Source organism: Pristiophorus japonicus, chromosome 23, assembly GCF_044704955.1.
Source record: "Pristiophorus japonicus isolate sPriJap1 chromosome 23, sPriJap1.hap1, whole genome shotgun sequence".
NCBI classification, from domain to species: Eukaryota; Metazoa; Chordata; class Chondrichthyes; family Pristiophoridae; genus Pristiophorus; species Pristiophorus japonicus.
This window is the reverse complement of record NC_091999.1, coordinates 20,766,677-20,837,307: the sequence shown is the minus strand read 5'-3', so window position 1 is coordinate 20,837,307 and position 70,631 is coordinate 20,766,677.

The following is a 70,631-nucleotide window of genomic DNA, read 5'->3' as shown; positions in this document are numbered from 1 at the left end:
GTCTGGCGCCATCCAGCCCGCTCCTCCGCCATCGAGCAGGTCCCTGACCCTGGTCACCTCACCAGCCACAGCCCTCTCTTCCGACCGCCACATAAAGCCTCGGCCGTGGAGGTACGGATTCCCGAGCAGCGGTTCCTGCAGGACGGCCGCCACTCCAGCCGGCGGAGAGCTGCGCTTGGTGGAGACTTTGTTCCAGACCCTGATGAGTTCCCTGTAAAAGACAGGCAGCTCCCGGAGGGCGGTCCTGGCACCCCCCAAGTTCACAAACAGGAGCTGCGTGTCATAATTGAGGTCGAGCTGCTGGTGGAAGAAATACCTCGCCAGAGCACACCACCTAGGAGGGGGCTCGACGTAAAGGTATCTCTGCAGGGTCTGAAGACGGAAAGTCGCGAGCTGGGCGCTGACGCACACCAACGACTGACCGCCCTCCTCAAGCGGGAGACTCAAGACCGCGGCAGAGACCCAGTGCTTCCTGTTGTTCCAGAAGAAGTCCACCAGCTTCTTCTGTATCTTGGCGACAAACGCAGGGGGAGGGGTCAAAGTGACCAGCCGGTACCACAACATTGCGGCCACCAGCTGGTTTATGACTAGCGCTCGACCCCTGTAGGACAGCACTCGGAGCAGTCCTGTCCAGCGCCCTAGGCGAGCGGCGACCTTGGCCTCCAGCTCCTGCCAGTTCGCCGGCCAGGCTCCCTCGTCGGGGCTAAGGTAGACTCCCAGATAGAGGAGATGGGTCGTGCTCCAGGCAAAAGGCCTGAGCTCCTCCGGCAGGGAGTCCACCCGCCACTGACCCACCAGGAGTCCGGAACATTTCTCCCAGTTGATCCTGGCGGAGGACGCGGCCGAGTAAATCTCCTGGCACTCACGCATCCTCCGCAGGTCAGCGGGATCCTCTATCGCGAGGAGCACGTCATCGGCGTAAGCCGAGAGGACGACCTCCACGCCCGGCCCTTGCAGAGCCAGTCCCGTCAACCTCGTCCGCAAGAGGCGCAGGAAAGGCTCCACGCAAACGGCGTATAACTGGCCGGACATGGGGCATCCCTGGCGCACCCCTCTCCTAAAGCGAAGGGGCGCCGTCAAGGACCCGTTAACCTTAATCAGACACTCCGCGGCGGCGTACAAAAGTCGGATCCGGGCGACGAAATGCGTCCCGAACCCGAAAGCGCGCAGAGTTCCGAGCAGATAGTCAGGATCCACCCTGTCGAACGCCTTCTCTTGGTCGAGGGATAGGAAGGCGACCGACAGACCAGCCTCCTGGGAACAATGGATGAGGTCCCGGACCAGATGGATGTTATCGTGGATTGTCCGGCCCGGGACCGTGTATGACTGGTCGGGGTGGATCATGTGGTCCAGCACGGCACCAAGGCGAGCAGAAATCGCCCTGGCGAAGATTTTGTAGTCCGTGCTGAGGAGGGAGACCGGGCGCCAGTTCTTAAGGAGGCGGAGATCGCCCTTCTTAGGCAGCAGGACGATGACTGCCCTGCGCCAAGAGAGGGGCATCTCCCCGGTCGCCAGACTTTCCCCCAGGACCCGCGCGTAGTCGCTCCCCAGGACGTCCCAGAACGCCCTGTGGAACTCCACGGTCAGCCCGTCCAGCCCCGGGGATTTTCCCCTCGAGAGCCGGGCGAGGGCACCGGTCAGCTCCGCCAGGCTTAGCGGAGCTTCCAGATTTTCGGCGCCCTCCGGGCCGACTTTCGGCAGGTCCTCCCACAAAACTCTACGCGCTTCCTCGCTGGACGGATCCGGAGAGAACAGAGCCCCGTAATATTCACGGACCCTGTTGTTGACGCCCTCCGGATCCGAGACGAGAGAGCCGTCGTCGGCCAGCAGCGTCAAGAGCTGCTTACGGACACTCTGCCTTTTTTCCAGCGAGTAGAAGAAGGGGGAGCCGCGGTCCAGTTCCCGCAGGAACCGGATCCGCGACCTCACGAACGCGCCTCGGGACCCGACGAGCTGCAGGTCCTTCAGCGCGGCCTTCTTCGCTTCGTACACCGTCCGCAGGGCCGGGTCCCGGACGACTTGACCGAGACGGGCTTCCAGGTCGAGCACCTCTTTTTCTAGGCGCCCGACTCTGGCCGCCCGCCTCTTGGTCGACCCCCTCGCGTACTCTTGACAGAAGACGCGGACGTGAGCCTTGCCCACGTCCCACCATAGCCTCAAGGAGGGGAAGCCCCCCTGCTTCCTTCTCCAGTCGGACCAGAATCGACGGAACGAGTCCTGGAACCGCACGTCCTCCAGCAGCCGGTTGTTAAAGTGCCAGTACGCGGACCCCGTCCTCGCGCGGAGCGAAGCGAGCTCCGCCCACACCAGGTGGTGGTCCGAACACGGCACCGGCCGCATGGAGGCCGCCGGGACGCAGGAAACGTACGCCCGAGACACGTAAAGGCGGTCGACTCTAGACCATCCAACTCCAGGCCTCACCCAAGTAAAGGCGCTGGAGTCGGGGTGGAGATTTCGCCAGACGTCCACCAAGTCGAAGGACCCGACCAGGTCCCTCAACTTCTCCATCGCCGTCATGCACTGCGGGGCACCGGAGTGGTCCCTCGCCTCGAGGGTGCAGTTAAAATCCCCCCCGAGGACAATGCAGTCGCCGACGTCGACGGAGCCAAGAAGAGCGGACACCTCTTCAAAGAAGCGCGTCTGCTGCGGGCCGGGATGAGGGGCGTACACGTTCACGAGATGGAGCGGCACGTCCCCCAGGCGAACCGTTACGTGCAGCAAGCGGCCTGGCACGGGCTCCTCGACCCCCAAGATCTCCGGCTGAAAATGCGGGCCCAGCAAGATGGCCACCCCACTAGAAATGGCGGTGAGGTGGCTCATGCGGACCTCTCCTTGCCATTCCAGGAGCCACGTGGATTCGTCTCCCGGAACGGTGTGGGTTTCTTGCAGGAAGCACACCGCATATTTCCCCTCCCGCAGGAGCGAAAAATTGTCAAATCTACGGCGTGCCCCTCTGCCGCCGTTGATGTTGAGGCTGGCTATGGTTATCTTCATGGCAAAAGCATAGTGCAACCTCTACCTTAACCTATTGTGGGGGAGGGAGCGGAGTCTTTTGTTGAACTCCGCTCCCTCCGCAGCCCAGCGAGGAGTCCCTCGAGCTCGCGCAGCTCAAGGTGCTGCTCCTTTGTCAAGGGCCCGCCCGCGGCCAAGGTTTTAACGGCGGCGCGGACGGACCCCTTGATCAGCTCCGGCTCGGACCATTTTTCCAGGGCCAGTCGGGCTTGGTCGCGGCGACCCCGGCTCTGGGCCAAAAAGTCCCGGAGTTCCTTTGCAGGAATGAGGAGGGCCTCAGCGGCGGCCGCGAGCAGATCCACCGCCTCACTGGCGGTGGTCTCTAGGTCTTCACCCGCATCCCCCACCGAGTCCCCGTCCTCCTCCGGGAGGTGGCCGCCAGCAGCCGGCCCATCGACCGCACAAGGTACGGCAAATGAACCGGCCGCTCCAACCGGCCCTGGCACTGCCCCGATCCCACCCCCAGGATCGTCGGCAGAGGAGTCCCCACTGGGCTCTTTTAAAAATGGTGCTGGGTCGGGAAATGACAGCGGAAGGGGTTCCCCCTCCGCCCCAGGAACCGGAGAACAAGGAGAGACCCGGCCATAGGAGATCCCCAGGCTCCCCAAGTGCTCCAGCTACAAAGTAAGGGGCGAGGGTGGGTGTTCCTCCCCCTCCCCGCTGCCACCCCCCGGCCCAGCATCTACAGTGTCATTAAAACCAATAAATTGTGTTTCTGCCGGTCGAGCGTCTCCCGGGGGAAGTTGGGTATTGGCTGGGCGGGCTCAGGTTCGGCCTTTTCGGCCTCGCCCGCCTCAGACCCCGGGACGCCCGGCCCGGCGGCTACGCATTCCTCCGCGGTCCCCACGCCGCCCACGACAGGCAGATCTTCCACTCCATCCCCAGGAGGCAGCGGCTGGGCAGCCTCAACTGTCTCACCCTCCCCGGGGACAGACTCCTCCCGCCTACGGCGCTGCTTGGGGGCGCTGGTTGGGGACGCGGGACACGCGGCGGGCACCAACTCCTCCACGGAGGGATGTTGTTCCCCCTCCGTCTCATCGGAGCCGTGCCTCCTTTTGTTCCTGGGGGCGCGTGGAGGCAGGGAGACCCCCATGTCTGCCGAGGCCTCCCGCTCCGCCCCCCCCTTTTCCTTTCCTTTCCCGTGCCGGCGCCCCTCCGTGGTGTTATTCAAGGCCTCGGGGACGGGCTCGGGGCACCACGCGCTCGCCGGTGACTGGGTTGGGCTGAGCGCGGTGGTCAAATTATCTGGCGCACCGAGGGGACCCGCCTCTAGATGTTTTGCCTTCTTCCGCGCCTTCTTTCCGGTCGGACGCTCTCCCTCCCCCCCGCCGGAGGCCCTGAAAACAAAGGCCTCCGACGATGCCCGCGCACCCATGGCTCCCGGCACGCGGACGCAACTAGGGGGAGGGGTGGCGGCGGCGCCAGCCTTGGCCGCCTTCGGTGGTTTGGCGGCCTTGGAGGCGGGGCAGTTCTTACGAACATGCCCCACCTCCCTGCAGGCATGGCACCGCACGCCGTCCGACGTCCAGAAGACGCAGTAGGCAGTCCCCTCGTGCACCACATTAAAATTCCCCTCCGTCGTGTCCTCCCGCGCCAGCCGGACAAAGAGCTGGCGGCGGAAGGAGAACACGTGGCGCAGGCTGTTCTCCCTGAGGCCGAGCGGTATGGGGTTGATCCCCGACCTTACCTCCCCCAGTTGTTGTAGGTGAGGGAGGAGGAGCTCAGCGGGAACAAAGGGCGGGACGTTTGAAATGATGACCCTCTGCGCGGTGGCCTCGAGAGGGTCCACCGGCAGGAACGTCCCGCCCACCGTGAGCCCCTTTTCAAGGGCCAGGGACACCGCCCGCTCCGACCCCAGGAAGAACACGGCCTTCCCAGACATCTTGGAGGCTGCGACAATGGCCGAGGGGCCGACTACCCCAGCCATCGCCCGCACGCACTCCTCGATGGTCATTGTGGGGTGAGTGTAGCTCTTGACCCCGTGTTTTTTAGTAATGAGTCTGAAAGGTGGCAGGGCAGCGGGTGGCGCAGGAGGGGCCGTGGAAGCGGTTGCCACCTGCGCATACGTCCTTGCTGGCCCTGCCACCGGCGTGGATGGGGTCGCCATCACGGGGTCCCTTTAAGGGCTACACCCACCCCAAAGTCACAGGCCTTAATGGTCTTTAATAGCCTCGTATATTAACTGAGCAGAGGAGCCCTTAACGAGGCACCTCTCCCCTCGTTGACAATTGGGGAGAGGCCTTGCTCCCTCTGCTCAGTTGTCTTAATTGGGTTTTGTTTTTTTAAAATTAGGAAGAAAAGGGGCCTCAGAGAGAGAGGGGAGAAACAGAGGGTAACGGAGAAAGAGAGAGGGGGGTGGGAAGGGGGGGGGGCTGCGAGGGCAGGTCTCCCCTCGCAGCTGTGGGTGGGTGCACTCCCCAGATGGCAAAACACACACAAAAAACACAGTCTTTGGGTTGGTCTTCAGGTGGGGGGAGAAGACGTCTTCACCTGGGGTAGCTGGAGCCACCAGGCACACAATCCTAAACGATCTTTAATAGGATGATTAATGACAATCTTCAGCCTGGTAGCTCCAGCTATCCCAGGCTAGGCAATTGGGGGGGGGGGTTCCAATTGTGGGGGGGGCTGTCGAAATCTCGACCTCAGAAAAGAATGACTCCGACACTTACAGCTCCGATGGAAGTTTCCCTTTTAATTTACTTGCTCGCAAGGGGTAAGTTTCACTCAGTCAAGGGCTAAAATGAAACCTCCGCAATGGTACAGCTTCACAAGATATTTATACAGTAAAACCCAAGTTCTGGCCTCTCCCTGTGTATTGCTCTGTCTCACAGTCAGTGAATACAGATAAAGAGTTAATTACTATATCCTGGACTGAAATGGTGTCAACATATTTCCTTTTGTCAGGGTTATCAGAAAGCCAAACGGCCATTACTCCATGAGTCATAGGTAATGGGCTATCACCTGTCTTGTATTGTATCAGGATTATCCCATTTCCTGGTCAGTTTACCTGTTTGCTTCAAATGGATGAGGTAAAGGAAAGAGATAATGGCTAGAAGATAAGGGTGGGGTGACATGGAACTCCTGTAGTGTAGACAATAGGAGAGCACCATGGGGGGGTTACTTGTCTCAGCATGACTTGTCTCCTAGCTGTCTGATAACCATCAGCCATCTAACAGCAGGTTTAGCTGTTCATAATAAGCTGGCTGCTAAAATGCAGAAAGTTCTGGAAGGGCCAGGACTCCATTTTAATCAAAAGGCACACAAATACCGTATGGTATCAGCTTAGATAAAAATACATTTCCACATTCCCCCATTTTGTCCTTCACAAGGACAACTCAATCCATTCTGATCTTGTACAGTCTCTCCATTTCCATTTCTTTTAGTTTCATTACTCACTAGGCATATTATACCCTCAGGATTTCCTATTCTGGGAGTAATGCTTAGGAAGGGAGGCTGATGGTTATTATCATAATTGGGCTGGTACCATCCCTGGAAGGCTGTAAGATTATACCCTGCCGACCTCCATTCTGTTTGCTCCTTTGTTTCTGGCCCCTTAGTTAGTTTTGTCCTGTTTTGCACTGTCAACCATTCTACCATTTCTGATTCGTTAAAGGGGACAGATCTCAGGGGAATACCCCCCTGGAGTGGACAGGTACATGGGAACATATCCAACAACTCGACAAGTTTCTTTCTTGAGCATACCTATAACTCAGTGCCATAAATACGTTTACGTGCAATTCCCTTCGCTGGTGGGTCTGTACCCATGGTGTAATCAATAATGTGAAGTAAAACCCTGTCAATCCCAGCACCATCAGTCCCCATAGTCCATACAGTTCTTTATTCAGTCTTCCTTTTTCTGTTCCTCTGATTCCTTCGTCCCTTCCTCCTGGTCGGGTGCCCGTTTGCAATGGGATGCGTGGATCCATGTTGGTCTTTCCTTTACCTTGATTGCAGTATTGGTCGCCAGCAGGACCTGGTATGGTCCTTCGAATCTTGGCTGTAGACTGCTTTTCCTTTTAAAAATCTTGATGTAAACGAATTCCCCTGGCTCCAGGTTATGACACTTCCCTTCCGCTGGCTTGACTTGGGCTTCCTTTACCTGTGAATGAAAGCTGGAAATACATTTGGTTAGTGCAATACAATAATTCAACATATTTTCCTCCATTTTGTGGATGTCCATCTGTTTTGCAGTAAATGGTGCTGTAAAAGGTAGTCGTTGGGGACGTCCCATAACTATCTCATGTGGTGACAAGCCTGTTGTTCTGTTGGTTGCAGATCGCATTACCATCAAAGCTAAGGGCAGCAGTTCTGTCCATTTCAGTCCAGTGTCATTGCATAGTTTTGCCAGCTTATTTTTAAGCATTCCATTATATCTTTCAACAAGTCCAGCTGATTGTGGATGATAACTGCAATGAAAACGTTGATTAATCTGTAAAGCTTTACACATTTCTCTTATGACAGTTCCCGTGAAATGTGACCCGTTATCACTGGAAAGCTTAGCAGGGATTCCGAAGCGCGGTACAATTTCTTTTAACAAACATTTAGCAACAGTAGTGGCATCGGCCTTTTTACATGGAAAGGCTTCAATCCATCTAGAGAACACATCTACAATAACTAATACATACTTGAATCCCATACACATAGGTAATTCAATAAAATCCATTTGTAAATGTACAAAAGGCCCGATTGGATTTGGGTGGGAGGCAGATTCTACTTTTTCCGTCTTACCCGGATTCATTGTCTGACAGGTAACACAATTTTCACAGATTTGTTTTGCAATTGCCGAAATACCTGGTGCATACCAAGTTGCCAAAATATAATCTGCCAATCCCCCTTTGCCTGCATGTGTGAATGTATGAACACATCGGGCAATCCATGGAAGTAAGGATCTAGGGGCCACCACGCGGCCGTCATGGTGAACCCATATTCCTTCTGGATTTTTATAACATTGATCCTTCGTCCAGGTCACCACCTCCTCCGTACTGGCCTGTGTCTGAAAGGCCAGCACGTCATTAATAGTGGGTGGCGGGTCTGAGCAATTATTTTTCCTTAGTGGGAACAATGACACCTGCATCCCCCCTTTCGACAGAGCTGCTGACTTAGCTGCATTATCAGCTCTGGCATTCCCGAGTGCCACCTCATTCGACTGGCCTGTATGTGCTTGGCATTTGATAATGGCAAGTTTTAAGGGGCATTGAATGGCTCGCAGGAGATTTTCCACTTGTTCTGCATTTTTGATAGGGGTTCCTGAAGAAGTCAGGTACCCGCGAATCTTCCAAATTTGTCCATAGTCATGTGATACCCCAAAAGCATACCTGGAGTCAGTGTAGATATTAACTGTGTGTCCTTCAGCCAGAATACAGGCTCGAGTTAACGCAAACAATTCGGCTTGTTGGGCTGAAAAGGAGTCTGGAAGAGAGGCTGTTTCGACAACATTAAACTGAGTTACAATTGCATAAGCCGCTCTAGGTTGGCCCCTATCATTTCGTAAGGCTGATCCGTCAACATAGTACACTAGCTCAGGGTTACACATTGGTACATCTGTTAGATTGATACGTGGTTTAGTCACTAATTCGGTTACCATTTCACATGAATGGGGTTCGCCGTCGTCTTCCGTGGGGAGTAGAGTGGCTGGATTTAAGGTAGTACATCTTTTGATGACAAGGTTCGGATTTGATAACAGTTCGACCTCGTATTTAGTGGTTCTTGCGGAGGTTAGGTGTTGGGTGGCACATTTAGTAAGTAAAATCTCGACAGAGTGTGGGATATATAAAATGGTCTGATGATTTAGAGTTATTGTCTGAGCCTGTTGCATAGCATAATAAGCTGCTGCCAACGAAGGAAGACATCCTGGTAGTCCGCGTGCCACTGGGTCTAGTTGGGTACTGAAATATGCTACCGGTCGCTGCCTGTCCCCATGTAACTGAGTCAAAACAGATTGTGCAAAACCCGACTTGTGATGCACAAATAAGTTGAATAGCTTAGTGTAATCTGGTAATCCCAAGGCGGGTGCTGAAGTGAGGGACTGTTTAAGGTTCTGAAAAGCATTCCGGGATACCTCATTCCAAATCAACTTCTCTGGTAGTGCGGGCATGGACATGTCTAACAGTGGTCTAACGATCTCGGAATAACTCATAACCCATTGCCGGCAGTATCCTGTCATGCCGAGGAGGTGTTTCATTTCTCTCTTGGTTACTGGTAGTGGGGCAGAGCAGATTGCTTTTACTCGGTCTTGTGTCAATTGTCTCGTATCCCTGACCAATTCGTGCCCTAGATACCGAACCTTTTCTGAGACAAATTGTAACTTTGCCTTTGACACCTTGTGTCCTTTCGAGGCCAGAGCTTTTAATAACACAAGGGAGTCCGTTTCGCAGGCCAATTTGGAGGGTGAGGCGAGCAATAAGTCGTCAACATACTGCACAAGTGTAGAACCTGCTGGTAAAATTACATCTTCCAGATCCCTCTTTAGGCACTGTGAGAATATGGTAGGGCTCTCGGTAAATCCCTGCGGGAGTCTTGTCCACGTATATTGGCGTCCTTTATACGTGAAGGCAAACAGGAATTGAGACTCTGGGTGAATAGGTATTGAGAAAAATGCTGAACACAGATCAACTACTGTGTAATACGTTGATGATGCCGGAATACTGGCAAGTATAATTGCCGGGTTGGGTACCACTGGATAAGTTGGGAATACCGAATGATTCACGGCTCGTAGGTCTTGGACAAATCTCCATTTGTCACTATTGGGCTTCTGCACCGGAAAGATCGGTGTGTTACATGGACTTCTAGTTGGAACGATTACTCCCTGGGCCAGCAGGGACTTAATGACTGGCTCAATACCTTGTTCTGCGGCTGGGGACAAGGGGTATTGGGGCTTCTTGGGGAGCGGGGCGGTTGAATTGATTGCTACCTTATAGGGTTGTGCAGTAAGCATCCTCCCTACTTCATTAGCGTGTGTAGACCATAGTTGTTCTGGAACTTTAGCAAGAAGCTCTGCTGTGCTTTGTCGTACTGGGAAGCTAGTGGCTGAGAGCATCCTTTCTTCTAAGACAGCATCGAAGTATACTTTCCCATTCAACTTGACAGAATAGCCTCCCCCCTTTTCATGTTGCCCCAAAGTTCCATTACGTGTGTGCCATTCCTCTTGTACTGGGGATCCTTGCATTCTTTTAACCATCTGTCCTAAATCCTGGGGTTTATGTGTGCCTGCAACCGCAAGGGTGCAGTGTGGAACGCTCCCTTTAACCCTAAACAAGCTCTGACTGTGGGAGGATAATTCAACCCCTGCCGCTATCCCTTCGGGTCCGATAAAGATTTTTTCGATCATCAATTGATGTTTCTGGTGCAGGAATGGTTGATAAAAGATTTGTGCTGCAGCGTCTGATCCCGTGTTGTCACAATATGCTGTGCAGTGTAAGGTTTCGTACCACTTGCCCAAGGTTTGAGATTTGAGGTAGTCTGTGATTAACCTTGTTACACACCAATATGAACCAACCAAATAGGATAGGGTTTTGCTTAGTGTGGGGTCCAAATTTTCCCAGGCATACAATATGGGAGTTGTGGGTTGAAGTAGTGGATATGCGCCACATTTATCTATGGGGACTCGAACCTCCAGACCAGCTGGGGAACAGAGGATCGTGGCATTCATTTTACATAACAGGTCACGTCCACACAGATTCACTGGAACCTCTTTAGACAGTAGGAATGAATGACTATCTTCGTAATCCTCTATTTGTACATTGATAGGGTTGGAGAAAAACATTTGCTGTGCGTGTCCAGATAGTCCAATCACTGAGGTTTGATTAGTGGAAGTGGGAATTCCCCTCGTATCCTCCCTTGAAAGGACCGAATAGGTGGCACCAGTATCCACTAGGAATGGGACATCCTTTCCTTGTATTCGTATTTTTACTTCAGGTTCTCCTATGGCATTTAACGAAACGACAGGAAGCTGTTTGTTCGCAGCACTCGGGTCTGGGATTGGGCGTCATTGATCATTATACGGGCAATTTGGTGGTTGGCCGAATTGCTTTTGATTCTGTGATCCAAATGGATCTTGCACAGAGAAATTAGTCTGAGGTCTAGCATGTACCTGGACTTGGGTCGCATACTGGTTGGGTTCTGAAGGGGGAGGGTGTGCTCTATTACCTGCCTGTTGAGTCCAATCATAATTTGGTTGTTGCTGTTTTGCCCGGCAAGTTCTAGCCCAGTGTCCAATCTGACCACAATTGTGACAGGTATAATATTGTTCCTGCCCTGCACCTCCTCTCCCTCTTCCCCTGTAATATCCTCCTCTGGCTCGCCCTCTTCCTCTACCCTGGGGTGGGGCGTAGGACGGTGTCACCGGGGTGGGTGTCATTGGAGCTGCTTGTCCTACAAACATGGTGACCTTGCTTTTAGATTCTCTATTTCGCTCTTGTATGTCCTTTAACATAGATACAACCTTGGATAGCGATTCCTGTCGCCATCCGAGACAAACTAGTTTAAAGGGATCTCTGAGTTCGGGCCGTAGCCCGTTTACCACGGCGCTGATCATAGGAGCCTCTACCTCCTCCATTTTCATGCCTGAACATTGGTTCATGATCTCTCGCACTCTTTCTACATAATCCTCAACATCCTCCTCCTTTCTTTGTGTAGTTTCCATAATTTTGGACCAATTCGTTTTCCTCGGGAACACCGAATGTAAGGCTTCCCAACATCTTCCCCAGAACCCCTCTCCTGGCTTCGTGCTGGGATCTGCATCCGGAGCCTCTCGATGGGTTTTAAAATCTTTGAATTTTATCTCAAGTTCGGCAAATTTTGTGTCCTTTAACCATGCTTTCAGTAAGATTTGACCATCTAATATACTGGGTTCGTGGCACAAGATGATTACTTTTAACTGGTCTATGGCCTTTTCAATATTGGTTTTGGGGTCTGCCAATCCTTCCACAATTATTCTTAATTCACTTGGTGACCATGGTCGATAAATAGGGACCGGAGCCCCCCCCGAGAGTGGACTGGGAAAAAGTCTTACTGGGTATACTGATGATGATGGCTCCAGGGCACTGGGCTCTGGTCCACGGGTATGACTTCGTGTGCCCCCTGCAGGGCCGTCACGGTATTGATTCCCTTGTGACTGACTTATATTTCCTGCAGCCTCACCTGTATTGTTGGGAGCGGGTGTTACCCCGTTTCCCTGTACTCCGGCCCGAGGATCATCTCCTCCTTGGCCTGGAGCACCCCCCGGGGATGGAACATACGGCGGTGGTCGATGGCTGTAGGGAGTCCAATCCTCATCCCAGTCCTCATCCTCATCCTTATCCTTATCCCAACCCTCCGGAGCCCTAGGTGAGTGTGCCTTTGTCCCTTTAGCAACCATAACGGATGGGTGTTTGTTATGTCGAGGGCGATTCACCTGCTCTACCCGTTCATCCCCCTGCTTTCTCCCTCTAGTACACTGCTTGCTAACTCTTAGGCTCTTCTCGTGTCGTTCCTCAGCTTCCCTTTTCCAATCTCCAAACGCTGACCAATTCACTTTTTTTTTTCCTCTTCTACCTGGGTCTCTGTCTATAAGGCATTCTTCTAGACAGGTTATTCTCTCTAAATTGAATGAACCATCGGGTGGAAATGGCCTGTTTTCACCCTTAGTCCATTTTACCCATTCTCTTAGGTGGTCAATTGAAGACTGACCACAATTCTGGAGCATAAAATGGGCTGGGGTCCCTTTTGGTGGTGGTTTACTTGCTCCAGCCCCCATTCTGGATGATTTAAGATTTTACCACAGTTTCTGATCTCACAATCCTTTCGGCCAACCGAGTTCTCTACGCCCACTTCTCCTGGCCGTTACGTGGCCTGAAAAGGCTCTTAATTCGGGCTCAGTCTGGGTGTGTGAGATATGTTGGCACGAACCAATCGTAGTTGATCAATCAGTTACTGTTTCTTTTCTTAATCAATCCTTGTGTTTTTTTTTTTTTTCCCCGAATCACAATTTTCCCTAGTGACTCTTCCCGTTCCTCTAATGGCAATGACTCACAAAGGTATTGCACACAACAGTAATACAAGGACAACAAACAATATTCCCGTGAGTACACAAATCATAACCTCTAAACAAATTCTCAGTCTGCGTTGTACGCCACTACAGACCGAGTCCTTAACTTATCCTAATAACAGCTGATAAAACTTAAGGTTCCGTACCCAAACTCTTTGATCGATTGCGCTCCTTTTTTTTTTAATAGTCTTATCACAAAAGAACCCCTTCCGAATTAAAAACAATAAAAATCTTATCACATAAGAACCTTCGATCGATTATTAGCGCTTTCTTTTTTCTTTTCTTTTAATAGTCTTATCACATAAGAACCCCTTCCGAATTAAAAACAATAAAAATCTTATCATATAAGAACCTGGAACCCTTTTCGATCGACTAGCGCTTCCTTACCTACTGAAACCTTCCCCGGGCTGTCTCGAGATTTTTTCCAGAACCTGTTCTCTTCTGCTGGCGAGCTGAGAAAGAAATGGTTATAAAAAAAATACCTTTAACTTTTAAATGCCGAGTCTTGTAGATGCAGTACCTCAGCTGTGGACAACAGATTACATCTGCGATTCAACAGTGAAGAAACCTCTTGTGAGCAAAGGCTCACCTTGTTTGGCCACCGAAGCCTTTCACTGGAGAGGCACTATGCCTGTATCCGTTTTACTCACAGAACAGAGAGTATGCATCTCGGTGGAACCTCCAATAACTGTCGAAATCTCGACCTCAGAAAAGAATGACTCCGACACTTACAGCTCCGATGGAAGTTTCCCTTTTAATTTACTTGCTCGCAAGGGGTAAGTTTCACTCAGTCAAGGGCTAAAATGAAACCTCCGCAATGGTACAGCTTCACAAGATATTTATACAGTAAAACCCAAGTTCTGGCCTCTCCCTGTGTATTGCTCTGTCTCACAGTCAGTGAATACAGATAAAGAGTTAATTACTATATCCTGGACTGAAATGGTGTCAACATATTTCCTTTTGTCAGGGTTATCAGAAAGCCAAACGGCCATTACTCCATGAGTCATAGGTAATGGGCTATCACCTGTCTTGTATTGTATCAGGATTATCCCATTTCCTGGTCAGTTTACCTGTTTGCTTCAAATGGATGAGGTAAAGGAAAGAGATAATGGCTAGAAGATAAGGGTGGGGTGACATGGAACTCCTGTAGTGTAGACAATAGGAGAGCACCATGGGGGGGTTACTTGTCTCAGCATGACTTGTCTCCTAGCTGTCTGATAACCATCAGCCATCTAACAGCAGGTTTAGCTGTTCATAATAAGCTGGCTGCTAAAATGCAGAAAGTTCTGGAAGGGCCAGGACTCCATTTTAATCAAAAGGCACACAAATACCGTATGGTATCAGCTTAGATAAAAATACATTTCCAGAGGGCCCAGTTGTAAGCAAGGCCCCCACACACACTTCCACACACACACACACCCCCCGCGATGTTCCGGCCCTCAGTGGTCTTCTTTCCTCCCCCCACCGATACAACAAAGTCTGTTTGGGGAAATGCACCCACACCCACCTGTAGAATGGTAGAGTCTCCCTCCTTCCACACTGGATGTTGTTGGTGGTTTTTCCCCCTCTCTCCAACTCTTTGCAGAATGGTATAAAAGATGTTGAAAGTTTTCTGTTCTCCTCCTCTCCCTCTGGGTTAAAGTTGAAGGTGAAGCCCCTTTCTTCCTTCTCTTCCTGGGCTGGTCTCAGGGCTCTCCAGGCAGGAACTCAAGTTGCTTGCTGCTTCTCTCACTGCTCACAGCTCCAACTGAGCAGGACACGCCTCTACTGCTTCACAATTGGTCCTTGTGCATGAAACTCTTTTGAGTTTACCTGCAAAACATAAAAACATTAAACGGTGCCACCCGACCTGGGTGACACTCCAGACATTTTCAAGGCCCCTTTTTTTTTTTTTTTGTTTTTTGGTTTTTTTTTGGGGTGCTAAAATCAAATTTTTCCAGTGCCCCCTATAAAAGGGAAGGGGGACACTAAAAGCACCGGCAATTAAAACAAATTAAACTTAAAAAACGTAAAATCAAATTAAAATTTGGTTGCCGGGCGTGATGATGCACTCCAGTCCCTCCGGTGCCCACCTATCGCGGAAGGCCGCGAGCGTACCGGTGGACACCGCGTGCTCCATCTCCAAGGACACCCTGGACCGGATGTAAGAGCGGAAGAGAGGCAGGCAGTCAGGTTGAACGACCCCCTCGACCGCCCGCTGCCTGGACCGGCTGATGGCACCCTTGGCCGTGCCCAGGAGCAGTCCTACGAGGAGGCCTTCGGACCTACCCGCTCCCCTCCGCACAGGGTGCCCAAAGATCAGGAGAGTGGGACTGAAGTGCAGCCAGAATTTCAGGAGCAGCCCCTTCAAATAGTGGAACAGGGGCTGCAACCTTGTGCATTCAATAAAAACATGGAACACGGACTCCTCCAGACCGCAGAAATTGCAGGCGGCCTGGGAGTCCGTGAACCGGCTTAAAAATTTATTGCACGGCACTGCTCCGTGCACCACCCTCCAGGCCAAGTCCCCGATGAATAGTGGGAGGACCCATGCGTAGAGTGCCCTCCATCGGGGACCCTCGCCTCCTCCGGACGGCAAGATGGTACGCCATGGCGTGTCCGGACGGCCGGCGAGGATGGCAAAGTTGAGGGTGTGCAGGAGCAGCCCGTACAGGAAACCCCTCCGCGCGGAACTGAAAGGCACGGAGGGGATTTCCCCGAGGCGGCTCAAGTTGTGAGGCGCCGGCCCCCGAGGGAGGTTCCGGGGTTTGGCGCCAATGAGGAATTCCGTCCGGACGGGGGTCAGTTCGGACGGGATCTCCCCACGTGCTTGAGCCTCCTCGATGCACCTAACGGAGTCAGGGCCCAGAGCTGTTTTTAGCGACTCGATGGCATCGGCCGCGTGGCGGACGTTGGCAGAATTTAGGCGCCGCGCCAGCGTGTCTGGCGCCATCCAGCCCGCTCCTCCGCCATCGAGCAGGTCCCTGACCCTGGTCACCTCACCAGCCACAGCCCTCTCTTCCGACCGCCACATAAAGCCTCGGCCGTGGAGGTACGGATTCCCGAGCAGCGGCTCCTGCAGGACGGCCGCCACTCCAGCCGGCGGAGAGCTGCGCTTGGTGGAGACTTTGTTCCAGACCCTGATGAGTTCCCTGTAAAAGACAGGCAGCTCCCGGAGGGCGGTCCTGGCACCCCCCAAGTTCACAAACAGGAGCTGCGTGTCATAATTGAGGTCGAGCTGCTGGCGGAAGAAATACCTCGCCAGAGCACACCACCTAGGAGGGGGCTCGACGTAGAGGTATCTCTGCAGGGTCTGAAGACGGAAAGTCGCGAGCTGGGCGCTGACGCACACCAACGACTGACCGCCCTCCTCAAGCGGGAGACTCAAGACAGTGCTTCCTGTTGTTCCAGAAGAAGTCCACCAGCTTCTTCTGTATCTTGGCGACAAACGCAGGGGGAGGGGTCAAAGTGACCAGCCGGTACCACAGCATTGCGGCCACCAGCTGGTTTATGACTAGCGCTCGACCCCTGTAGGACAGCACTCGGAGCAGTCCTGTCCAGCGCCCTAGGCGAGCGGCGACCTTGGCCTCCAGCTCCTGCCAGTTCGCCGGCCAGGCTCCCTCGTCGGGGCTAAGGTAGACTCCCAGATAGAGGAGATGGGTCGTGCTCCAGGCAAAAGGCCTGAGCTCCTCCGGCAGGGAGTCCACCCGCCACTGACCCACCAGGAGTCCGGAACATTTCTCCCAGTTGATCCTGGCGGAGGACGCGGCCGAGTAAATCTCCTGGCACTCACGCATCCTCCGCAGGTCAGCGTGATCCTCTACCGCGAGGAGCACGTCATCGGCGTAAGCCGAGAGGACGACCTCCACGCCCGGCCCTTGCAGAGCCAGTCCCGTCAACCTCGTCCGCAAGAGGCGCAGGAAAGGCTCCACGCAAACGGCGTATAACTGGCCGGACATGGGGCATCCCTGGCGCACCCCTCTCCTAAAGTGAAGGGGCGCCGTCAAGGACCCGTTAACCTTAATCAGACACTCCGCGGCGGCGTACAAAAGTCGGATCCGGGCGACGAAATGTGTCCCGAACCCGAAAGCGCGCAGAGTTCCGAGCAGATAGTCGTGATCCACCCTGTCGAACGCCTTCTCTTGGTCGAGGGATAGGAAGGCGACCGACAGACCAGCCTCCTGGGAACAATGGATGAGGTCCCGGACCAGATGGATGTTATCGTGGATTGTCCGGCCCGGGACCGTGTATGATTGGTCGGGGTGGATCATGTGGTCCAGCACGGCACCAAGGCGAGCAGACATCGCACTGGCGAAGATTTTGTAGTCCGTGCTGAGGAGGGAGACCGGGCGCCAGTTCTTAAGGAGGCGGAGATCGCCCTTCTTAGGCAGCAGGACGATGACCGCCCTGCGCCAAGAGAGGGGCATCTCCCCGGTCGCCAGACTTTCCCCCAGGACCCGCGCGTAGTCGCTCCCCAGGACGTCCCAGAACGCCCTGTGGAACTCCACGGTCAGCCCGTCCAGCCCCGGGGATTTTCCCCTCGAGAGCCGGGCGAGGGCACCGGTCAGCTCCGCCAGGCTTAGCGGAGCTTCCAGATTTTCGGCGCCCTCCGGGCCGACCTTCGGCAGGTCCTCCCACAAAACTCTACGCGCTTCCTCGCTGGACGGATCCGGAGAGAACAGAGCCCCGTAATATTCACGGACCCTGTTGTTGACGCCCTCCGGATCCGAGACGAGAGAGCCGTCGTCGGGCAGCAGCGTCAAGAGCTGCTTACGGACACTCTGCCTTTTTTCCAGCGAGTAGAAGAAGGGGGAGCCGTGGTCCAGATCCCGCAGGAACCGGATCCGCGACCTCACGAACGCGCCTCGGGACCCGACGAGCTGCAGGTCCTTCAGCGCGGCCTTCTTCGCTTCGTACACCTTCCGCAGGGCCGGGTCCTGGACGACTTGACCGAGACGGGCTTCCAGGTCGAGCACCTCTTTTTCTAGGCGCCCGACTCTGGCCGCCCGCCTCTTGGTCGACCCCCTCGCGTACTCTTGACAGAAGACGCGGACGTGAGCCTTGCCCACGTCCCACCATAGCCTCAAGGAGGGGAAGCCCCCCTGCTTCCTTCTCCAGTCGGACCAGAATCGACGGAACGAGTCCTGGAACCGCACGTCCTCCAGCAGCCGGTTGTTAAAGTGCCAGTACGCGGACCCCGTCCTCGCGCGGAGCGAAGCGAGCTCCGCCCACACCAGGTGGTGGTCCGAACACGGCACCGGCCGCATGGAGGCCGCCGGGACGCAGGAAACGTACGCCCGAGACACGTAAAGGCGGTCGACTCTAGACCATCCAACTCCAGGCCTCACCCAAGTAAAGGCGCTGGAGTCGGGGTGGAGATTTCGCCAGACGTCCACCAAGTCGAAGGACCCGACCAGGTCCCTCAACTTCTCCATCGCCGTCATGCACTGCGGGGCACCGGAGCGGTCCCTCGCCTCGAGGGTGCAGTTAAAATCCCCCCCGAGGACAATGCAGTCGCCGACGTCGACGGAGCCAAGAAGAGCGGACACCTCTTCAAAGAAGCGCGTCTGCTGCGGGCCGGGATGAGGGGCGTACACGTTCACGAGATGGAGCGGCACGTCCCCCAGGCGAACCGTTACGTGCAGCAAGCGGCCTGGCACGGGCTCCTCGACCTCCAAGATCTCCGGCTGAAAATGCGGGCCCAGCAAGATGGCCACCCCACTAGAAATGGCGGTGAGGTGGCTCATGCGGACCTCTCCTTGCCATTCCAGGAGCCACGTGGCTTCGTCTCCCGGAACGGTGTGGGTTTCTTGCAGGAAGCACACCGCATATTTCCCCTCCCGCAGGAGCGAAAAATTGTCAAATCTACGGCGTGCCCCTCTGCCGCCGTTGATGTTGAGGCTGGCTATGGTTATCTTCATGGCAAAAGCATAGTGCAACCTCTACCTTAACCTATTGTGGGGGAGGGAGCGGAGTCTTTTGTTGAACTCCGCTCCCTCCGCAGCCCAGCGAGGAGTCCCTCGAGCTCGCGCAGCTCAAGCTGCTGCTCCTTTGTCAAGGGCCCGCCCGCGGCCAAGGTTTTAACGGCGGCGCGGACGGACCCCTTGATCAGCTCTGGCTCGGACCATTTTTCCAGGGCCAGTCGGGCTTGGTCGCGGCGACCCCGGCTCTGGGCCAAAAAGTCCCGGAGTTCCTTTCCAGGAATGAGGAGGGCCTCAGCGGCGGCCGCGAGCAGATCCACCGCCTCACTGGCGGTGGTCTCTAGGTCTTCACCCGCGTCCCCCACCGAGTCCCCGTCCTCCTCCGGGAGGTGGCCGCCAGCAGCCAGCCCATCGACCGCACAAGGTACGGCAAATGAACCGGCCGCTCCAACCGGCCCTGGCACTGCCCCGATCCCACCCCCAGGATCGTCGGCAGAGGAGTCCCCACTGGGCTCTTTTAAAAATGGTGCTGGGTCGGGAAATGATAGCGGAAGGGGTTCCCCCTCCGCCCCAGGAACCGGAGAACAAGGAGAGACCCGGCCATAGAAAATCCCCAGGCCCCCCAAGCGCTCCAGCTCCAAAGTAAGGGGCGAGGGTGGGTGTTCCTCCCCCTCCCCGCTGCCACCCCCCGGCCCAGCATCTACAGTGTCATTAAAACCAATAAATTGTTTTTCTGCCGGGTCGAGCGACTCCCGGGGGAAGTTGGATAATAGCTGGGCGGGCTCAGGTTCGACCTTTTCGGCCCCGCCCGCCTCAATCCCCGGAACGCTCGACCCAACGGCTACGCATTCTTCCACTGGCCCCACGCCCCCCACGACAGGCAGATCTTCCATGCCCTCCCCAGGAGGCAGCGGCTGGGCAGCCTTGACTGCCTCACCCTCCCCGGGGACAGACTCCTCGCGCCTGCAGCGCAATTTGGGAGCGCTGGTGGGGGACGCGGGACACGCGGCGGGCACCGACTCCTCCGCGGAGGGATGTTGTTCCCCCTCCGTCTCATCGGAGCCGCGCCTCCTTTTGTTCCTGGGGGCGCGCGGAGGCAGGGAGACCACCATGTCTGCCGAGGCCTCCCGCTCCGCCCCCCCCTTTTTCTTTTCTTGCCCGCGCCTGGGCCACTCTGTGGTGTTATTCAAGGGCCCGGGCACGGGCTCGGGGCACCCCGCGCTCGCCGGTGACTGGGTTGGGCTGACCGAGGGGACCCGCCTCTAGATGTTTCTCCTTCTTCCGCGCCTTCTTTCCGCTCGGACGCTCTCCCTCCCCCCCGCCGGAGGCCCTGAAAACAAAGGCCTCCGACGATGCCCGCGCACCCATGGCTCCCGGCACGCGGACGCAACTAGGGGGAGGGGTGGCGGCGGCGCCAGCCTTGGCCGCCTTCGGTGGTTTGGCGGCCTTGGAGGCGGGGCCGTTCTTGCGAACGTGCCCCACCTCCCTGCAGGCATGGCACCGCACGCCGTCCGACGTCCAGAAGACGCGGTAGGCAGTCCCCTCGTGCACCACATTAAAGTGCCCTTCTGTCATGTCCTCCCGCGCCAGCCGGACAAAGAGCTGGCGGCGGAAGGAGAACACGTGGTGCAGGCTGTTCTCCCTGAGGCCGAGCGGTATGGGGTTGATCCCCGACCTTACCTCCCCCAGTTGGTGTAGGTGAGGGAGGAGGAGCTCAGCGGAAACAAAGGGCGGGACGTTTGAAATGATGACCCTCTGCGCGGTGGCCTCGAGAGGGTCCACCGGCAGGAACGTCCCGCCCACCGTGAGCCCCTTTTCAAGGGCCAGGGACACCGCCCGCTCCGACCCCAGGAAGAACACGGCCTTCCCAGACATCTTGGAGGCTGCGACAATGGCCGAGGGGCCGACTACCCCAGCCATCGCCCGCACGCACTCCTCAATGCTCATTGTGGGGTGAGTGTAGCTCTTGACCCCGTGTTTCCTGGTTATAAGTCTGAACGGTGGCAGGGCAGCGGGTGGCGCAGGAGGTGCCGTGGATGTGGACACCGCCTGCGCATACGTCCTTGCTGGCCCTGCCACCGGCGTGGATGGGGTCGCCATCACGGGGTCCCTTTAAGGGCTACACCCACCCCAAAGTCACAGGCCTTAATGGTCTTTAATGGCCTCGTATGTTAACTGAGCAGAGGAGCCCTTAACGAGGCACCTCTCCCCTCGTTGACAATTGGGGAGAGGCCTTGCTCCCTCTGCTCAGTTGTCTTAATTGGTTTTTTTTTAAAAATTCGGAAGAAAAGGGCTCTCAGAGAGAGAGGGGAGAAACAGAGAGTAACGGAGAAAGAGAGAGGGGGGTGGGAAGGGGGGGGGGGCTGCGAGGGCAGGTCTCCCCTCACAGCTGTGGGTGGGTGCACTCCCCAGATGGCAAAACACACAAAAAAACACAGTCTTTGGGTTGGTCTTCAGGTGGGGGGAGAAGACGTCTTCACCTGGGGTAGCTAGAGCCACCAGGCACACAATCCCAAACGATCTTTAATAGGGTGATTTAAAGAATCTTCAGCCTGGTAGCTCCAGCTATCCCAGGCTAGGCAAATGTGGGGGGTGGGGGGGGTTCCAATTGTGGGGGGGGGGCTAGTTGTAAGCAATGCCCCCACACACACTACCACACACACACACACCCCCCGCGATGTTCCGGCCCTCAGTGGTCTTCTTTCCTCCCCCCACCGATACAACAAAGTCTGTTTGGGGAAATGCACCCACACCCACCTGCAGAAATGTAGAGTCTCCCTCCTTCCACACTGGATGTTGTTGTCTTTTCCCCCTCTCTCCAACTCCTTGCAGAATGGTAAAGATGTTCAAAGTTTTCTGTTCTCCTCCTCTCCCTCTGGGTAAAAGTTGAAGGTGAAGCCCCTTCATTCCTTCTATTCCTGGGCTGGTCTCAGGGCTCTCCAGTCAGGAGCAAAGTTGCTTGCAGCTTCCCTCACTGCTCACAGCTCCAACTGAGCAGGACACGCCTCTACTGCTTCACAATTGGTCCTTGTGCATGAAACTCTTTTGAGTTTACCTGCAAAACATAAAACATTAAGACCATGCCACCCGACCTGGGTGACACAGCAGACATTTACAAGGCCCCTATTTTTTTTTTTTTTTAATTATTTTTTTGGGTTTTTTTTTGGGGCGCTAAAATCAAATTTTCCCAGTGCCCCATATAAAAGGGGAGGGGGACACTAAAAGCACCGGCAATTAAAACAAATTAAACTTTAAAACGAAAAATCAAATTAAAATTTGGTTGCCGGGCGTGATGATGCACTCCAGTCCCTCCGGTGCCCACCTCTCGCGGAAGGCCGCGAGCGTACCGGTGGACACCGCGTGCTCCATCTCCAAGGACACCCTGGACCGGATGTAAGAGTGGAAGAGAGGCAGGCAGTCAGGTTGAACGACCCCCTCGACCGCCCGCTGCCTGGACCGGCTGATGGCACCCTTGGCCGTGCCCAGGAGCAGTCCTACGAGGAGGCCTTCGGACCTACCCGCTCCCCTCCGCACAGGGTGCCCAAAGATCAGGAGAGTGGGACTGAAGTGCAGCCAGAATTTCAGGAGCAGCCCCTTCAAATAGTGGAACAGGGGCTGCAACCTTGTGCACTCCATAAAAATATGGAAAACGGACTCCTCCAGACCGCAGAAATTGCAGGCGGCCTGGGAGTCCGTGAACCGGCTTAAAAATTTGTTGCACGGCACTGCTCCGTGCACCACCCTCCAGGCCAAGTCCCCGATGAATAGTGGGAGGACCCCTGCGTAGAGTGCCCTCCATCGGGGACCCCCGCCTCCTCCGGACGGCAAGATGGTACGCCATGGCGTGTCCGGACGGCCGGCGAGGATGGCAAAGTTGAGGGTGTGCAGGAGCAGCCCGTACAGGAAACCCCTCCGCGCGGAACTGAAAGGCACGGAGGGGATTTCCCCGAGGCGGCTCAAGTTGTGAGGCGCCGGCCCCCGAAGGAGGTTCCGGGGTTTGGCGCCGATGAGGAATTCCGTCCGGACAGGGGTCAGTTCGGACGGGATCTCCCCACGTGCTTGAGCCTCCTCGATGCACCTAACGGAGTCAGGGCGCAGAGCTGTTTTTAGCGACTCGATGGCATCGGCCGCGTGGCGGACGTTGGCAGAATTTAGGCGCCGCGCCAGCGTGTCTGGCGCCATCCAGCCCGCTCCTCCGCCATCGAGCAGGTCCCTGACCCTGGTCACCTCACCAGCCACAGCCCTCTCTTCCGACCGCCACATAAAGCCTCGGCCGTGGAGGTACGGATTCCCGAGCAGCGGTTCCTGCAGGACGGCCGCCACTCCAGCCGGCGGAGAGCTGCGCTTGGTGGAGACTTTGTTCCAGACCCTGATGAGTTCCCTGTAAAAGACAGGTAGCTCCCGGAGGGCGGTCCTGGCACCCCCCAAGTTCACAAACAGGAGCTACGTGTCATAATTGAGGTCGAGCTGCTGGCGGAAGAAATACCTCACCAGAGCGCACCACCTAGGAGGGGGCTCGACGTAAAGGTATCTCTGCAGGGTCTGAAGACGGAAAGTCGCGAGCTGGGCGCTGACGCACACCAACGACTGACCGCCCTCCTCAAGCCGGAGACTCAAGACCGCGGCAGAGACCCAGTGCTTCCTGTTGTTCCAGAAGAAGTCCACCAGCTTCTTCTGTATCTTGGCGACAAACGCAGGGGGAGGGGTCAAAGTGACCAGCCGGTACCACAGCATTGTGGCCACCAGCTGGTTTATGACTAGCGCTCGACCCCTGTAGGACAGCACTCGGAGCAGTCCTGTCCAGCGCCCTAGGCGAGCGGCGACCTTGGCCTCCAGCTCCTGCCAGTTCGCCGGCCAGGCTGCCTCGTCGGGGCTAAGGTAGACTCCCAGATAGAGGAGATGGGTCGTGCTCCAGGCAAAAGGCCTGAGCTCCTCCGGCAGGGAGTCCACCCGCCACTGACCCACCAGGAGTCCGGAACATTTCTCCCAGTTGATCCTGGCGGAGGACGCGGCCGAGTAAATCTCCTGGCACTCACGCATCCTCCGCAGGTCAGCGGGATCCTCTATCGCGAGGAGCACGTCATCGGCGTAAGCCGAGAGGACGACCTCCACGCCCGGCCCTTGCAGAGCCAGTCCCGTCAACCTCGTCCGCAAGAGGCGCAGGAAAGGCTCCACGCAAACGGCGTATAACTGGCCGGACATGGGGCATCCCTGGCGCACCCCTCTCCTAAAGCGAAGGGGCGCCGTCAAGGACCCGTTAACCTTAATCAGACACTCCGCGGCGGCGTACAAAAGTCGGATCCGGGCGACGAAATGCGTCCCGAACCCGAAAGCGCGCAGAGTTCCGAGCAGATAGTCGTGATCCACCCTGTCGAACGCCTTCTCTTGGTCGAGGGATAGGAAGGCGACCGACAGACCAGCCTCCTGGGAACAATGGATGAGGTCCCGGACCAGATGGATGTTATCGTGGATTGTCCGGCCCGGGACCGTGTATGATTGGTCGGGGTGGATCATGTGGTCCAGCACGGCACCAAGGCAAGCAGACATCGCCCTGGCGAAGATTTTGTAGTCCGTGCTGAGGAGGGAGACCGGGCGCCAGTTCTTAAGGAGGCGGAGATCGCCCTTCTTAGGCAGCAGGACGATGACTGCCCTGCGCCAAGAGAGGGGCATCTCCCCGGTCGCCAGACTTTCCCCCAGGACCCGCGCGTAGTCGCTCCCCAGGACGTCCCAGAACGCCCTGTGGAACTCCACGGTCAGCCCGTCCAGCCCCGGGGATTTTCCCCTCGAGAGCCGGGCGAGGGCACCGGTCAGCTCCGCCAGGCTTAGCGGAGCTTCCAGATTTTCGGCGCCCTCCGGGCCGACCTTCGGCAGGTCCTCCCACAAAACTCTGCGCGCTTCCTCGCTGGACGGATCCGGAGAGAACAGAGCCCCGTAATATTCACGGACCCTGTTGTTGACGCCCTCCGGATCCGAGACGAGAGAGCCGTCGTCGGCCAGCAGCGTCAAGAGCTGCTTACGGACACTCTGCCTTTTTTCCAGCGAGTAGAAGAAGGGGGAGCCGCGGTCCAGATCCCGCAGGAACCGGATCCGCGACCTCACGAACGCGCCTCGGGACCCGACGAGCTGCAGGTCCTTCAGCGCGGCCTTCTTCGCTTCGTACACCGTCCGCAGGGCCGGGTCCTGGACGACTTGACCGAGACGGGCTTCCAGGTCGAGCACCTCTTTTTCTAGGCGCCCGACTCTGGCCGCCCGCCTCTTGGTCGACCCCCTCGCGTACTCTTGACAGAAGACGCGGACGTGAGCCTTGCCCACGTCCCACCATAGCCTCAAGGAGGGGAAGCCCCCCTGCTTCCTTCTCCAGTCGGACCAGAATCGACGGAACGAGTCCTGGAACCGCACGTCCTCCAGCAGCTGGTTGTTAAAGTGCCAGTACGCGGACCCCGTCCTCGCGCGGAGCAAAGCGAGCTCCGCCCACACCAGGTGGTGGTCCGAACACGGCACCGGCCGCATGGAGGCCGCCGGGACGCAGGAAACGTACGCCCGAGACACGTAAAGGCGGTCGACTCTAGACCATCCAACTCCAGGCCTCAGCCAAGTAAAGGCGCTGGAGTCGGGGTGGAGATTTCGCCAGACGTCCACCAAGTCGAAGGACCCGACCAGGTCCCTCAACTTCTCCATCGCCGTCATGCACTGCGGGGCACCGGAGCGGTCCCTCGCCTCGAGGGTGCAGTTAAAATCCCCCCCGAGGACAATGCAGTCGCCGACGTCGACGGAGCCAAGAAGAGCGGACACCTCTTCAAAGAAGCGCGTCTGCTGCGGGCCGGGATGAGGGGCGTACACGTTCACGAGATGGAGCGGCACGTCCCCCAGGCGAACCGTTACGTGCAGCAAGCGGCCTGGCACGGGCTCCTCGACCCCCAAGATCTCCGGCTGAAAATGCGGGCCCAGCAAGATGGCCACCCCACTAGAAATGGCGGTGAGGTGGCTCATGCGGACCTCTCCTTGCCATTCCAGGAGCCACGTGGCTTCGTCTCCCGGAACGGTGTGGGTTTCTTGCAGGAAGCACACCGCATATTTCCCCTCCCGCAGGAGCGAAAAATTGTCAAATCTACGGCGTGCCCCTCTGCCGCCGTTGATGTTGAGGCTGGCTATGGTTATCTTCATGGCAAAAGCATAGTGCAACCTCTACCTTAACCTATTGTGGGGGAGGGAGCGGAGTCTTTTGTTGAACTCCGCTCCCTCCGCAGCCCAGCGAGGAGTCCCTCGAGCTCGCGCAGCTCAAGGTGCTGCTCCTTTGTCAAGGGCCCGCCCGCAGCCAAGGTTTTAACGGCGGCGCGGACAGACCCCTTGATCAGCTCTGGCTCGGACCATTTTTCCAGGGCCAGTCGGGCTTGGTCGCGGCGACCCCGGCTCTGGGCCAAAAAGTCCCGGAGTTCCTTTGCAGGAATGAGGAGGGCCTCAGCGGCGGCCGCGAGCAGATCCACCGCCTCACTGGCGGTGGTCTCTAGGTCTTCACCCGCGTCCCCCACCGAGTCCCCGTCCTCCTCCGGGAGGTGGCCGCCAGCAGCCAGCCCATCGACCGCACAAGGTACGGCAAATGAACCGGCCGCTCCAACCGGCCCTGGCTCTGCCCCGATCCCACCCCCAGGATCGTCGGCAGAGGAGTCCCCACTGGGCTCTTTTAAAAATGGTGCTGGGTCGGGAAATGACAGCGGAAGGGGTTCCCCCTCCGCCCCAGGAACCGGAGAACAAGGAGAGACCCGGCCATAGGAGATCCCCAGGCTCCCCAAGTGCTCCAGCTCCAAAGTAAGAGGCGAGGGTGGGTGTTCCTCCCCCTCCCCGCTGCCACCCCCCGGCCCAGCATCTACAGTTTCATTAAAAACAGTAATTTGTGTTTCTGCCGGGTCGAGCGTCTCCCGGGGGAAGATAGGTATTGGCTGGGCGGGCTCAGGTTCGGCCTTTTCGGCCTCGCCCGCCTCAGTCCCCGGGACGCCCGGCCCGGCGGCTACGCATTCCTCCGCGGTCCCCACGCCCCCCACTACAGGCAGATCTTCCATGCCATCCCCAGGAGGCAGCGGCTGGGCAGCCTCGACTGCCTCACCCTCCCCGGGGACAGACTCTTCGCGCCTGCAGCGCAACTTGGGAGCGCTGGTGGGGGACGCGGGACATGCGGCGGGCACCGACTCCTCGGCGGAGGGATGTTGTTCCCCCTCCGCCTCATCGGAGCCGCACCTCCTTTTGTTCCTGGGGGCGCGCGGAGGCAGGGAGACCCCCATGTCTGCCGAGGCCTCCCGCTCCGCCCCCCCCTTTTCCTTTCCTTTCCCGCGCCCGGGCCCCTCTGTGGTGTTAATCAAGGGCTCGGGCACGGGCTCGGGGCACCACGCGCTCGCCGGTGACTGGGTTGGGCTGAGCGCAGTGGTCAAATTATCTGGCGCACGGAGGGGACCCGCCTCTAGATGTTTTGCCTTCTTCCGCGCCTTCTTTCCGGTCAGACGCTCTCCCTCCCCCCCGCCGGAGGCCCTGAAAACAAAGGCCTCCGACGATGCCCGCGCACCCATGGCTCCCGGCACGTGGACCCAACTAGGGGGAGGGGTGGCGGGGGCGCCAGCCTTGGCCGCCTTCGGTGGTTTGGCGGCCTTGGAGGCGGGGCAGTTCTTTCGAACATGCCCCACCTCCCTGCAGGCATGGCACCGCACGCCGTCCGACGTCCAGAAGACGCGGTAGGCAGTCCCCTCGTGCACCACATTAAAATGCCCTTCCGTCGTGTCCTCCCGCGCCAGCCGGACAAAGAGCTGGCGGCGGAAGGAGAACACGTGGCGCAGGCTGTTCTCCCTGAGGCCGAGCGGAATGGGGTTGATCCCCGACCTTACCTCCCCCAGTTGGTGTAGGTGAGGGAGGAGGAGCTCAGCGGGAACAAAGGGCGGGACGTTTGAAATGATGACCCTCTGCGCGGTGGCCTCGAGAGGGTCCACCGGCAGGAACGTCCCGCCCACCGTGAGCCCCTTTTCAAGGGCCAGGGACACCGCCCGCTCCGACCCCAGGAAGAACACGGCCTTCCCAGACATCTTGGAGGCTGCGACAATGGCCGAGGGGCCGACTACCCCAGCCATCGCCCGCACGCACTCCTCGATGGTCATTGTGGGGTGAGTGTAGCTCTTGACCCCGTGTTTTTTAGTAATGAGTCTGAAAGGTGGCAGGGCAGCGGGTGGCGCAGGAGGGGCCGTGGGAGCGGTTGCCACCTGCGCATACGTCCTTGCTGGCCCTGCCACCGGCGTGGATGGGGTCGCCATCACGGGGTCCCTTTAAGGGCTACACCCACCCCAAAGTCACAGGCCTTAATGGTCTTTAATGGCCTCGTATATTAACTGAGCAGAGGAGCCCTCTCCCCTCGTTGACAATTGGGGAGAGGCCTTGCTCCCTCTGCTCAGTTGTCTTAATTGGGTTTTGTTTTTTAAAATTAGGAAGAAAAGGGGCCTCAGAGAGAGAGGGGAGAAACAGTGCAACAGAGAAAGAGAGAGGGGGGTGGGAAGGGGGGGGGGGGACTGCGAGGGCAGGTCTCCCCTCGCAGCTCTGGGTGGGTGCACTCCCCAGATGGCAAAACAAAAAGTCTTTGGGATGGTCTTCAGGTGAGGGGAGAAGACGTCTTCACCTGGGATAGCTAGAGCCACCAGGCACCCACTCCCAACGATGTTAATGGGGTGATTAAACAATCTTCAGCCTGGTAGCTCCAGCTATCCCAGGCTAGGCAAATGTGGGGGGTGGGGGGGGTTCCAATTGTGGGGGGGCCTAGTTGTAAGCACGGCCCCCACGCACACTCCCACACACACACACACCCCCCGCGATGTTCCGGCCCTCAGTGGTCTTCTTTCCTCCCCCCACCGATACAACAAAGTCTGTTTGGGGAAATGCACCCACACCCACCTGTAGAATTGTTGAGTCTCCCTCCTTCCACACTGGATGTTGTTGGTCTTTTCCCCCTCTCTCCAACTCCTTGCAGAATGGTAAAAAGTTGTTGAAAAGTTTTCTGTTCTCCTCCTCTCCCTCTGGGTAAAAGTTGAAGGTGAAGCCCCTTCCTTCCTTCTATTCCTGGGCTGGTCTCAGGGCTCTCCAGGCAGGAGCAAAGTTGCTTGCAGCTTCCCTCACTGCTCACAGCTCCAACTGAGCAGGACACGCCTCTACTGCTTCACAATTGGTCCTTGTGCATGAAACTCTTTTGAGTTCACCTGTGAAAACATAAAAACAATAAACGGTGCCACCCGACCTGGGTGACACTCCAGACATTTTCAAGGCCCTTTTTTTCCCCCTTTTTTTTTTTTTTTTTTTTTTTTTTTTTTTTTTTTTTTTTTTTTTTTTTTTTTTTTTGGCACTAAAATCACAATTTTCCCCAGTGCCCCCTATAAAAGGGAGGGGGACACTAAAAGCACCGGCAATTAAAACAAATTAAACTTTAAAACGTAAAATTAAATTAAAATTTGGTTGCCGGGCGTGATGATGCACTCCAGTCCCTCCGGTGCCCACCTCTCGCGGAAGGCCGCGAGCGTACCGGTGGACACCGCGTGCTCCATCTCCAAGGACACCCTGGACCGGATGTAAGAGCGGAAGAGAGGCAGGCAGTCAGGTTGAACGACCCCCTCGACTGCCCGCTGCCTGGACCGGCTGATGGCACCCTTGGCCGTGCCCAGGAGCAGTCCTACGAGGAGGCCTTCGGACCTACCCGCTCCCCTTCGCACAGGGTGCCCAAAGATCAGGAGAGTGGGACTGAAGTGCAGCCAGAAATTCAGGAGCAGCCCCTTCAAATAGTGGAACAGGGGCTGCAACCTCGTGCATTCAATAAAAACAAGGAACACGGACTCCTCCAGACCGCAGAAATTGCAGGCGGCCTGGGAGTCCGTGAACCGGCTTAAAAATTTATTGCACGGCACTGCTCCGTGCACCACCCTCCAGGCCAAGTCCCCGATGAATAGTGGGAGGACCCCTGCGTAGAGTGCCCTCCATCGGGGACCCCTGCCTCCTCCGGACGGCAAGATGGTACGCCATGGCGTGTCCGGACGGCCGGCGAGGATGGCAAAGTTGAGGGTGTGCAGGAGCAGCCCGTACAGGAAACCCCTCCGCGCGGAACTGAAAGGCACGGAGGGGATTTCCCCGAGGCGGCTCAAGTTGTGAGGCGCCGGCCCCCGAGGGAGGTTCCGGGGTTTGGCGCCGATGAGGAATTCTGTCCGGACGGGGGTCACTTCGGACGGCATCTCCCCACGTGCTTGAGCCTCCTCGATACACCTAACGGAGTCAGGGCCCAGAGCTGTTTTTAGCGACTCGATGGCATCGGCCGCGCGGCGGACGTTGGCAGAATTTAGGCGCCGCGCCAGCGTGACTGGCGCCATCCAGCCCGCTCCTCCGCCATCGAGCAGGTCCCTGACCCTGGTCACCTCACCAGCCACAGCCCTCTCTTCCGACCGCCACATAAAGCCTCGGCCGTGGAGGTACGGATTCCCGAGCAGCGGCTCCTGCAGGACGGCCGCCACTCCAGCCGGTGGAGAGCTGCGCTTGGTGGAGACTTTGTTCCAGACCCTGATGAGTTCCCTGTAAAAGACAGGCAGCTCCTGGAGGGCGGTCCTGGCACCCCCCAAGTTCACAAACAGGAGCTGCGTGTCATAATTGAGGTCGAGCTGCTGGCGGAAGAAATACCTTGCCAGAGCACACCACCTAGGAGGGGGCTCGACGTAAAGGTATCTCTGCAGGGTCTGAAGACGGAAAGTCGCGAGCTGGGCGCTGACGCACACCAACGACTGACCGCCCTCCTCAAGCGGGAGACTCAAGACCGCGGCAGAGACCCAGTGCTTCCTGTTGTTCCAGAAGAAGTCCACCAGCTTCTTCTGTATCTTGGCGACAAACGCAGGGGGAGGGGTCAAAGTGACCAGCCGGTACCACAGCATTGCGGCCACCAGCTGGTTTCTAACTAGAGCTCGACCCCTGTAGGACAGCACTCGGAGCAGTCCTGTCCAGCGCCCTAGGCGAGCGGCGACCTTGGCCTCCAGCTCCTGCCAGTTCGCCGGCCAGGCTCCCTCGTCGGGGCTAAGGTAGACTCCCAGATAGAGGAGATGGGTCGTGCTCCAGGCAAAAGGCCTGAGCTCCTCCGGCAGGGAGTCCACCTGCCACTGACCCACAAGGAGTCCGGAACATTTCTCCCAGTTGATCCTGGCGGAGGACGCGGCCGAGTAAATCTCCTGGCACTCACGCATCCTCCGCAGGTCAGCGGGATCCTCTACCGCGAGGAGCACGTCATCGGCGTAAGCCAAGAGGACGACCTCCACGCCCGGCCCTTGCAGAGCCAGTCCCGTCAACCTCGTCCGCAAGAGGCGCAGGAAAGGCTCCACGCAAACGGCGTATAACTGGCCGGACATGGGGCATCCCTGGCGCACCCCTCTCCTAAAGCGAAGGGGCGCCGTCAAGGACCCGTTAACCTTAATCAGACACTCCGCGGCGGCGTACAAAAGTCGGATCCGGGCGACGAAATGCGTCCCGAACCCGAAAGCGCGCAGAGTTCCGAGCAGATAGTCGTGATCCACCCTGTCGAACGCCTTCTCTTGGTCGAGGGATAGGAAGGCGACCGACAGACCAGCCTCCTGGGAGCAATGGATGAGGTCCCGGACCAGATGGATGTTGTCGTGGATCGTCCGGCCCGGGACCGTGTATGACTGGTCGGGGTGGATCATGTGGTCCAGCACGGCACCAAGGCGAGCAGACATCGCCCTGGCGAAGATTTTGTAGTCCGTGCTGAGGAGGGAGACCGGGCGCCAGTTCTTAAGGAGGCGGAGATCGCCCTTCTTAGGCAGCAGGACGATGACTGCCCTGCGCCAAGAGAGGGGCATCTGCCCGGTCGCCAGACTTTCCCCCAGGACCCGCGCGTAGTCGCTCCCCAGGACGTCCCAGAACGCCCTGTGGAACTCCACGGTCAGCCCGTCCAGCCCCGGGGATTTTCCCCTCGAGAGCCGGGCGAGGGCACCGGTCAGCTCCGCCAGGCTTAGCGGAGCTTCCAGATTTTCGGCGCCCTCCGGGCCGACCTTCGGCAGGTCCTCCCACAAAACTCTATGCGCTTCCTCGCTGGACGGATCCGGAGAGAACAGAGCCCCGTAATATTCACGGACCCTGTTGTTGACGCCCTCCGGATCCGAGACGAGAGAGCCGTCGTCGGCCAGCAGCGTCAAGAGCTGCTTACGGACACTCTGCCTTTTTTCCAGCGAGTAGAAGAAGGGGGAGCCGCGGTCCAGATCCCGCAGGAACCGGAACCGCGACCTCACGTACGCGCCTCGGGACCCGACGAGCTGCAGGTCCTTCAGCGCGGCCTTCTTCGCTTCGTACACCGTCCGCAGGGCCGGGTCCTGGACGACTTGACCGAGACGGGCTTCCAGGTCGAGCACCTCTTTTTCTAGGCGCCCGACTCTGGCCGCCCGCCTCTTGGTCGACCCCCTCGCGTACTCTTGACAGAAGACGCGGACGTGAGCCTTGCCCACGTCCCACCATAGCCTCAAGGAGGGGAAGCCCCCCTGCTTCCTTCTCCAGTCGGACCAGAATCGACGGAACGAGTCCTGGAACCGCACGTCCTCCAGCAGCCGGTTGTTAAAGTGCCAGTACGCGGACCCCGTCCTCGCGCGGAGCGAAGCGAGCTCCGCCCACACCAGGTGGTGGTCCGAACACGGCACCGGCCGCATGGAGGCCGCCGGGACGCAGGAAACGTACGCCCGAGACACGAAAAGGCGGTCGACTCTAGACCATCCAACTCCAGGCCTCACCCAAGTAAAGGCGCTGGAGTCGGGGTGGAGATTTCGCCAGACGTCCACCAAGTCGAAGGACCCGACCAGGTCCCTCAACTTCTCCATCGCCGTCATGCACTGCGGGGCACCGGAGCGGTCCCTCGCCTCGAGGGTGCAGTTAAAATCCCCCCCGAGGACAATGCAGTCGCCGACGTCGACGGAGCCAAGAAGAGCGGACACCTCTTCAAAGAAGCGCGTTTGCTGCGGGCCGGGATGAGGGGCGTACACGTTCACGAGATGGAGCGGCACGTCCCCCAGGCGAACCGTTACGTGCAGCAAGCAGCCTGGCACGGGCTCCTCGACCCCCAAGATCTCCGGCTGAAAATGCGGGCCCAGCAAGATGGCCACCCCACTAGAAATGGCGGTGAGGTGGCTCATGCGGACCTCTCCTTGCCATTCCAGGAGCCACGTGGCTTCGTCTCCCGGAACGGTGTGGGTTTCTTGCAGGAAGCACACCGCATATTTCCCCTCCCGCAGGAGCGAAAAATTGTCAAATCTACGGCGTGCCCCTCTGCCGCCGTTGATGTTGAGGCTGGCTATGGTTATCTTCATGGCAAAAGCATAGTGCAACCTCGACCTTAACCTATTGTGGGGGAGGGAGCGGAGTCTTTTGTTGAACTCCGCTCCCTCCGCAGCCCAGCGAGGAGTCCCTCGAGCTCGCGCAGCTCAAGGTGCTGCTCCTTTGTCAAGGGCCCGCCCGCGGCCAAGGTTTTAACGGCGGCGCGGACGGACCCCTTGATCAGTTCCGGCTCGGACCATTTTTCCAGGGCCAGTCAGGCTTGGTCGCGGCGACCCCGGCTCTGGGCCAAAAAGTCCCGGAGTTCCTTTGCAGGAATGAGGAGGGCCTCAGCGGCGGCCGCGAGCAGATCCACCGCCTCCCTGGCGGTGGTCTCTAGTTCTTCTCCCGCGTCCCCCACCGAGTCCCCGTCCTCCTCCGGGAGGTGGCCGCCGGCAGCCGGCCCATCGACCGCACAAGGTACGGCAAATGAACCGGCCGCTCCAACCGGCCCTGGCTCTGCCGCGATCCCACCCCCAGGATCGTCGGCAGAGGAGTCCCCACTGGGCTCTTTTAAAATTGGTGCTGGGTCGGGAAATGACAGCGGAAGGGGTTCCCCCTCCGCCCCAGGAACCGGGGAATAAGGAGAGACCCGGCCATAGGAAATCCCCAGGCCCTCCAAGTGCACCAGCTCCAAAGTAAGGGGCGAGGGTGGATGTTCCTCCCCCTCCCCGCTGCCACCCCCCGGCCCAGCATCTACAGTTTCATTAAAATCAATATATTGTGTTTCTGCCGGGTCGAGCAACTCCCGGGGGAAGTTGGGTAATAGCTGGGCGGGCTCAGGTTCGGCCTTATCGGCCTCGCCCGCCTCAGTCCCCGGGACGCCCGGCCCGGCGGCTACGCATTCCTCCGCGGTCCCCACGCCCCCCACGACAGGCAGATCTTCCACTCCATCCCCGGGAGGCAGAGGCTGGGCAGCCTCAACTGTCTCACCCTCCCCGGGGAAAGACTCCTCGCGCCTGCAGCGCAATTTGGGGGCGCTGGTGGGGGACGCGGGACACGCGGCGGGCACCGACTCCTCCGCGGAGGGATGTTGTTCCCCCTCCGCGTCATTGGGGCGGTGCCTCTTTTTGTTCCTGGGGGCGCGCGGAGTCAGGGAGACCTCCATGTCTGCCGAGGCCTCCCGCTCTGACACCCCCTTTTCCTTTTCTTGCCCGCGCCCGGGCCCCTCTGTGGTGTTGTTCAAGGGCTCGGGCACGGGCTCGGGGCACCCCGCGCTCGCCGGTGACGGGGTTGGGCTGAGCGCGGTGGTCAAATTATCCGGCGCACTGAGGGGACCCGCCTCTTGATGTTTTGTCTTCTTCCGCGCCTTCTTTCCGGTCGGACGCTCTCCCTCCCCCCCGCCGGAGGCCCTGAAAACAAAGGCCTCCGACGATGCCCGCGCACCCATGGCTCCCGGCACGCGGACGCAACTAGGGGGAGGGGTGGCGGCGGCGCCAGCCTTGGCCGCCTTCGGTGGTTTGGCGGCCTTGGAGGCGGGGCAGTTCTTGCGAACGTGCCCCACCTCCCTGCAGGCATGGCACCGCACGCCGTCCGACGTCCAGAAGACGCGGTAGGCAGTCCCCTCGTGCACCACATTAAAATACCCCTCTGTCGTATCCTCCCGCGCCAGCCGGACAAAGAGCTGGCGGCGGAAGGAGAACACGTGGCGCAGGCTGCTCTCCCTGAGGCCGAGCGGTATGGGGTTGATCCCCGACCTTACCTCCCCCAGTTGTTGTAGGTGAGGGAGGAGGAGCCCAGCGGGAACAAAGGGCGGGACGTTCGACACGATGACCCTCTGCGCGGTGGCCTCGAGGGGATCCACCGGCAGGAACGTCCCGCCCACCGTGAGCCCCCTTTCGAGGGCCAGGGACACCGCCCGCTCCGACCCCAGGAAGAACACGGCCTTCCCAGACATCTTGGAGGCTGCGACAATGGCCGAGGGGCCGACTACCCCAGCCATCGCCCGCACGCACTCCTCAATGCTCATTGTGGGGTGAGTGTAGCTCTTGACCCCGTGTTTTTTTGTTATAAGTGTAAATGGTGGCAGGGCAGCGGGTGGCGCAGGAGGTGCTGTGGAAGCGGTTGCCACCTGCGCATACGTCTTCGCTGGCCCTGCCACCGGCGTGGATGGGGTCGCCATCACGGGGTCCCTTTAAGGGCTACACCCACCCCAAAGTCACAGGCCTTAATGGTCTTTATTGGCCTCTTATATAATGACTGAGCAGAGGAGCCCTTAATGAGGCACACCTCTCCCCTAGTTGGTAATTGGGGAGGGGCCTTGCTCCCTCTGCTCAGTTGTCTTAATTGTTTTTTTTTTTAAATTAGGAAGAAAAGGGCTCTCAGAGAGAGAGGGGAGAAACAGAGTGTAACAGAGAAAGAGAGAGGGGGGTGGGAAGGGGGGGGAACTGCGAGGGCATGTCTCCCCTCGCAGCTGTGGGTGGGTGCAATCCCAGATGGCAAAACAAAAAGTCTTTGGGGTGGTCTTCAGGTGGGGGGAGAAGATGTCTTCACCTGGGGTAGCTGGAGCCACCAGGCACTCTTAACGATCCTTAATTGGGTGATTAATGAAAATCTTCAGCCTGGTAGCTCCAGCTATCCCAGGCTAGGCAATTGGGGGTGGGGGGGGGTGGGGGGGGGTTCAATTGTGGGGGGGGCCTAGTTGTAAGCACGGCCCCCACGCACACTACCACACACACACACACACACCCCCCGCGATGTTCCGGCCCTCAGTGGTCTTCTTTCCTCCCCCCACCGATACAACAAAGTCTGTTTGGGGAAATGCACCCACACCCACCTGTAGAAATGTAGAGTCTCCCTCCTTCCACACTGGATGTTGTTGGTGGTTTTTCCCCCTCTCTCCAACTCTTTGCAGAATGGTATAAAAGATGTTGAAAGTTTTCTGTTCTCCTCCTCTCCCTCTGGGTTAAAGTTGAAGGTGAAGCCCCTTTCTTCCTTCTCTTCCTGGGCTGGTCTCAGGGCTCTCCAGGCAGGAGCTCAAGTTGCTTGCTGCTTCTCTCACTGCTCACAGCTCCAACTGAGCAGGACACGCCTCTACTGCTTCACAATTGGTCCTTGTGCATGAAACTCTTTTGAGTTTACCTGCAAAAGATAAAAACATTAAACGGTGCCACCCGACCTGGGTGACACTCCAGACATTTTCAAGGCCCCCTTTTTTTTTTTTTGTTTTTTTTTTTTTGGGGCGCTAAAATCAAATTTTTCCAGTGCCCCCTATAAAAGGGAAGGGGGACACTAAAAGCACCGGCAATTAAAACAAATTAAACATAAAAACGTAAAATCAAATTAAAATTTGGTTGCCGGGCGTGATGATGCACTCCAGTCCCTCCGGTGCCCACCTCTCGCGGAAGGCCGCGAGCGTACCGGTGGACACCGCGTGCTCCATCTCCAAGGACACCCTGGACCGGATGTAAGAGCGGAAGAGAGGCAGGCAGTCAGGTTGAACGACCCCCTCGACCGCCCGCTGCCTGGACCGGCTGATGGCACCCTTGGCCGTGCCCAGGAGCAGTCCTACGAGGAGGCCTTCGGACCTACCTGCTCCCCTCCGCACAGGGTGCCCAAAGATCAGGAGAGTGGGACTGAAGTGCAGCCAGAATTTCAGGAGCAGCCCCTTCAAATAGTGGAACAGGGGCTGCAACCTTGTGCATCCAATAAAAACATGGAACACGGACTCCTCCAGACCGCAGAAATTGCAGGCGGCCTGGGAGTCCGTGAACCGGTTTAAAAATTTGTTGCACGGCACTGCTCCGTGCACCACCCTCCAGGCCAAGTCCTCGATGAATAGTGGGAGGACCCCTGCGTAGAGTGCCCTCCATCGGGGACCCCCGCTTCCTCCGGACGTCAAGATGGTACGCCATGGCGTGTCCGGACGGCCGGCGAGGATGGCAAAGTTGAGGGTGTGCAGGAGCAGCCCGTACAGGAAACCCCTCCGCGCGGAACTGAAAGGCACGGAGGGAATTTCCCCGAGGCGGCTCAAGTTGTGAGGCGCCGGCCCCCGAGGGAGGTTCCGGGGTTTGGCGCCGATGAGGAATTCCGTCCGGACGGGGGTCAGTTCGGACGGGATCTCCCCACGTGCTTGAGCCTCCTCGATGCACCTAACGGAGTCAGGGCCCAGAGCTGTTTTTAGCGACTCGATGGCATCGGCCGCGTGGCGGACGTTGGCAGAATTTAGGCGCCGCGCCAGCGTGTCTGGCGCCATCCAGCCCGCTCCTCCGCCATCGAGCAGGTCCCTGACCCTGGTCACCTCACCAGCCACAGCCCTCTCTTCCGACCGCCACATAAAGCCTCGGCCGTGGAGGTACGGATTCCCGAGCAGCGGTTCCTGCAGGACGGCCGCCACTCCAGCCGGCGGAGAGCTGCGCTTGGTGGAGACTTTGTTCCAGACCCTGATGAGTTCCCTGTAAAAGACAGGCAGCTCCCGGAGGGCGGTCCTGGCACCCCCCAAGTTCACAAACAGGAGCTGCGTGTCATAATTGAGGTCGAGCTGCTGGCGGAAGAAATACCTCGCCAGAGCACACCACCTAGGAGGGGGCTCGACGTAAAGGTATCTCTGCAGGGTCTGAAGACGGAAAGTCGCGAGCTGGGCGCTGACGCACACCAACGACTGACCGCCCTCCTCAAGCGGGAGACTCAAGACCGCGGCAGAGACCCAGTGCTTCCTGTTGTTCCAGAAGAAGTCCACCAGCTTCTTCTGTATCTTGGCGACAAACGCAGGGGGAGGGGTCAAAGTGACCAGCCTGTACCACAACATTGCGGCCACCAGCTGGTTTATGACTAGCGCTCGACCCCTGTAGGACAGCACTCGGAGCAGTCCTGTCCAGCGCCCTAGGCGAGCGGCGACCTTGGCCTCCAGCTCCTGCCAGTTCGCCGGCCAGGCTCCCTCGTCGGGGCTAAGGTAGACTCCCAGATAGAGGAGATGGGTCGTGCTCCAGGCAAAAGGCCTGAGCTCCTCCGGCAGGGAGTCCACCCGCCACTGACCCACCAGGAGTCCGGAACATTTCTCCCAGTTGATCCTGGCGGAGGACGCGGCCGAGTAAATCTCCTGGCACTCACGCATCCTCCGCAGGTCAGCGGGATCCTCTATCGCGAGGAGCACGTCATCGGCGTAAGCCGAGAGGACGACCTCCACGCCCGGCCCTTGCAGAGCCAGTCCCGTCAACCTCGTCCGCAAGAGGCGCAGGAAAGGCTCCACGCAAACGGCGTATAACTGGCCGGACATGGGGCATCCCTGGCGCACCCCTCTCCTAAAGCGAAGGGGCGCCGTCAAGGACCCGTTAAACTTAATCAGACACTACGCGGCGGCGTACAAAAGTCGGATCCGGGCGACGAAATGCGTCCCGAACCCGAAAGCGCGCAGAGTTCCGAGCAGATAGTCGGGATCCACCCTGTCGAACGCCTTCTCTTGGTCGAGGGATAGGAAGGCGACCGACAGACCAGCCTCCTGGGAACAATGGATGAGGTCCCGGACCAGATGGATGTTATCGTGGATTGTCCGGCCAGGGACCGTGTATGACTGGTCGGGGTGGATCATGTGGTCCAGCACGGCACCAAGGCGAGCAGACATCGCCCTGGCGAAGATTTTGTAGTCCGTGCTGAGGAGGGAGACCGGGCGCCAGTTCTTAAGGAGGCGGAGATCGCCCTTCTTAGGCAGCAGGACGATGACTGCCCTGCGCCAAGAGAGGGGCATCTCCCCGGTCGCCAGACTTTCCCCCAGGACCCGCGCGTAGTTGCTCCCCAGGACGTCCCAGAACGCCCTGTGGAACTCCACGGTCAGCCCGTCCAGCCCCGGGGATTTTCCCCTCGAGAGCCGGGCGAGGGCACCGGTCAGCTCCGCCAGGCTTAGCGGAGCTTCCAGATTTTCGGCGCCCTCCGGGCCGACCTTCGGCAGGTCCTCCCACAAAACTCTACGCGCTTCCTCGCTGGACGGATCCGGAGAGAACAGAGCCCCGTAATATTCACGGACCCTGTTGTTGACGCCCTCCGGATCCGAGACGAGAGAGCCGTCGTCGGCCAGCAGCGTCAAGAGCTGCTTACGGACACTCTGCCTTTTTTCCAGCGAGTAGAAGAAGGGGGAGCCGCGGTCCAGATCCCGCAGGAACCGGATCCGCGACCTCACGAACGCGCCTCGGGACCCGACGAGCTGCAGGTCCTTCAGCGCGGCCTTCTTCGCTTCGTACACCGTCCGCAGGGCCGGGTCCCGGACGACTTGACCGAGACGGGCTTCCAGGTCGAGCACCTCTTTTTCTAGGCGCCCGACTCTGGCCGCCCGCCTCTTGGTCGACCCCCTCGCGTACTCTTGACAGAAGACGCGGACGTGAGCCTTGCCCACGTCCCACCATAGCCTCAAGGAGGGGAAGCCCCCCTGCTTCCTTCTCCAGTCGGACCAGAATCGACGGAACGAGTCCTGGAACCGCACGTCCTCCAGCAGCCGGTTGTTAAAGTGCCAGTACGCGGACCCCGTCCTCGCGCGGAGCGAAGCGAGCTCCGCCCACACCAGGTGGTGGTCCGAACACGGCACCGGCCGCATGGAGGCCGCCGGGACGCAGGAAACGTACGCCCGAGACACGTAAAGGCGGTCGACTCTAGACCATCCAACTCCAGGCCTCACCCAAGTAAAGGCGCTGGAGTCGGGGTGGAGATTTCGCCAGACGTCCACCAAGTCGAAGGACCCGACCAGGTCCCTCAACTTCTCCATCGCCGTCATGCACTGCGGGGCACCGGAGCGGTCCCTCGCCTCGAGGGTGCAGTTAAAATCCCCCCCGAGGACAATGCAGTCGCCGACGTCGACGGAGCCAAGAAGAGCGGACACCTCTTCAAAGAAGCGCGTCTGCTGCGGGCCGGGATGAGGGGCGTACACGTTCACGAGATGGAGCGGCACGTCCCCCAGGCGAACCGTTACGTGCAGCAAGCGGCCTGGCACGGGCTCCTCGACCCCCAAGATCTCCGGCTGAAAATGCGGGCCCAGCAAGATGGCCACCCCACTAGAAATGGCGGTGAGGTGGCTCATGCGGACCTCTCCTTGCCATTCCAGGAGCCACGTGGCTTCGTCTCCCGGAACGGTGTGGGTTTCTTGCAGGAAGCACACCGCATATTTCCCCTCCCGCAGGAGCGAAAAATTGTCAAATCTACGGCGTGCCCCTCTGCCGCCGTTGATGTTGAGGCTGGCTATGGTTATCTTCATGGCAAAAGCATAGTGCAACCTCTACCTTAACCTATTGTGGGGGAGGGAGCGGAGTCTTTTGTTGAACTCCGCTCCCTCCGCAGCCCAGCGAGGAGTCCCTCGAGCTCGCGCAGCTCAAGGTGCTGCTCCTTTGTCAAGGGCCCGCCCGCGGCCAAGGTTTTAACGGCGGCGCGGACGGACCCCTTGATCAGCTCCGGCTCGGACCATTTTTCCAGGGCCAGTCGGGCTTGGTCGCGGCGACCCCGGCTCTGGGCCAAAAAGTCCCGGAGTTCCTTTGCAGGAATGAGGAGGGCCTCAGCGGCGGCCGCGAGCAGATCCACCACCTCACTGGCGGTGGTCTCTAGGTCTTCACCCGCGTCCCCCACCGAGTCCCCGTCCTCCTCCGGGAGGTGGCCGCCAGCAGCCGGCCCATCGACCGCACAAGGTACGGCAAATGAACCGGCCGCTCCAACCGGCCCTGGCACTGCCCCGATCCCACCCCCAGGATCGTCGGCAGAGGAGTCCCCACTGGGCTCTTTTAAAAATGGTGCTGGGTCGGGAAATGACAGCGGAAGGGGTTCCCCCTCCGCCCCAGGAACCTGAGAACAAGGAGAGACCCGGCCATAGGAGATCCCCAGGCTCCCCAAGTGCTCCAGCTCCAAAGTAAGGGGCGAGGGTGGGTGTTCCTCCACCTCCCCGCTGCCACCCCCCGGCCCAGCATCTACAGTGTCATTAAAACCAATAAATTGTGTTTCTGCCGGGTCGAGCGTCTCCCGGGGGAAGTTGGGTATTGGCTGGGCGGGCTCAGGTTCGGCCTTTTCGGCCTCGCCCGCCTCAGTCCCCGGGACGCCCGGCCCGGCGGCTACGCATTCCTCCGCGGTCCCCACGCCCCCCACGTCAGGCAGATCTTCCACTCCATCCCCAGGAGGCAGCGGCTGGGCAGCCTCAACTGTCTCACCCTCCCCGGGGACAGACTCCTCCCGCCTACGGCGCTGCTTGGGGGCGCTGGTTGGGGACGCGGGACACGCGGCGGGCACCAACTCCTCCACGGAAGGATGTTGTTCCCCCTCCGTCTCATCGGAGCCGTGCCTCCTTTTGTTCCTGGGGGCGCGCGGAGGCAGGGAGACCCCCATGTCTGCCGAGGCCTCCCGCTCCGCCCCCCCCTTTTCCTTTCCTTTCCCGTGCCCGGGCCCCTCCGTGGTGTTATTCAAGGCCTCGGGCACGGGCTCGGGGCACCACGCGCTCGCCGGTGACTGGGTTGGGCTGAACGCGGTGGTCAAATTATCTGGCGCACCGTGGGGACCCGCCTCTAGATGTTTTGCCTTCTTCCGCGCCTTCTTTCCGGTCGGACGCTCTCCCTCCCCCCCGCCGGAGGCCCTGAAAACAAAGGCCTCCGACGATGCCCGCGCACCCATGGCTCCCGGCACGCGGACGCAACTAGGGGGAGGGGTGGCGGCGGCGCCAGCCTTGGCCGCCTTCGGTGGTTTGGCGGCCTTGGAGGCGGGGCAGTTCTTACGAACATGCCCCACCTCCCTGCAGGCATGGCACCGCACGCCGTCCGACGTCCAGAAGACGCAGTAGGCAGTCCCCTCGTGCACCACATTAAAATTCCCCTCCGTCGTGTCCTCCCGCGCCAGCCGGACAAAGAGCTGGCGGCGGAAGGAGAACACGTGGCGCAGGCTGTTCTCCCTGAGGCCGAGCGGTATGGGGTTGATCCCCGACCTTACCTCCCCCAGTTGTTGTAGGTGAGGGAGGAGGAGCTCAGCGGGAAGAAAGGGCGGGACGTTTGAAATGATGACCCTCTGCGCGGTGGCCTCGAGAGGGTCCACCGGCAGGAACGTCCCGCCCACCGTGAGCCCCTTTTCAAGGGCCAGGGACACCGCCCGCTCCGACCCCAGGAAGAACACGGCCTTCCCAGACATCTTGGAGGCTGCGACAATGGCCGAGGGGCCGACTACCCCAGCCATCGCCCGCACGCACTCCTCGATGGTCATTGTGGGGTGAGTGTAGCTCTTGACCCCGTGTTTTTTAGTAATGAGTCTGAAAGGTGGCAGGGCAGCGGGTGGCGCAGGAGGGGCCGTGGAAGCGGTTGCCACCTGCGCATACGTCCTTGCTGGCCCTGCCACCGGCGTGGATGGGGTCGCCATCACGGGGTCCCTTTAAGGGCTACACCCACCCCAAAGTCACAGGCCTTAATGGTCTTAAATAGCCTCGTATATTAACTGAGCAGAGGAGCCCTTAACGAGGCACCTCTCCCCTCGTTGACAATTGGGGAGAGGCCTTGCTCCCTCTGCTCAGTTGTCTTAATTGGGTTTTGTTTTTTTAAAATTAGGAAGAAAAGGGGCCTCAGAGAGAGAGGGGAGAAACAGAGGGTAACGGAGAAAGAGAGAGGGGGGTGGGAAGGGGGGGGGGCTGCGAGGGCAGGTCTCCCCTCGCAGCTGTGGGTGGGTGCACTCCCCAGATGGCAAAACACACACAAAAAACACAGTCTTTGGGTTGGTCTTCAGGTGGGGGGAGAAGACGTCTTCACCTGGGGTAGCTGGAGCCACCAGGCACACAATCCTAAACGATCTTTAATAGGATGATTAATGACAATCTTCAGCCTGGTAGCTCCAGCTATCCCAGGCTAGGCAATTGGGGGGGGGGCGGGGGTTCCAATTGTGGGGGGGGCCCAGTTGTAAGCAAGGCCCCCACACACACTTCCACACACACACACACCCCACGCGATGTTCCGGCCCTCAGTGGTCTTCTTTCCTCCCCCCACCGATACAACAAAGTCTGTTTGGGGAAATGCACCCACACCCACCTGTAGAATGGTAGAGTCTCCCTCCTTCCACACTGGATGTTGTTGGTGGTTTTTCCCCCTCTCTCCAACTCTTTGCAGAATGGTATAAAAGATGTTGAAAGTTTTCTGTTCTCCTCCTCTCCCTCTGGGTTAAAGTTGAAGGTGAAGCCCCTTTCTTCCTTCTCTTCCTGGGCTGGTCTCAGGGCTCTCCAGGCAGGAGCTCAAGTTGCTTGCTGCTTCTCTCATTGCTCACAGCTCCAACTGAGCAGGACACGCCTCTACTGCTTCACAATTGGTCCTTGTGCATGAAACTCTTTTAGAGTCTACCTGCAAAACATAAACATTAAACTGTGCCACCCGACCTGGGTGACACACCAGACATTTACAAGGCCCTTTTTTCCTTTTTTTGGTTTTTTTTTTTGTTGTTTTTTTTTGATTTTTTTTTTTTTTTTTTTTTTTTGGGCACTAAAATCACAATTTCTCCGGTGCCCCCGATAAAAGGGAAGGGGACACTAAAAGCACCGGCAATTAAAACAAATTAAACTTTAAAACGTAAAATCAAATTAAAATTTGGTTGCCGGGCGTGATGATGTACTCCAGTCCCTCCGGTGCCCACCTCTCACGGAAGGCCGCGAGCGTACCGGTGGACACCGCGTGCTCCATCTCCAAGGACACCCTGGACCGGATGTAAGAGCGGAAGAGAGGCAGGCAGTCAGGTTGAACGACCCCCTCGACCGCCCGCTGCCTGGACCGGCTGATGGCACCCTTGGCCGTGCCCAGGAGCAGTCCTACGAGGAGGCCTTCGGACCTACCCGCTCCCCTCCGCACAGGGTGCCCAAAGATCAGGAGAGTGGGACTGAAGTGCAGCCAGAATTTCAGGAGCAGCCCCTTCAAATAGTGGAACAGGGGCTGCAACCTCGTGCATTCAATAAAAACATGGAACACGGACTCCTCCAGACCGCAGAAATTGCAGGGGGCCTGGGAGTCCGTGAACCGGCTTAAAAATTTGTTGCACGGCACTGCTCCGTGCACCACCCTCCAGGCCAAGTCCCCGATGAATAGTGGGAGGACGCCTGCGTAGAGTGCCCTCCATCGGGGACCCCCGCCTCCTCCGGACGGCAAGATGGTACGCCATGGCGTGTCCGGACGGCCGGCGAGGATGGCAAAGTTGAGGGTGTGCAGGAGCAGCCCGTACAGGAAACCCCTCCGCGCGGAACTGAAAGGCACGGAGGGGATTTCCCCGAGGCGGCTCAAGTTGTGAGGCGCCGGCCCCCGAGGGAGGTTCCGTGGTTTGGCGCCGATGAGGAATTCCGTCCGGACGGGGGTCAGTTCGGACGGGATCTCCCCACGTGCTTGAGCCTCCTCGATACACCTAACGGAGTCAGGGCCCAGAGCTGTTTTTAGCGACTCGATGGCATCGGCCGCGCGGCGGACGTTGGCAGAATTTAGGCGCCGCGCCAGCGTGACTGGCGCCATCCAGCCCGCTCCTCCGCCATCGAGCAGGTCCCTGACCCTGGTCACCTCACCAGCCACAGCCCTCTCTTCCGACCGCCACATAAAACCTCGGCCGTGGAGGTACGGATTCCCGAGCAGCGGCTCCTGCAGGACGGCCGCCACTCCAGCCGGTGGAGAGCTGCGCTTGGTGGAGACTTTGTTCCAGACCCTGATGAGTTCCCTGTAAAAGACAGGCAGCTCCCGGAGGGCGGTCCTGCCACCCCCCAAGTTCACAAACAGGAGCTGCGTGTCATAATTGAGGTCGAGCTGCTGGCGGAAGAAATACCTCGCCAGAGCACACCACCTAGGAGGGGGCTCGACGTAAAGGTATCTCTGCAGGGTCTGAAGACGGAAAGTCGCGAGCTGGGCGCTGACGCACACCAACGACTGACCGCCCTCCTCAAGCGGGAGACTCAAGACCGCGGCAGAGACCCAGTGCTTCCTGTTGTTCCAGAAGAAGTCCACCAGCTTCTTCTGTATCTTGGCGACAAACGCAGGGGGAGGGGTCAAAGTGACCAGCCGGTACCACAACATTGCGGCCACCAGCTGGTTTATGACTAGCGCTCGACCCCTGTAGGACAGCACTCGGAGCAGTCCTGTCCAGCGCCCTAGGCGAGCGGCGACCTTGGCCTCCAGCTCCTGCCAGTTCGCCGGCCAGGCTCCCTCGTCGGGGCTAAGGTAGACTCCCAGATAGAGGAGATGGGTCGTGCTCCAGGCAAAAGGCCTGAGCTCCTCCGGCAGGGAGTCCACCCGCCACTGACCCACCAGGAGTCCGGAACATTTCTCCCAGTTGATCCTGGCGGAGGACGCGGCCGAGTAAATCTCCTGGCACTCACGCATCCTCCGCAGGTCAGCAGGATCCTCTATCGCGAGGAGCACGTCATCGGCGTAAGCCGAGAGGACGACCTCCACGCCCGGCCCTTGCAGAGCCAGTCCCGTCAACCTCGTCCGCAAGAGGCGCAGGAAAGGCTCCACGCAAACGGCGTATAACTGGCCGGACATGGGGCATCCCTGGCGCACCCCTCTCCTAAAGCGAAGGGGCGCCGTCAAGGACCCGTTAACCTTAATCAGACACTCCGCGGCGGCGTACAAAAGTCGGATCCGGGCGACGAAATGCGTCCCGAACCCGAAAGCGCGCAGAGTTCCGAGCAGATAGTCGTGATCCACCCTGTCGAACGCCTTCTCTTGGTCGAGGGATAGGAAGGCGACCGACAGACCAGCCTCCTGGGAACAATGGATGAGGTCCCGGACCAGATGGATGTTATCGTGGATTGTCCGGCCCGGGACCGTGTATGACTGGTCGGGGTGGATCATGTGGTCCAGCACGGCACCAAGGCGAGCAGACATCGCCCTGGCGAAGATTTTGTAGTCCGTGCTGAGGAGGGAGACCGGGCGCCAGTTCTTAAGGAGGCGGAGATCGCCCTTCTTAGGCAGCAGGACGATGACTGCCCTGCGCCAAGAGAGGGGCATCTCCCCGGTCGCCAGACTTTCCCCCAGGACCCGCGCGTAGTCGCTCCCCAGGACGTCCCAGAACGCCCTGTGGAACTCCACGGTCAGCCCGTCCAGCCCCGGGGATTTTCCCCTCGAGAGCCGGGCGAGGGCACCGGTCAGCTCCGCCAGGCTTAGCGGAGCTTCCAGATTTTCGGCGCCCTCCGGGCTGACCTTCGGCAGGTCCTCCCACAAAACTCTACGCGCTTCCTCACTGGACAGATCCGGAGAGAACAGAGCCCCGTAATATTCACGGACCCTGTTGTTGACGCCCTCCGGATCCGAGACGAGAGAGCCGTCGTCGGCCAGCAGCGTCAAGAGCTGCTTACGGACACTCTGCCTTTTTTCCAGCGAGTAGAAGAAGGGGGAGCCGCGGTCCAGATCCCGCAGGAACCGGATCCGCGACCTCACGAACGCGCCTCGGGACCCGACGAGCTGCAGGTCCTTCAGCGCGGCCTTCTTCGCTTCGTACACCGTCCGCAGGGCCGGGTCCTGGACGACTTGACCGAGACGGGCTTCCAGGTCGAGCACCTCTTTTTCTAGGCGCCCGACTCTGGCCGCCCGCCTCTTGGTCGACCCCCTCGCGTACTCTTGACAGAAGACGCAGACGTGAGCCTTGCCCACGTCCCACCATAGCCTCAAGGAGGGGAAGCCCCCCTGCTTCCTTCTCCAGTCGGACCAGAATCGACGGAACGAGTCCTGGAACCGCACGTCCTCCAGCAGCCGGTTGTTAAAGTGCCAGTACGCGGACCCCGTCCTCGCGCGGAGCGAAGCGAGCTCCGCCCACACCAGGTGGTGGTCCGAACACGGCACCGGCCGCATGGAGGCCGCCGGGACGCAGGAAACGTACGCCCGAGACACGTAAAGGCGGTCGACTCTAGACCATCCAACTCCAGGCCTCACCCAAGTAAAGGCGCTGGAGTCGGGATGGAGATTTCGCCAGACGTCCACCAAGTCGAAGGACCCGACCAGGTCCCTCAACTTCTCCATCGCCGTCATGCACTGCGGGGCACCGGAGCGGTCCCTCGCCTCGAGGGTGCAGTTAAAATCCCCCCCGAGGACAATGCAGTCGCCGACGTCGACGGAGCCAAGAAGAGCGGACACCTCTTCAAAGAAGCGCGTTTGCTGCGGGCCGGGATGAGGGGCGTACACGTTCACGAGATGGAGCGGCACGTCCCCCAGGTGAACCGTTACGTGCAGCAAGCGGCCTGGCACGGGCTCCTCGACCCCCAAGATCTCCGGCTGAAAATGCGGGCCCAGCAAGATGGCCACCCCACTAGAAATGGCGGTGAGGTGGCTCATGCGGACCTCTCCTTGCCATTCCAGGAGCCACGTGGCTTCGTCTCCCGGAACGGTGTGGGTTTCTTGCAGGAAGCACACCGCATATTTCCCCTCCCGCAGGAGCGAAAAATTGTCAAATCTACGGCGTGCCCCTCTGCCGCCGTTGATGTTGAGGCTGGCTATGGTTATCTTCATGGCAAAAGCATAGTGCAACCTCTACCTTAACCTATTGTGGGGGAGGGAGCGGAGTCTTTTGTTGAACTCCGCTCCCTCCGCAGCCCAGCGAGGAGTCCCTCGAGCTCGCGCAGCTCAAGGTGCTGCTCCTTTGTCAAGGGCCCGCCCGCGGCCAAGGTTTTAACGGCGGCGTGGACGGACCCCTTGATCAGCTCCGGCTCGGACCATTTTTCCAGGGCCAGTCGGGCTTGGTCGCGGCGACCCCGGCTCTGGGCCAAAAAGTCCCGGAGTTCCTTTGCAGGAACGAGGAGGGCCTCAGCGGCGGCCGCGAGCAGATCCACCGCCTCACTGGCGGTGGTCTCTAGGTCTTCACCCGCGTCCCCCACCGAGTCCCCGTCCTCCTCCGGGAGGTGGCCGCCAGCAGCCGGCCCATCGACCGCACAAGGTACGGCAAATGAACCGGCCGCTCCAACCGGCCCTGGCACTGCCCCGATCCCACCCCCAGGATCGTCGGCAGAGGAGTCCCCACTGGGCTCTTTTAAAAATGGTGCTGGGTCGGGAAATGACAGCGGAAGGGGTTCCCCCTCCGCCCCAGGAACCGGAGAACAAGGAGAGACCCGGCCATAGGAAATCCCCAGGCCCTCCAAGTGCTCCAGCTCCAAAGTAAGGGGCGAGGGTGGGTGTTCCTCCCCCTCCCCGCTGCCACCCCCCGGCCCAGCATCTACAGTTTCATTAAAATCAATATATTTTGTTTCTGCCGGGTCGAGCAACTCCCGGGGGAAGTTGGGTAATAGCTGGGCGGGCTCAGGTTCGGCCTTTTCGGCCTCGCCCGCCTCAGTCCCCGGGACGCCCGGCCCGGCGGCTACGCATTCCTCCGCGGTCCCCACGCCCCCCACGACAGGCAGATCTTCCACTCCATCCCCGGGAGGCAGAGGCTGGGCAGCCTCAACTGTCTCACCCTCCCCGGGGAAAGACTCCTCGCGCCTGCAGCGCAATTTGGGGGCGCTGGTGGGGGACGCGGGACACGCGGCGGGCACCGACTCCTCCGCGGAGGGATATTGTTCCCCCTCCGCGTCATTGGGGCGGTGCCTCTTTTTGTTCCTGGGGGCGCGCGGAGTCAGGGAGACCTCCATGTCTGCCGAGGCCTCCCGCTCCGCCCCCCCCTTTTCCTTTTCTTGCCCGCGCCCGGGCCCCTCTGTGGTGTTGTTCAAGGGCTCGGGCACGGGCTCGGGGCACCCCGCGCTCGCCGGTGACGGGGTTGGGCTGAGCGCCCTGGTCAAATTATCCGGCGCACCGAGGGGACCCGCCTCTTGATGTTTTGTCTTCTTCCGCGCCTTCTTTCCGGTCGGACGCTCTCCCTCCCCCCCGCCGGAGGCCCTGAAAACAAAGGCCTCCGACGATGCCCGCGCACCCATGGCTCCCGGCACGCGGACGCAACTAGGGGGAGGGGTGGCGGCAGCGCCAGCCTTGGCCGCCTTCGGTGGTTTGGCGGCCTTGGAGGCGGGGCAGTTCTTGCGAACATGCCCGACCTCCCTGCAGGCATGGCACCGCACGCCGTCCGACGTCCAGAAGACGCGGTAGGCAGTCCCCTCGTGCACCACATTAAAGTGCCCTTCTGTCATGTCCTCCCGCGCCAGCCGGACAAAGAGCTGGCGGCGGAAGGAGAACACGTGGCGCAGGCTGTTCTCCCTGAGGCCGAGCGGTATGGGGTTGATCCCTGACCTTACCTCCCCCAGTTGTTGTAGGTGAGGGAGGAGGAGCCCAGCGGGAACAAAGGGCGGGACGTTCGACACGATGACCCTCTGCGCGGTGGCTTCGAGAGGATCCACCGGCAGGAACGTCCCGCCCACCGTGAGCCCCTTTTCGAGGGCCAGGGACACCGCCCGCTCCGACCCCAGGAAGAAAACAGCCTTCCCAGACATCTTGGAGGCTGCGACAATGGCCGAGGGGCCGACTACCCCAGCCATCGCCCGCACGCACTCCTCGATGCTCATTGTGGGCTGAGTGTAGCTCTTGACCCCGTGTTTTTTTGTTATAAGTGTAAATGGTGGCAGGGCAGCGGGTGGCGCAGGAGGTGCTGTGGAAGCGGTTGCCACCTGCACATACGTCCTTGCTGGCCCTGCCACCGGCGTGGATGGGGTCGCCATCACGGGGTCCCTTTAAGGGCTACACCCACCCCAAAGTCACAGGCCTTAATGGTCTTTAATGGCCTCGTGTATTTAACTGAGCAGAGGAGCCCTTAACGAGGCACCTCTCCCCTCGTTGACAATTGGGGAGAGGCCTTGCTCCCTCTGCTCAGTTGTCTTAATTGTTTTTTTTTAAATTTGGAAGGAAAGGGTTCTCAGAGAGAGAGGGGAGAAACAGAGTAGCAGAGAAAAGAGAGAGGGGGGTGGGAAGGCGGGGGGGCTGCGAGGGCAGGTCTCTCCTCGCAGCTGTGGGTGGGTGCACTCCCCAGATGGCAAAACACAAAAGTCTTTGAGGTGGTCTTCAGGTGGGGGGAGAAGATGTCTTCACCTGGGGTAGCTGGAGCCACCAGGCACTCCTAACGATCTTTAATTGGGTGATTAATAACAATCTTCAGCCTGGTAGCTCCAGCTATCCCAGGCTAGGCAAATGTGGGGGGTGGGGGGGGTTCCAATTGTGGGGGGGGGCCTAGTTGTAAGCACGGCCCCCACGCACACTACCACACACACACACACCCCCCGCGATGTTCCGGCCCTCAGTGGTCTTCTTTCCTCCCCCCACCGATACAACAAAGTCTTTTTGGGAATGCACCCACACCCACCTGTTGAAATGGTAGAGTCTCCCTCCTTCCACACTGGATGTTGTTGGTCTTTTCCCCCTCTCTCCAACTCCTTGCAGAATGGTAAAGTTGTTTAAAGGTTTTCTGTTCTCCTCCTCTCCCTCTGGATAGAAGTTGAAGTGAAGCCCCTTCCTTCCTTCTGTTCCTGGGCTGGTCTCAGGGCTCTCCAGGCAGGAGCTCAAGTTGCTAGCAGCTTCTCTCACTGCTCACAGCTCCAACTGAGCAGGACACGCCTCTACTGCTTCACAATTGGTCCTTGTGCATGAAACTCTTTTGAGTTAAACTGCAAAAACATAAAACATGTATCCGTGCCACCCGACCTGGATGACACACACAAGACATTTACAAGGCCCCTTTTTTATTTATTTTTTTTGTGGTTTTTTTTTTTTTTGGGTCACTAAAATCAAATTTTTCCTTTTTCCAGTGCCCCCTATAAAAGGAGAGGGGGACACTAAAAGCACCGGCAATTAAAACAAATTAAACTTTAAAACGTAAAATCAAATTAAAATTTGGTTGCCGGGCGTGATGATGCACTCCAGTCCCTCCGGTGCCCACCTCTCGCGGAAGGCCGCGAGCGTACCGGTGGACACCGCGTGCTCCATCTCCAAGGACACCCTGGACCGGATGTAAGAGCGGAAGAGAGGCAGGCAGTCAGGTTGAACGACCCCCTCGACCGCCCGCTGCCTGGACCGGCTGATGGCACCCTTGGCCGTGCCCAGGAGCAGTCCTACGAGGAGGCCTTCGGACCTACCCGCTCCCCTCCGCACAGGGTGCCCAAAGATCAGGAGAGTGGGACTGAAGTGCAGCCAGAATTTCAGGAGCAGCCCCTTCAAATAGTGGAACAGGGGCTGCAACCTCGTGCATTCAATAAAAACATGGAACACGGACTCCTCCAGAGCGCAGAAATTGCAGGCGGCCTGGGAGTCCGTGAACCGGCTTAAAAATTTATTGCACGGCACTGCTCCGTGCACCACCCTCCAGGCCAAGTCCCCGATGAATAGTGGGAGGACCCCTGCGTAGAGTGCCCTCCATCGGGGACCCCCGCCTCCTCCGGACGGCAAGATGGTACGCCATGGCGTGTCCGGACGGCCGGCGAGGATGGCAAAGTTGAGGGTGTGCAGGAGCAGCCCGTACAGGAAACCCCTCCGCGCGGAACTGAAAGGCACGGAGGGGATTTCCCCGAGGCGGCTCAAGTTGTGAGGCGCCGGCCCCCGAGGGAGGTTCCGGGGTTTGGCGCCGATGAGGAATTCCGTCCGGACGGGGGTCAGTTCGGACGGGATCTCCCCACGTGCTTGAGCCTCCTCGATACACCTAACGGAGTCAGGGCCCAGAGCTGTTTTTAGCGACTCGATGGCATCGGCCGCGTGGCGGACGTTGGCAGAATTTAGGCGCCGCGCCAGCGTGACTGGCGCCATCCAGCCCGCTCCTCCGCCATCGAGCAGGTCCCTGACCCTGGTCACCTCACCAGCCACAGCCCTCTCTTCCGACCGCCACATAAAACCTCGGCCGTGGAGGTACGGATTCCCGAGCAGCGGCTCCTGCAGGACGGCCGCCACTCCAGCCGGTGGAGAGCTGCGCTTGGTGGAGACTTTGTTCCAGACCCTGATGAGTTCCCTGTAAAAGACAGGCAGCTCCCGGAGGGCGGTCCTGGCACCCCCCAAGTTCACAAACAGGAGCTGCGTGTCATAATTGAGGTCGAGCTGCTGGCGGAAGAAATACCTCGCCAGAGCACACCACCTAGGAGGGGGCTCGACGTAAAGGTATCTCTGCAGGGTCTGAAGACGGAAAGTCGCGAGCTGGGCGCTGACGCACACCAACGACTGACCGCCCTCCTCAAGCGGGAGACTCAAGACCGCGGCAGAGACCCAGTGCTTCCTGTTGTTCCAGAAGAAGTCCACCAGCTTCTTCTGTATCTTGGCGACAAACGCAGGGGGAGGGGTCAAAGTGACCAGCCGGTACCACAGCATTGCGGCCACCAGCTGGTTTATGACTAGCGCTCGACCCCTGTAGGACAGCACTCGGAGCAGTCCTGTCCAGCGCCCTAGGCGAGCGGCGAACTTGGCCTCCAGCTCCTGCCAGTTCGCCGGCCAGGCTCCCTCGTCGGGGCTAAGGTAGACTCCCAGATAGAGGAGATGGGTCGTGCTCCAGGCAAAAGGCCTGAGCTCCTCCGGCAGGGAGTCCACCCGCCACTGACCCACCAGGAGTCCGGAACATTTCTCCCAGTTGATCCTGGCGGAGGACGCGGCCGAGTAAATCTCCTGGCACTCACGCATCCTCCGCAGGTCAGCGGGATCCTCTATCGCGAGGAGCACGTCATCGGCGTAAGCCGAGAGGACGACCTCCACGCCCGGCCCTTGCAGAGCCAGTCCCGTCAACCTCGTCCGCAAGAGGCGCAGGAAAGGCTCCACGCAAACGGCGTATAACTGGCCGGACATGGGGCATCCCTGGCGCACCCCTCTCCTAAAGCGAAGGGGCGCCGTCAAGGACCCGTTAACCTTAATCAGACACTCCGCGGCGGCGTACAAAAGTCGGATCCGGGCGACGAAATGCGTCCCGAACCCGAAAGCGCGCAGAGTTCCGAGCAGATAGTCGTGATCCACCCTGTCGAACGCCTTCTCTTGGTCGAGGGATAGGAAGGCGACCGACAGACCAGCCTCCTGGGAGCAATGGATGAGGTCCCGGACCAGATGGATGTTGTCGTGGATTGTCCGGCCCGGGACCGTGTATGACTGGTCGGGGTGGATCATGTGGTCCAGCACGGCACCAAGGCGAGCAGACATCGCCCTGGCGAAGATTTTGTAGTCCGTGCTGAGGAGGGAGACCGGGCGCCAGTTCTTAAGGAGGCGGAGATCGCCCTTCTTAGGCAGCAGGACGATGACTGCCCTGCGCCAAGAGAGGGGCATCTCCCCGGTCGCCAGACTTTCCCCCAGGACCCGCGCGTAGTCGCTCCCCAGGACGTCCCAGAACGCCCTGTGGAACTCCACGGTCAGCCCGTCCAGCCCCGGGGATTTTCCCCTCGAGAGCCGGGCGAGGGCACCGGTCAGCTCCGCCAGGCTTAGCGGAGCTTCCAGATTTTCGGCGCCCTCCGGGCCGACCTTCGGCAGGTCCTCCCACAAAACTCTACGCGCTTCCTCGCTGGACGGATCCGGAGAGAACAGAGCCCCGTAATATTCACGGACCCTGTTGTTGACGCCCTCCGGATCCGAGACGAGAGAGCCGTCGTCGGCCAGCAGCGTCAAGAGCTGCTTACGGACACTCTGCCTTTTTTCCAGCGAGTAGAAGAAGGGGGAGCCGCGGTCCAGATCCCGCAGGAACCGGATCCGCGACCTCACGAACGCGCCTCGGGACCCGACGAGCTGCAGGTCCTTCAGCGCGGCCTTCTTCGCTTCGTACACCGTCCGCAGGGCCGGGTCCTGGACGACTTGACCGAGACGGGCTTCCAGGTCGAGCACCTCTTTTTCTAGGCGCCCGACTCTGGCCGCCCGCCTCTTGGTCGACCCCCTCGCGTACTCTTGACAGAAGACGCGGACGTGAGCCTTGCCCACGTCCCACCATAGCCTCAAGGAGGGGAAGCCCCCCTGCTTCCTTCTCCAGTCGGACCAGAATCGACGGAACGAGTCCTGGAACCGCACGTCCTCCAGCAGCCGGTTGTTAAAGTGCCAGTACGCGGACCCCGTCCTCGCGCGGAGCGAAGCGAGCTCCGCCCACACCAGGTGGTGGTCCGAACACGGCACCGGCCGCATGGAGGCCGCCGGGATGCAGGAAACGTACGCCCGAGACACGTAAAGGCGGTCGACTCTAGACCATCCAACTCCAGGCCTCACCCAAGTAAAGGCGCTGGAGTCGGGGTGGAGATTTCGCCAGACGTCCACCAAGTCGAAGGACCCGACCAGGTCCCTCAACTTCTCCATCGCCGTCATGCACTGCGGGGCACCGGAGCGGTCCCTCGCCTCGAGGGTGCAGTTAAAATCCCCCCCGAGGACAATGCAGTCGCCGACGTCGACGGAGCCAAGAAGAGCGGACACCTCTTCAAAGAAGCGCGTTTGCTGCGGGCCGGGATGAGGGGCGTACACGTTCACGAGATGGAGCGGCACGTCCCCCAGGCGAACCGTTACGTGCAGCAAGCGGCCTGGCACGGGCTCCTCGACCCCCAAGATCTCCGGCTGAAAATGCGGGCCCAGCAAGATGGCCACCCCACTAGAAATGGCGGTGAGGTGGCTCATGCGGACCTCTCCTTGCCATTCCAGGAGCCACGTGGCTTCGTCTCCCGGAACGGTGTGGGTTTCTTGCAGGAAGCACACCGCATATTTCCCCTCCCGCAGGAGCGAAAAATTGTCAAATCTACGGCGTGCCCCTCTGCCGCCGTTGATGTTGAGGCTGGCTATGGTTATCTTCATGGCAAAAGCATAGTGCAACCTCTACCTTAACCTATTGTGGGGGAGGGAGCGGAGTCTTTTGTTGAACTCCGCTCCCTCCGCAGCCCAGCGAGGAGTCCCTCGAGCTCGCGCAGCTCAAGGTGCTGCTCCTTTGTCAAGGGCCCGCCCGCGGCCAAGGTTTTAACGGCGGCGCGGACGGACCCCTTGATCAGCTCCGGCTCGGACCATTTTTCCAGGGCCAGTCGGGCTTGGTCGCGGCGACCCCGGCTCTGGGCCAAAAAGTCCCGGAGTTCCTTTGCAGGAATGAGGAGGGTCTCAGCGGCGGCCGCGAGCAGATCCACCGCCTCACTGGCGGTGGTCTCTAGGTCTTCACCCGCGTCCCCCACCGAGTCCCCGTCCTCCTCCGGGAGGTGGCCGCCAGCAGCCAGCCCATCGACCGCACAAGGTACGGCAAATGAACCGGCCGCTCCAACCGGCCCTGGCACTGCCCCGATCCCACCCCCAGGATCGTCGGCAGAGGAGTCCCCACTGGGCTCTTTTAAAAATGGTGCTGGGTCGGGAAATGACAGCGGAAGGGGTTCCCCCTCCGCCCCAGGAACCGGAGAACAAGGAGAGACCCGGCCATAGGAAATCCCCAGGCCCTCCAAGTGCTCCAGCTCCAAAGTAAGGGGCGAGGGTGGGTGTTCCTCCCCCTCCCCGCTGCCACCCCCCGGCCCAGCATCTACAGTTTCATTAAAATCAATATATTTTGTTTCTGCCGGGTCGAGCAACTCCCGGGGGAAGTTGGGTAATAGCTGGGCGGGCTCAGGTTCGGCCTTTTCGGCCTCGCCCGCCTCAGTCCCCGGGACGCCCGGCCCGGCGGCTACGCATTCCTCCGCGGTCCCCACGCCCCCCACGACAGGCAGATCTTCCACTCCATCCCCGGGAGGCAGAGGCTGGGCAGCCTCAACTGTCTCACCCTCCCCGGGGAAAGACTCCTCGCGCCTGCAGCGCAATTTGGGGGCGCTGGTGGGGGACGCGGGACACGCGGCGGGCACCGACTCCTCCGCGGAGGGATATTGTTCCCCCTCCGCGTCATTGGGGCGGTGCCTCTTTTTGTTCCTGGGGGCGCGCGGAGTCAGGGAGACCTCCATGTCTGCCGAGGCCTCCCGCTCCGCCCCCCCCTTTTCCTTTTCTTGCCCGCGCCCGGGCCCCTCTGTGGTGTTGTTCAAGGGCTCGGGCACGGGCTCGGGGCACCCCGCGCTCGCCGGTGACGGGGTTGGGCTGAGCGCGGTGGTCAAATTATCCGGCGCACCGAGGGGACCCGCCTCTTGATGTTTTGTCTTCTTCCGCGCCTTCTTTCCGGTCGGACGCTCTCCCTCCCCCCCGCCGGAGGCCCTGAAAACAAAGGCCTCCGACGATGCCCGCGCACCCATGGCTCCCGGCACGCGGACGCAACTAGGGGGAGGGGTGGCGGCAGCGCCAGCCTTGGCCGCCTTCGGTGGTTTGGCGGCCTTGGAGGCGGGGCAGTTCTTGCGAACATGCCCCACCTCCCTGCAGGCATGGCACCGCACGCCGTCCGACGTCCAGAAGACGCGGTAGGCAGTCCCCTCGTGCACCACATTAAAGTGCCCTTCTGTCATGTCCTCCCGCGCCAGCCGGACAAAGAGCTGGCGGCGGAAGGAGAACACGTGGCGCAGGCTGTTCTCCCTGAGGCCGAGCGGTATGGGGTTGATCCCCGACCTTACCTCCCCCAGTTGGTGTAGGTGAGGGAGGAGGAGCTCAGCGGAAACAAAGGGCGGGACGTTTGACACGATGACCCTCTGCGCGGTGGCCTCGAGAGGGTCCACCGGCAGGAACGTCCCGCCCACCGTGAGCCCCTTTTCAAGGGCCAGGGACACCGCCCGCTCCGACCCCAGGAAGAACACGGCCTTCCCAGACATCTTGGAGGCTGCGACAATGGCCGAGGGGCCGACTACCCCAGCCATCGCCCGCACGCACTCCTCAATGCTCATTGTGGGGTGAGTGTAGCTCTTGACCCCGTGTTTCCTGGTTATAAGTCTGAACGGTGGCAGGGCAGCGGGTGGCGCAGGAGGTGCCGTGGATGTGGACACCGCCTGCGCATACGTCCTTGCTGGCCCTGCCACCGGCGTGGATGGGGTCTCCATCACGGGGTCCCTTTAAGGGCTACACCCACCCCAAAGTCACAGGCCTTAATGGTCTTTAATGGCCTCGTATGTTAACTGAGCAGAGGAGCCCTTAACGAGGCACCTCTCCCCTCGTTGGCAACTGGGGAGAGGCCTTGCTCCCTCTGCTCAGTTGTCTTAATTGGGTTTTTTTTTTTTAAATTTCGGAAGAAAAGGGCTCTCAGAGAGAGAGGGGAGAAACAGAGAGTAACGGAGAAAGAGAGAGGGGGGTGGGAAGGGGGGGGGGGCTGCGAGGGCAGGTCTCCCCTCGCAGCTGTGGGTGGGTGCACTCCCCAGATGGCAAAACACACAAAAAACACAGTCTTTGGGTTGGTCTTCAGGTGGGGGGAGAAGACGTCTTCACCTGGGGTAGCTAGAGCCACCAGGCACACAATCCTAAGGATGTTAATTGGGTTAATGAGAAAAAGATCTTCAGCCTGGTAGCTCCAGCTATCCCAGGCTAGGCAAATGTGGGGGGTGGGGGGGGTTCCAATTGTGGGGGGGGCCTAGTTGTAAGCAAGGCCCCCACGCACACTACCACACACACACACACCCCCCGCGATGTTCCGGCCCTCAGTGGTCTTCTTTCCTCCCCCCACCGATACAACAAAGTCTGTTTGGGGAAATGCACCCACACCCACCTGTAGAATGTTGGGTCTCCCTCCTTCCACACTGGATGTTGTTGGTCTTTTCCCCCTCTCTCCAACTCCTTGCAGAAATGATAAAGATGTTGAAAGTTTTCTGTTCTCCTCCTCTCCCTCTGGATAGAAGTTGGTGTTGAAGCCCCTTTCTTCCTTCTATTCCTGGACTGGTCTCAGGGCTCTCCAGGCAGGAGCTCAAGTTGCTTGCTGCTTCTCTCACTGCTCACAGCTCCAACTGAGCAGGACACGCCTCTACTGCTTCACAATTGGTCCTTGTGCATGAAACTCAAAAAGTTAGTTTGCAGGTGCAGGAGATAATCAGGAAGGCGAATGGAATGTTGGCCTTCATTGCGAGAGGGATGGAGGACAAAAGCAGGGAGGTCCTGCTGCAACTGTATAGGGTATTGGTGAGGCCGCACCTGGAGTACTGCGTGCAATTTTGGTCACCTTACTTAAGGAAGGATATACTAGCTTCGGAGGGGGTACAGAGACGATTCACTAGGCTGATTCCGCAGATGGGAGGGTTACCTTATGATGATAGATTGAGTAGACTGGGTCTTTACTCGTTGGAGTTCAGAAGGATGAGAGGTGATCTTATAGAAACATTTAAAATAATGAAAGGGATAGACAAGATAGAGGCAGAGAGGTTGTTCCCACTGGTCGGGGAGATTAGAACTAGGGGGGCACAGCCTCAAAATATGGGGGAGCCAGTTTAAAACCGAGTTGAGAAGGAATTTCTTCTCCCAGCGGGTTGTGAATCTGTGCAATTCTCTGCCCAAGGAAACAGTTGAGGCACGCTCATTGAATGTATTCAAGTCACAGATAGATAGATTTTTAACCAATAAGGGAATTAAGGGTTATGGGGAGCGGGCGGGTAAGTGGAGCTAAGTCCACAGCCAGATCAGCCATGATCTTGTTGAATGGCGGAGCAGGCTCGAGGGGCTAGATGGCCTACTCCTGTTCCTAATTCTTACGTTCTTATGTACCTTCAGCGGGCCAACAATGAGGGAGCCCATTCGGCCAGGCATAGTGGAAGCGCGCTTCGGGCCCCTCCCACACAGCCGTCAGAGCACACGCAGAGATTCTGGGGCGAGGAGCTACTGCACATGTGTGCACACTCTAGCGTGCATGTGCAGAGGTCCTGGCGCTGTTTTCAGCACCGGGACCTGGCTCCGCCTCCATCGAGGAGAGGCTGGGGAGTGGCCTAACTCGGCCTGAAAATTTTTGGCGCCCTAATCGGTGTAGAAAAGCGGCGCACCTCTGGTGAGTTCGCCAGAAATCTCTACTGGTCAAATTTAGGCCCCAAGAGCGGGACTGTTTTAAATTTACCAATTTAGCACTTTATTCTCACCAATGTGCGCGCTCCCTTCAAATCTGCTGCACGGTGATTCTTCCAGCAGTGGGAGCTGGTGAGCGGTCCCTTTAAATCTGCTGCACGGTGTCTCTTCCAGCGGTGGGAGCTGGTGAGCACCCTGTGCGGGACCCCGCGATTGATGCATGACCGTGCGGCCGTCCACCTTAGGGGGTACATTGGTGGGCGGCCCTCAACAGCTCAGCAAAACTTGTTCAGTGGCCCTCCAGCCCAAATAATGGCCCACCCCTGCACGAAACCATCTTGAACCATCTTCTGCCTCCTGATGTAGCTGGAAAAGCTTTTGCAATGATTACCATAATTGAGCACTCTCTTCTTTTCCAAAGATCTCTGAGCTTCTCTAATGGCTGCTTTTGTCTCCCTCAGTTGGGGGTGATATTTCTCTCTATTCTTCTGTAAACTGAATTGATCCTTATCTGAACTGGGTTCAATGTGAAACAGTTCAGGGAATCGGGCATCATTCACCCCTAGGCCTACGCTGGACGGTTCCTTCGTAGAGAATCAGAGTGGTTACAGCACAGGAGGCCGCCATTTGGCCCATCAAGTCTGTGCCGGTTCTTTGCAAGAGCTCTTCAGCTAGTCCCACTCCCCCGCCCTTTCCCCGTAGCCCTGCAAATCTTTTTCTTTCAGGCACATATACAATTTCCTTTTGAAAGCCGCGATTGAGTCTGCCTCCACCATCCTCTCAGGCCGTGCATTCCAGATCCTAACCAGTAAGGATTCCTCTGGTTCCGCGCCATATATTTGTCAGGATACCGAAACACAGCTTTCTTACACTCCAATCCTTGAGGTCCCACTCCCTGAGCTTACAACCTTCAGTGGAGCTCTACAATGGAATGAACATGGTTCAGTCCTGGATGTGATTAACAGCAGAATCCAAACCCTGCAGTCACTTGTGAACTCGCTGGTGTCTCAGCAGGCTGAATGATCAAGGGAATCCCTTCCCACATATGGAGCAAGTGAACGGCCTATCCCCGGTCTGATCTCGCTGGTGCCTCAGAAGGTGATAATTGTTGTGCATGTATATACCCTGTACACTCAATGTACAGTTACATAAGACCTATGAATGTATCTTTACACTGTATACAATATGCCTGTACCACCAGAGGGTGCAACGGGTGGAGACCTAAGGGTCACCTGCACACCGCAGGTATAAAAGGGAGCCCACCATACTGTAACCTCATTCAGGAGCTGAAATAAAAGGACTAATGTCACAACAGTGCAAGTGCAATACCTTACCTCGTGGAGCCATTACTAGAGTGCTGGCAAACACTCCAGGAATTACTGTTGAATGTGTTTTCACAGATGGAGCAGGTGAACGGCCACTCCCCAGTGTGAGTGCGCTGGTGTGTCAGCAGTTCCTTTTTGCTTTTAAAGCTCTTCTCACAGGCAGAACATTTAAACGGTCTCACTTTGGTATGAACAAGTTGGTGTGTCAGTCGGTGGGTTGAAGAAATGAATGCTGACCCAAACACGGAGAAGGTGAAGGTCTCTCCCCAGTGTGAACTCGCTGGTGTGTTAGCAGCTCACATGACCGAGTGAAACTCTTTTGAGTTTATCTGTGAAAACATAAAAACATTAAACGGTGCCACCCGACCTGGGTGACACTCCAGACATTTACAAGGCCCATTTTTTTTTTCCCCCTTTTTTGTGTTTTTTTTTTTGTGTTTTTTCTTTTTTTTTTGTTTTTTTTTTGGGCACTAAAATCACAATTTTCCCCAGTGCCCCCTATAAAAGGGAAGGGGGACACTAAAAGCACCGGCAATTAAAACAAATTAAACTTTAAAACGTAAAATCAAATTAAAATTTGGTTGCCGGGCGTGATGATGCACTCCAGTCCCTCCGGTGCCCACCTCTCGCGGAAGGCCGCGAGCGTACCGGTGGACACCGCGTGCTCCATCTCCAAGGACACCCTGGACCGGATGTAAGAGCGGAAGAGAGGCAGGCAGTCAGGTTGAACGACCCCCTCGACCGCCCGCTGCCTGGACCGGCTGATGGCACCCTTGGCCGTGCCCAGGAGCAGTCCTACGAGGAGGCCTTCGGACCTACCCGCTCCCCTCCGCACAGGGTGCCCAAAGATCAGGAGAGTGGGACTGAAGTGCAGCCAGAATTTCAGGAGCAGCCCCTTCAAATAATGGAACAGGGGCTGCAACCTTGTGCATTCCATAAAAACATGGAACACGGACTCCTCCAGACCGCAGAAATTGCAGGCGGCCTGGGAGTCCGTGAACCGGCTTAAAAATTTGTTGCACGGCACTGCTCCGTGCACCACCCTCCAGGCCAAGTCCCCGATGAATAGTGGGAGGACCCCTGCGTAGAGTGCCCTCCATCGGGGACCCCCGCCTCCTCCGGACGGCAAGATGGTACGCCATGGCGTGTCCGGACGGCCGGCGAGGATGGCAAAGTTGAGGGTGTGCAGGAGCAGCCCGTACAGGAAACCCCTCCGTGCGGAACTGAAAGGCACGGAGGGGATTTCCCCGAGGCGGCTCAAGTTGTGAGGCGCCGGCCCCCGAGGGAGGTTCCGGAGTTTGGCGCCGATGAGGAATTCCGTCCGGACGGGGGTCAGTTCGGACGGCATCTCCCCACGTGCTTGAGCCTCCTCGATGCACCTAACGGAGTCAGGGCCCAGAGCTGTTTTTAGCGACTCGATGGCATCGGCCGCGTGGCGGACGTTGGCAGAGTTTAGGCGCCGCGCCAGCGTGTCTGGCGCCATCCAGCCCGCTCCTCCGCCATCGAGCAGGTCCCTGACCCTGGTCACCTCACCAGCCACAGCCCTCTCTTCCGACCGCCACATGAAGCCTCGGCCGTGGAGGTACGGATTCCCGAGCAGCGGCTCCTGCAGGACGGCCGCCACTCCAGCCGGCGGAGAGCTGCGCTTGGTGGAGACTTTGTTCCAGACCCTGATGAGTTCCCTGTAAAAGACAGGCAGCTCCCGGAGGGCGGTCCTGGCACCCCCCAAGTTCACAAACAGGAGCTGCGTGTCATAATTGAGGTCGAGCTGCTGGCGGAAGAAATACCTCGCCAGAGCGCACCACCTAGGAGGGGGCTCGACGTAAAGGTATCTCTGCAGGGTCTGAAGACGGAAAGTCGCGAGCTGGGCGCTGACGCACACCAACGACTGACCGCCCTCCTCAAGCGGGAGACTCAAGACCGCGGCAGAGACCCAGTGCTTCCTGTTGTTCCAGAAGAAGTCCACCAGCTTCTTCTGTATCTTGGCGACAAACGCAGGGGGAGGGGTCAAAGTGACCAGCCGGTACCACAGCATTGCGGCCACCAGCTGGTTTATGACTAGCGCTCGACCCCTGTAGGACAGCACTCGGAGCAGTCCTGTCCAGCGCCCTAGGCGAGCGGCGACCTTGGCCTCCAGCTCCTGCCAGTTCGCCGGCCAGGCTCCCTCGTCGGGGCTAAGGTAGACTCCCAGATAGAGGAGATGGGTCGTGCTCCAGGCAAAAGGCCTGAGCTCCTCCGGCAGGGAGTCCACCCGCCACTGACCCACCAGGAGTCCGGAACATTTCTCCCAGTTGATCCTGGCGGAGGACGCGGCCGAGTAAATCTCCTGGCACTCACGCATCCTCCGCAGGTCAGCGGGATCCTCTATCGCGAGGAGCACGTCATCGGCGTAAGCCGAGAGGACGACCTCCACGCCCGGCCCTTGCAGAGCCAGTCCCGTCAACCTCGTCCGCAAGAGGCACAGGAAAGGCTCCACGCAAACGGCGTATAACTGGCCGGACATGGGGCATCCCTGGCGCACCCCTCTCCTAAAGCGAAGGGGCGCCGTCAAGGACCCGTTAACCTTAATCAGACACTCCGCGGCGGCGTACAAAAGTCGGATCCGGGCGACGAAATGCGTCCCGAACCCGAAAGCGCGCAGAGTTCCGAGCAGATAGTCGTGATCCACCCTGTCGAACGCCTTCTCTTGGTCGAGGGATAGGAAGGCGACCGACAGACCAGCCTCCTGGGAACAATGGATGAGGTCCCGGACCAGATGGATGTTATCGTGGATTGTCCGGCCCGGGACCGTGTAGGACTGGTCGGGGTGGATCATGTGGTCCAGCACGGCACCAAGGCGAGCAGACATCGCCCTGGCGAAGATTTTGTAGTCCGTGCTGAGGAGGGAGACCGGGCGCCAGTTCTTAAGGAGGCGGAGATCGCCCTTCTTAGGCAGCAGGACGATGACTGCCCTGCGCCAAGAGAGGGGCATCTCCCCGGTCGCCAGACTTTCCCCCAGGACCCGCGCGTAGTCGCCCCCCAGGACGTCCCAGAACGCCCTGTGGAACTCCACGGTCAGCCCGTCCAGCCCCGGGGATTTTCCCCTCGATAGCCGGGTGAGGGCACCGGTCAGCTCCGCCAGGCTTAGCGGAGCTTCCAGATTTTCGGCGCCCTCCGGGCCGACCTTCGGCAGGTCCTCCCACAAAACTCTACGCGCTTCCTCGCTGGACGGATCCGGAGAGAACAGAGCCCCGTAATATTCACGGACCCTGTTGTTGACGCCCTCCGGATCCGAGACGAGAGAGCCGTCGTCGGCCAGCAGCGTCAAGAGCTGCTTACGGACACTGTGCCTTTTTTCCAGCGAGTAGAAGAAGGGGGAGCCGCGGTCCAGATCCCGCAGGAACCGGATCCGCGACCTCACGAACGCGCCTCGGGACCCGACGAGCTGCAGGTCCTTCAGCGCGGCCTTCTTCGCTTCGTACACCGTCCGCAGGGCCGGGTCCTGGACGACTTGACCGAGACGGCCTTCCAGGTCGAGCACCTCTTTTTCTAGGCGCCCGACTCTGGCCGCCCGCCTCTGGGTCGACCCCCTCGCGTACTCTTGACAGAAGACGCGGACGTGAGCCTTGCCCACGTCCCACCATAGCCTCAAGGAGGGGAAGCCCCCCTGCTTCCTTCTCCAGTCGGACCAGAATCGACGGAACGAGTCCTGGAACCGCACGTCCTCCAGCAGCCGGTTGTTAAAGTGCCAGTACGCGGACCCCGTCCTCGCGCGGAGCGAAGCGAGCTCCGCCCACACCAGGTGGTGGTCCGAACACGGCACCGGCCGCATGGAGGCCGCCGGGACGCAGGAAACGTACGCCCGAGACACGTAAAGGCGGTCGACTCTAGACCATCCAACTCCAGGCCTCACCCAAGTAAAGGCGCTGGAGTCGGGGTGGAGATTTCGCCAGACGTCCACCAAGTCGAAGGACCCGACCAGGTCCCTCAACTTCTCCATCGCCGTCATGCACTGCGGGGCACCGGAGCGGTCCCTCGCCTCGAGGGTGCAGTTAAAATCCCCCCCGAGGACAATGCAGTCGCCGACGTCGACGGAGCCAAGAAGAGCGGACACCTCTTCAAAGAAGCGCGTTTGCTGCGGGCCGGGATGAGGGGCGTACACGTTCACGAGATGGAGCGGCACGTCCCCCAGGCGAACCGTTACGTGCAGCAAGCGGCCTGGCACGGGCTCCTCGACCCCCAAGATCTCCGGCTGAAAATGCGGGCCCAGCAAGATGGCCACCCCACTAGAAATGGCGGTGAGGTGGCTCATGCGGACCTCTCCTTGCCATTCCAGGAGCCACGTGGCTTCGTCTCCCGGAACGGTGTGGGTTTCTTGCAGGAAGCACACCGCATATTTCCCCTCCCGCAGGAGCGAAAAATTGTCAAATCTACGGCGTGCCCCTCTGCCGCCGTTGATGTTGAGGCTGGCTATGGTTATCTTCATGGCAAAAGCATAGTGCAACCTCTACCTTAACCTATTGTGGGGGAGGGAGCGGAGTCTTTTGTTGAACTCCGCTCCCTCCGCAGCCCAGCGAGGAGTCCCTCGAGCTCGCGCAGCTCAAGGTGCTGCTCCTTTGTCAAGGGCCCGCCCGCGGCCAAGGTTTTAACGGCGGCGCGGACGGACCCCTTGATCAGCTCCGGCTCGGACCATTTTTCCAGGGCCAGTCGGGCTTGGTCGCGGCGACCCCGGCTCTGGGCCAAAAAGTCCCGGAGTTCCTTTGCAGGAACGAGGAGGGCCTCAGCGGCGGCCGCGAGCAGATCCACCGCCTCCCTGGCGGTGGTCTCTAGGTCTTCACCCGCGTCCCCCACCGAGTCCCCGTCCTCCTCCGGGAGGTGGCCGCCAGCAGCCGGCCCATCGACCGCACAAGGTACGGCAAATGAACCGGCCGCTCCAACCGGCCCTGGCACTGCCCCGATCCCACTCCCAGGATCGTCGGCAGAGGAGTCCCCACTGGGCTCTTTTAAAAATGGTGCTGGGTCGGGAAATGACAGCGGAAGGGGTTCCCCCTCCGCCCCAGGAACCGGAGAACAAGGAGAGACCCGGCCATAGGAAATCCCCAGGCCCTCCAAGTGCTCCAGCTCCAAAGTAAGGGGCGAGGGTGGGTGTTCCTCCCCCTCCCCGCTGCCACCCCCCGGCCCAGCATCTACAGTGTCATAATTATTTAATTGTTTTTCTGCCGGGTCGAGCAACTCCCGGGGGAAGTTGGGTAATAGCTGGGCGGGCTCAGGTTCGGCCTTTTCGGCCTCGCCCGCCTCAGTCCCCGGGACGCCCGGCCCGGCGGCTACGCATTCCTCCGCGGTCCCCACGCCCCCCACGACAGGCAGATCTTCCACTCCATCCCCGGGAGGCAGAGGCTGGGCAGCCTCAACTGTCTCACCCTCCCCGGGGAAAGACTCCTCGCGCCTGCAGCGCAATTTGGGGGCGCTGGTGGGGGACGCGGGACATGCGGCGGGCACCGCCTCCTCCGCGGAGGGATGTTGTTCCCCCTCCGCCTCATTGGGGCGGTGCCTCTTTTTGTTCCTGGGGGCGCGCGGAGTCAGGGAGACCTCCATGTCTGCCGAGGCCTCCCGCTCCGCCCCCCCCTTTTCCTTTTCTTGCCCGCGCCTGGGCCCCTCTGTGGTGGTATTCAAGGGCCCGGGCACGGGCTCGGGGCACCCCGCGCTCGCCGGTGACTGGGTTGGGCTGAGCGCGGTGGTCAGACTTTCCGGCGCACCGAGGGGACCCGCCTCTAGATGTTTCTCCTTCTTCCGTGCCTTCTTTCCGCTCGGACGCTCTCCCTCCCCCCCGCCGGAGGCCCTGAAAACAAAGGCCTCCGACGATGCCCGCGCACCCATGGCTCCCGGCACGCGGACGCAACTAGGGGGAGGGGTGGCGGCAGCGCCAGCCTTGGCCGCCTTCGGTGGTTTGGCGGCCTTGGAGGCGGGGCAGTTCTTACGAACATGCCCCACCTCCCTGCAGGCATGGCACCGCACGCCGTCCGACGTCCAGAAGACGCGGTAGGCAGTCCCCTCGTGCACCACATTAAAGTGCCCTTCTGTCACGTCCTCCCGCGCCAGCCGGACAAAGAGCTGGCGGCGGAAGGAGAACACGTGGCGCAGGCTGTTCTCCCTGAGGCCGAGCGGTATGGGGTTGATCCCTGACCTTACCTCCCCCAGTTGTTGTAGGTGAGGGAGGAGGAGCTCAGCGGGAACAAAGGGCGGGACGTTCGACACGATGACCCTCTGCGCGGTGGCCTCGAGAGGATCCACCGGCAGGAACGTCCCGCCCACCGTGAGCCCCTTTTCGAGGGCCAGGGACACCGCCCGCTCCGACCCCAGGAAGAAAACAGCCTTCCCAGACATCTTGGAGGCTGCGACAATGGCCGAGGGGCCGACTACCCCAGCCATCGCCCGCACGCACTCCTCAATGCTCATTGTGGGGTGAGTGTAGCTCTTGACCCCGTGTTTTCTAGTAATTAATCTAAATGGTGGCAGGGCAGCGGGTGGCGCAGGAGGTGCTGTGGAAGCGGTTGCCACCTGCGCATACGTCCTTGCTGGCCCTGCCACCGGCGTGGATGGGGTCGCCATCACGGGGTCCCTTTAAGGGCTACACCCACCCCAAAGTCACAGGCCTTAATGGTCTTTAATGGCCTCTTATGTTCACTGAGCAGAGGAGCCCTTAACGAGGCACCTCTCCCCTCGTTGACAATTGGGGAGAGGCCTTGCTCCCTCTGCTCAGTCGTCTTAATTGGTTTTTTTTTTTAGATTTGGAAGGAAAGGGTTCTCAGAGAGAGAGGGGAGAAACAGAGTAGCAGAGAAAAGAGAGAGGGGGGTGGGAAGGGGGGGGGCTGCGAGGGCAGGTCTCTCCTCGCAGCTGTGGGTGGGTGCACTCCCCAGATGGCAAAACACAAAAGTCTTTGAGGTGGTCTTCAGGTGGGGGGAGAAGATGTCTTCACCTGGGGTAGCTGGAGCCACCAGGCACTCCTAACGATCTTTAATTGGGTGATTAATAACAGTCTTCAGCCTGGTAGCTCCAGCTATCCCAGGCTAGGCAAATGTGGGGGGTGGGGGGGGTTCCAATTGTGGGGGGGGGCCTAGTTGTAAGCACGGCCCCCACGCACACTACCACACACACACACACCCCCCGCGATGTTCCGGCCCTCAGTGGTCTTCTTTCCTCCCCCCACCGATACAACAAAGTCTGTTTGGGGAAATGCACCCACACCCACCTGTAGAGATAGTAGAGTCTCCCTCCTTCCACACTGGATGGTTGTTGTGGTTTTTCCCCCTCTCTCCAACTCTTTGCAGAAATGATAAAGATGTTGAAAGTTTTCTGTTCTCCTCCTCTCCCTCTGGATAGAAGTTGGTGTTGAAGCCCCTTTCTTCCTTCTATTCCTGGACTGGTCTCAGGGCTCTCCAGGCAGGAGCTCAAGTTGCTTGCTGCTTCTCTCACTGCTCACAGCTCCAACTGAGCAGGACACGCCTCTACTGCTTCACAATTGGTCCTTGTGCATGAAACTCAAAAAGTTAGTTTGCAGGTGCAGGAGATAATCAGGAAGGCGAATGGAATGTTGGCCTTCATTGCGAGAGGGATGGAGGACAAAAGCAGGGAGGTCCTGCTGCAACTGTATAGGGTATTGGTGAGGCCGCACCTGGAGTACTGCGTGCAATTTTGGTCACCTTACTTAAGGAAGGATATACTAGCTTCGGAGGGGGTACAGAGACGATTCACTAGGCTGATTCCGCAGATGGGAGGGTTACCTTATGATGATAGATTGAGTAGACTGGGTCTTTACTCGTTGGAGTTCAGAAGGATGAGAGGTGATCTTATAGAAACATTTAAAATAATGAAAGGGATAGACAAGATAGAGGCAGAGAGGTTGTTCCCACTGGTCGGGGAGATTAGAACTAGGGGGGCACAGCCTCAAAATATGGGGGAGCCAGTTTAAAACCGAGTTGAGAAGGAATTTCTTCTCCCAGCGGGTTGTGAATCTGTGCAATTCTCTGCCCAAGGAAACAGTTGAGGCACGCTCATTGAATGTATTCAAGTCACAGATAGATAGATTTTTAACCAATAAGGGAATTAAGGGTTATGGGGAGCGGGCGGGTAAGTGGAGCTAAGTCCACAGCCAGATCAGCCATGATCTTGTTGAATGGCGGAGCAGGCTCGAGGGGCTAGATGGCCTACTCCTGTTCCTAATTCTTACGTTCTTATGTACCTTCAGCGGGCCAACAATGAGGGAGCCCATTCGGCCAGGCATAGTGGAAGCGCGCTTCGGGCCCCTCCCACACAGCCGTCAGAGCACACGCAGAGATTCTGGGGCGAGGAGCTACTGCACATGTGTGCACACTCTAGCGTGCATGTGCAGAGGTCCTGGCACTGTTTTCAGCACCGGGACCTGGCTCCGCCTCCATCGAGGAGAGGCTGGGGAGTGGCCTAACTCGGCCTGAAAATTTTTGGCGCCCTAATCGGTGTAGAAAAGCGGCGCACCTCTGGTGAGTTCGCCAGAAATCTCTACTGGTCAAATTTAGGCCCCAAGAGCGGGACTGTTTTAAATTTACCAATTTAGCACTTTATTCTCACCAATGTGCGCGCTCCCTTCAAATCTGCTGCACGGTGATTCTTCCAGCAGTGGGAGCTGGTGAGCGGTCCCTTTAAATCTGCTGCACGGTGTCTCTTCCAGCGGTGGGAGCTGGTGAGCACCCTGTGCGGGACCCCGCGATTGATGCATGACCGTGCGGCCGTCCACCTTAGGGGGTACATTGGTGGGCGGCCCTCAACAGCTCAGCAAAACTTGTTCAGTGGCCCTCCAGCCCAAATAATGGCCCACCCCTGCACGAAACCATCTTGAACCATCTTCTGCCTCCTGATGTAGCTGGAAAAGCTTTTGCAATGATTACCATAATTGAGCACTCTCTTCTTTTCCAAAGATCTCTGAGCTTCTCTAATGGCTGCTTTTGTCTCCCTCAGTTGGGGGTGATATTTCTCTCTATTCTTCTGTAAACTGAATTGATCCTTATCTGAACTGGGTTCAATGTGAAACAGTTCAGGGAATCGGGCATCATTCACCCCTAGGCCTACGCTGGACGGTTCCTTCGTAGAGAATCAGAGTGGTTACAGCACAGGAGGCCGCCATTTGGCCCATCAAGTCTGTGCCGGTTCTTTGCAAGAGCTCTTCAGCTAGTCCCACTCCCCCGCCCTTTCCCCGTAGCCCTGCAAATCTTTTTCTTTCAGGCACATATACAATTTCCTTTTGAAAGCCGCGATTGAGTCTGCCTCCACCATCCTCTCAGGCCGTGCATTCCAGATCCTAACCAGTAAGGATTCCTCTGGTTCCGCGCCATATATTTGTCAGGATACCGAAACACAGCTTTCTTACACTCCAATCCTTGAGGTCCCACTCCCTGAGCTTACAACCTTCAGTGGAGCTCTACAATGGAATGAACATGGTTCAGTCCTGGATGTGATTAACAGCAGAATCCAAACCCTGCAGTCACTTGTGAACTCGCTGGTGTCTCAGCAGGCTGAATGATCAAGGGAATCCCTTCCCACATATGGAGCAAGTGAACGGCCTATCCCCGGTCTGATCTCGCTGGTGCCTCAGAAGGTGATAATTGTTGTGCATGTATATACCCTGTACACTCAATGTACAGTTACATAAGACCTATGAATGTATCTTTACACTGTATACAATATGCCTGTACCACCAGAGGGTGCAACGGGTGGAGACCTAAGGGTCACCTGCACACCGCAGGTATAAAAGGGAGCCCACCATACTGTAACCTCATTCAGGAGCTGAAATAAAAGGACTAATGTCACAACAGTGCAAGTGCAATACCTTACCTCGTGGAGCCATTACTAGAGTGCTGGCAAACACTCCAGGAATTACTGTTGAATGTGTTTTCACAGATGGAGCAGGTGAACGGCCACTCCCCAGTGTGAGTGCGCTGGTGTGTCAGCAGTTCCTTTTTGCTTTTAAAGCTCTTCTCACAGGCAGAACATTTAAACGGTCTCACTTTGGTATGAACAAGTTGGTGTGTCAGTCGGTGGGTTGAAGAAATGAATGCTGACCCAAACACGGAGAAGGTGAAGGTCTCTCCCCAGTGTGAACTCGCTGGTGTGTTAGCAGCTCACATGACCGAGTGAATCTCTTCCCACACATGGAGCAGCTGAACAGCCTCCGCCCCAGTGTAATTGTGTTGATGAGTTTCCAGCTCAGACGGGTAATTGAATCCTTTCCCACAGTCCCCGCATTTTCACAGCACTCCCCAGTGTGACTGCATTTGTGTTTCGCCAGGCCACAGGATCGGCTGAGTCCTCGTCCACACACACAACACGTGTACGGTTTCTCCCCGCTGTCAACTC